At 42.3% G+C, this 72,089-nt stretch overlaps 2 protein-coding genes across 2 annotated transcripts; both read right to left on the reverse strand.

The window, feature by feature from the left end:
• Positions 1–26,319: 26,319 nt before the first annotated feature.
• Positions 26,320–55,045, reverse strand: BBOX1 (gamma-butyrobetaine hydroxylase 1; the record flags this gene model as incomplete). The annotated part of the gene is made up of 7 exons (XM_082317358.1): positions 26,320–26,790; positions 28,442–28,608; positions 29,290–29,486; positions 31,169–31,274; positions 39,156–39,354; positions 52,864–52,978; positions 54,662–55,045. 7 exons carry the CDS (start codon positions 55,043–55,045, stop codon positions 26,630–26,632), a joined length of 1,329 nt encoding a protein of 442 aa, XP_082173484.1. The 3' UTR covers positions 26,320–26,629.
• A 15,010-nt stretch (positions 55,046–70,055) lies between these two features.
• Positions 70,056–72,028, reverse strand: FIBIN (fin bud initiation factor homolog). Its single transcript, XM_082316866.1, has one exon. The coding sequence runs from the start codon at positions 71,890–71,892 to the stop codon at positions 71,263–71,265; it is 630 nt and encodes a 209-aa protein (XP_082172992.1). The 5' UTR covers positions 71,893–72,028; the 3' UTR covers positions 70,056–71,262.
• Positions 72,029–72,089: the final 61 nt, after the last annotated feature.

Consider the following 72,089-nt stretch of genomic DNA (forward strand, 5'->3'; position numbering starts at 1 on the left):
GTACGTTAAATTGTTGTTTTTCTGGATGAATCATGCTGAGAACATTCAACATATCAAGCTGGGTATAAAAATGTGCTCAGAATGTGAACTAATGAAGAGCAGATTTTATATTTCTTCTTTAAATGCGAGAAGGACTATTTCCAGATCTCTCCACTGGCTCTGGGTAACCCAAATATCTGAGTGAACAATAAACTGACCCAACCAGCAGACAGCCCCAGGGGAAGCAGAGGTTTGACAAAGACTGACTGATCCAGCATGAAAACGGAACAGAACATATTTTAAATGAATAAAGTAAACAACATTGTGAAATTCTGTTGATTCTTTCTTATGAGCTGTGCATAGCATCTGTCCTTTTTGCTTCATCCATGCTTTCTATCATCTACACCTTTGGACCTCCCTGTTGGCTACTGCAACTGTTTTTCTGGTGCCCTTTTATGTTCCATCAGTACTTGTCTCGTGCCCCGTTGCTCCACCGATTTCTCCAAAGAGTCTTTTCCATCTTTCTTCTTGTTTTACATTGAGAACAAGAAGCAAGTTATACTGGGGTTAGGAACTCAAGCAACTACACTTGAGTGCTAGCCAAAACACTCCACAACTGAAATGTGCCTGTCCTCTGCATAACAGCTGAGGTAGGAGGGCGCTTCTTAGCCTAAGGGGCTTAAATTCACATTACCCAGAGATGTACTTTCTACACAAGAAAAGAAAGAGGGAGTAGAGTTGTTCCTCAACCCTTCTTCTCAAGCTGGATCCCACTTTGGAGAGGGCAAGCCTAGAGCAGGAGAAGAAACACGTACAAGCATGAGTCTGTTGCCCTGCGAGGAAAGGATGTCAAGGGAGGAGAGTGCATGCTTGCAACTCGGCCATTGAAGTACTTGCCAGGGAGCAGGGTTGAACCGCAGAGGGCCTGTAACTTTGGTTTTCCACAACCCGAAGGAATATGAGAATCATCAGACCATCATATGAACCACATTTTAAAAGAAAAAAAAATTAACTGGTCACCTACAGATCATAGGCACTTAGGTGCAGAAAGCCCTTCTGAGCTCGCGATGACCTGGGTCTCACACCTAGCTGACTTATGGCTCTCAGTCTGGGAAAGATGATTTCGGAGACATTTCCCTCTTCTGCACTTCCTGCTTGCTAGTTTAGTGCCCTCCCCACGCCCCCCTTGCCCTGGTTCATGGGCATTTAATTGCCGGTATCTCTCTGGATTGACTGGATAAAGGAAATTTGGGGAATGCCTTAAGACGGTGTAGCCCTGGATGTCAGTGTGCTTTGCTAAGATCCACCTTGCAGAAGTGCCTCTGTGAGTTTGTGCCCAGACTGTCACTTTAAGGGCTCTCTGCAATTCTGTAAGGCTGGTTTGCTTGCTTTTATCCTGTGCTTTGCAGGCCTCCCTGTGCTGTGAATGCTTCCCTTTTCTCTTTTATCGTGCTATACTCCTTGCTTGCAACAGCTTCCCACTTCCTTATCAGTTATTCCAGTTTGTTAAACCCCCTTTTTCCTGTTAGTGGTTGCCTATATATTCCCCTGTGGGGTGTTCTGGCAGCACACACTCTGAAGCTGAGAGATGCACTTATCAGCGCCCATGTAGCGTTCAGGCACCCTGCATCTACCTCAGTCTTTGCATCCAGGGAGCAGTGCTTCTCTTGCTTGCCTCTCTCGGGGCTTGTGATGAGGCATTCCTCCATCTCTTGCCCACCGCTTCCTTCAGACCAGCCAGCCTCGCATGTGCATGTTTGCTCTTTGCCCGCTTTTTTTTTTTTCTTTAAGCCTCTGTGCTCTCAGAGCAGTGTGTCGGCGTTGTTGGTATCTGTGACTTGGTGTCAGGCCCTGTTTGATTGCAGCGAGGCAAGCAGTTATAACTAGCTGCCTGACCACAGCTGTCTGCCTAAACACAAGGGCTGGGCTGTGAGCCTGGCCGGCTGCCCGTCGATGACTGACCAGAACCTCACCAGCTGCTTGGGGCTATGGGGTGGTGCTTTGAACCCTGACCGTGGAGGACTGCCCGGGTCCTGCTTCCTGATGGTTCTTGCTCCAGCTTGTCCTATGCCTATGGCACAGGATCCCTGGCTTCAGACAACACTCTTGTCCTCCATCAGCCTCCTGTCCTTCCTCCGGCCCTAACCTGGTGTGGTGGGTTGATCTTGGCTGGACGCCAGGTGCTCACCAAGCTGGTCTATCACTCCCCTCCTCAGCAGGATGGGAGGGGAGAAAATAAGATAGAAAAAACCTCATGGGTCAAGATAAAGGTATTTTAATAAAGCAAAAGCAAAGGTCGTGCATGGAAGCAAAGGAAAACGAAAGTTTTTTTTCTCTACTTCCCATCAGCAGGCGATGTCCAGCCACTTCCCAGGAAGCAGCGCTTCAGTACATGTAGCAGTTGCTCTGGAAGACAAACATTGTAATAACGAATGCCTCCTCCCCTCCTCCTTTCTCTTAGCTTTTATTGCTGAGCAGAAGTCCTATGGTATGGAATATCCCTTCGGTCAGTTTGGGGCAGCTGTCCTGGCTATGTCCCCTCCCAAAATCTTGCCCACCCCCAGCCTACTGGTGAGGGGGGGATGTTGGAGAGACAGCCTTGACATTGTGTGAGCACTGCTCAGCAATAGCCAAAGCACTGGTGTGTTATCAACACCTTTCTAGCTACCAATACAAAGCACTATGAGGGCTGCTGTGGGGAAAACTCTGTCTCAGCCAGACCCAATACACCTGCTCTCATCTTAACATAGTCAGGTTCTGTACGCAGATGGCACCCAACTACCTACAGTGTGGTTAAGCTCTCCTGATATTCAGCATGGAGACATTAGTTTAAAGAGTGAACTTCCCTGGCACTGCGACATGACAGAAAACACTCTGGTGCGTGCTCCTCTTCTGCCAGCAATGCAGAGACAAAGCCCCTCGGGAGCTGTGACTGTCTTCATCCTTGTAGCACTCAGTATCGACATCAGCAGCATGACCTACGCTAAAGTCGGCATGAAAAATATTTGTCTGTCTTTTCACATTAAATGGCTTTGGCCTGTTTTTTGTTACAGCAGCAGTGCGTGGCATTGGCACAGCCAGTCCTGCCGCTCCACTGTGGGAGTGGAGCCTTGGCTGGCACCCGAAAAGCAGCCACCATGCTGCCAGTGCTCCCACCTGCGTGGCCTCCAGAGCCCAACTGAGGGACCGCCAGGCTCTGTGCAAGGTCGTCAGCGCTCCCCAGGACAGTCTCTTGTAGCTGGTGACAAGACGAGGACACCCTTGAAAAGTGACTGTGGTGTCTCTGCAAGATGATGTCTCCAAGCCTTGAAGCCAAGGTGGCTGTTTGGTCCTGGGGCAGTACTGGACTGCTACACTTAAAGACAGGTCATGGAGATCCCACTGTCATCCCTTAGCCTCAGTTCTCATGAATGAAATGTCTGTTTAACCTGCTACTAGATATTCCATTATCTTGCCAGTATTATTTTACTTCTTTAAATAAGTCTTTCTCCATTTTTTAGCTTAAATTCATTCAAAACAGCATTTTCAGAATGAAATGTCCTAACTTTTCAGGACAAAATGTTGTGACTTCTGTCGTGAAATTATTTCTCAAAAATGGTGTATTCGTGAAAGATTTTCCTCACTCAAAACTTGCTGTTAAATATCCTTCTGTCTGAACAATTCTCCCTCTATACTGCTGGGCACACAAACTAGGCAAGGTCAAGCTTTAAGTCTGAGTGGATTGTGGTGTCTTGACTTCTGCGGATGTTTGCCTAAATCAAGCTGTAAGCAATTCAAGAAAAGCATCTGTCTTTGTGAAGCACAGTGTGTCTTCATCTGCGTCTTGACCCACAGTCTTTCAGAATATAGCTCCTTTCTCATTTTTATTTGGGTGTCTTCCAGTCTTACTGTATTTTCCATTTCATCTCCTTCAGCAGTGTGACTAAGCACCTCTTGAGGGTTAGTCTATGACATGGTCAGTTCATTTGAGTTGATAATTTCTGGGAGTTATACAGCTGGACTCGTGTTTTTAAGTTTCCCTTTACCCCATAATTTTTTTCCTTGGAATGGCTCAAGGAAATGCACACAAACTAAAATCTGCATGTGGTTTTACTTGGAAGGCTTAACGAGAGACATTGATCTATGTGTTTCTAGTCTGTTTCTACAACAAGAAAGTTATTCTGAATTCTGTACAGAACTTCCCTTACACATGCAAAAGTGAAGATATTGGGCAATTACTATTTCAGCTAGAAGGCAATATGTTCTGAGCAGTTCTGAACATCACATTTATGAACTTTCCTCTTTCTGCCATCCAAATCCTCTTTTAATGACCTTGGTGGTCATCCTTTGTGTTCCTAAGGTGCATTTGCTCCCAGAAGCTACCCCCATATTCTGTTCCAGGCTTTCAAGGCACATTAAAAAACATCCATGGCTGCACAGACTGATGTAGCCTTTATGGTTTTTTGCCATGATTAAAATTAATGAGATTGACATATTGGATTTAAGGGAAAGTGTCTGGGTTAAAGTGCAGGCCAGACCACTAGGAAAAAGAAAAAAAAGGCAGAGTGAACTCAGGTTGACTGCTGGAGGTGTAGTCCTCTGCTGCCTCAGCTTGGGCTGGGGAGTTCAGGCAAGTCTAACTCTGATCTTGGACTCTCATGGTTGCTAAACTTCACTCATACGCTGATGTCAATAGGATTATGTGTGAGGTTAAATTAGATTAGTAAGTGTTTGCTAAATTGTAGCTTTGGACTGTACACGCTACTGGAGAGCACATGAGCAATATCATTGTGGGTAGCTGAGTCACACTGCTCAATGAAGTAGAAGGAGCATCTGTTAATAGAAGGTGCTCTAACAGGGAATAAAATAAAGTTAAGCACATAAGTCTAGTTTCTCATCTCTTCAGTGTATCCAGGCCCATTTGCTTCTAATTAAACCTATTTTTCTTCACACAGCTGCAATTTCCCATCACAGTTCCCCGGGGCACCTGGGTGCTAACACTCCTCATGTGTGCTGGCCTCCCCCTGACGGAGCTCAGGGCGGCCGCCTGGCCGTGTGCTAGCTCGCAGCTCTGCAGCCTCCCTTTCATCAGGAAGTAAGTGGACTTTCCTTATCCGTATCCATGAATCTGAGAATTTTAAGTAGTCGCTCCATGTGTTTCTTAATTGATCAGGTTTGTGCTGTACTGTGAATCTGAATTAAAATTTACTGACTGCTTTTGGGTTTTGGTCTGCAAACAAAGACACTCAGAGAGCTTGGCTATTCCTGTCATAGTTAATGGAGAAAGATCCTGCCTATTTAAAGTTAGCATTAAATGCTTGTTGGCTTTGATGAATCAAGCAAGTTTGCGTATTAAAGAATTTTCCAGGTTGTTCAGAGCCTCCAGGAGTGTTTTTAGTTAGTATGTAACAGAGTTGGCTTTTAATGTAGGCTGCTGTGAGATGAAGGAGGAGATTGAGCAATGTGTGAAACATGGTTTATTTGTTCTCCCAGAAAGGACTCAAAATAGTGATTTGTGCCTTGGATGTGAAGTGTGAAGAGGTTATCTGGCTGACCTGGGGTCACACAGGGTATCTGCAGTAGGACTAGAAAACAGCTGCCTATCTTCCAGTGCCATGCTGCATCTAGGGATGTATGAAGCAGCAATGAACCCCTAAGTGACCTTTATTACAAAACCAAATTCTTATGTACCTTTCTCCTTTGATTTTTTTAGGCTACTGTCTCCATACTCGGGGGTTATTCACTGTCTCTTAAATCGTGATTTATTAAGGTGGTATTAACTAATCTGAGAGCTACAGGGAACTTCTGCTCAAACTAGCAAATGCTTTTCTTTCTTTTTGAGTGCAAGTTAATGGAAGTCGTGAGAGACTATGGTGACAATCTGAGGGTCTATGGCTTAACTATGTAAGTGTTATACCTGTACTATCTCCTCCTAGGTTTGGTCATTCCTTATTGCTTGAAGGACTGGTAGGAAGCTGAGTTTCCAAAATTAATTGAAATGGCAGGATTGGGTAGTTATTAGGCACAGATCTGAATGTGGCCCATAGGCAATGTCACTTTGTAATTGCTGAGAAGCAAGGCTGGTGGAAAGGAAACTGTAGAACAGGTGAGAGAACGTGGATAATCTTCAGCTGACCTAAAGAACTGCGTGTCTGTGATACAAAGTCAAATTTCTTCTCTCTTTCTAGTGAACTTTTAGTGTAATGTGGTCTGAGAAACTTGGCTAAAGGCTCTGTAATGCACTGTACTGGTTGTCTTGCCTTTGTACTGCATTTTTTTTTTCAGCTGGGAGGTATAGCACCCTGAGATATGATCTCCACATGGTAGGACAGAACTTAGTGGTAAAAAGTGATTTGCACCAAATTTTTTTCGTAAGAGTTCATACGCTCAAAAAATGATGCATTTAATTTTGAATGCTTATTAATACAAAAAGCAGACTTCTGAATCTCAGGTATAAAAGGTATCAAAGTGAGTATATTCTACAAGAACTTTACCACCTTTTTCCTCAGTAAGGTTTCAAAATAGCCTAAAACCAAAAAAGAGGCCCCTGTAACTTTCCTACAGCAGTCTCCCAAAGGTGCAACCACAGCAGGGACCGACTGAGCTGCGAGCCCTGAGATCGTTTGTAATAAAGTTATCAGATTCTGCTTTCCTTCATTAACCATTGACCTCCAAATACCTGGGTTGCAAGTCCCGCTGAGACATGGCAACGTTGTCTGATAACAGAAGAAAGCACAAGGGAAGTTAAAACTGCACTCTCAGTTGTCACCACCTTGTTTGCCAAAGGCGTGTGATGATGGTCAAGGGGCAGGTGTTGAAAACACTGTAAGGATTTTTTCCGAGGAAAAGTTAAGCGTGGGAATAAGGGGGATGTGTCTGAAGATCAGTTTTGCTTTGCATGTGTTAGCAGTGTGGTAGAGAGGATGGAAGTTGGAAATGAGACACTGGCTGTCTAGATACCTGAGGAAATATAAGATGTACTATTTTCTGACCTATGCTTTTGGTAAGATGTGTTTTTGTGGGCAAATTCAGAGGTTTTTTTGTTGTTGTTAGAGAATGCAATGTTAAAATACACACAAAATTGCTGTTACGGTAAGCCAGCAAAGTAGTAGTATCTCCATCACAAATCTCAGTTCTCCAGTAGTGGCATCTTTGTAGCTTTCTCTCTTCCCCCTCCACCTCCCCCCCTTCCCCTTCACGTTTGGGGATGTGGTTACTCTTCACCTCTGCATTACCAGTTTTGGCCTACTGCACTGGGGCAGTTGGATGGGACGATTCAACTTAGTTTACTGCCTACCAGAACAACTGTCTCAGGTCGGAATCCCCAGGCAGGATGGAGCAAACATGGTAGCTCCATGCTATACGATTCTTGGTCGCGTATTTTGGATAATGGGGACGTGTCCAGTAGTCCACTTATTTTGGATAATTGTAGAGTCCCCTTGGGCCCTATGACACGTGATGTAGAGTAGCTTGATCTGCGGACTGCCCTTTTTCATACTGGCTCCTGGATCGGTGCCTGAAAACAACCAAGGCTGGGAATCACATTTGAAATCCAAAATTTGAGTCTTTGGGAGATGCTCTCTTCTGATTTTTATAAGCTTTGTTTCATAATTCACATCCCTCCAACGTGAGTGAGGTGAGAACATGGATCTGGGTAATCTATTTTCCAGGATTTTTCTTAAGTAGTCAGAACTGAAGTAATACTCTCCAGAAAGTTACTACTCTATAGTGGCTGTTTTGGAGAGGATGTGTCCAGCAGAAATCTTGAGAACTTCTTTCATGTTACTATGCTTTCATCAAAGCTTGTCATTATCCTACCATTCAGATTAACACACCATCAACCTAATTTCTCTTCCATCTTCTTTAAGTGCTGTTGCATTTCATCCTGGAATTAATGCACAGTGCCATTAAAACTCTCTTAATTTATGTTCTGTTCGACAGAGCAACTCTGATTTTTGGATGAAGATGTTCTTGGAGTTATGTCAAGCTCTGTAAAGAGTTTATAGCAATCACAAAAGCAGTGAGTTTTGGGAGACCAGATTAAACCCCACAAGCTGCAGTTAAAACTCACTGAAGTTAAGAGGAGGGTTTCTGGTGTCCCATTAATCTCTGCATCTGCCCCAGTGCACATGGGAGTTTGGAGTTTGCAGTATGGTGCGTGCCCTATGTCAGGAATGAATAGCACGCAGTCTTTACATTGTATTTAACCTCCTCCACAGGCGGGAATGAGAGCCCAAGTCCCTTGTCCCTTATCTTATGTGTTTGTCCCTTACTTGTCACTGTGTCAAATGTCAGCACTGCTAGTCTGGCTCATGTTTTAGATGGCCTCTTGACCTTTGACTGTTTAGTTGACATATCTGCAAATATGATGCTTTTGGTAGAGAATTTCACATGCTTGGGATCTGAAACAGAAGAAAAACTTAGGGACTGAATGCAAGGTATTGAAATGACTTTCAATTTTTTTCTTATTCAAAAGTTCTTCTATTGTATGAAAATGAATAAAAATCTATATTTAAGCTTTACCTCTTGGACAAACCTGCCCAAGAAACCTGGAATAAAGATTTCATGTGAGTAAGTTGCTGAACTATTGTTCTCTTGATCTTTCTTTAGCACTGAACTTATTTCTGGATTTTTGTCTGGGTGGGGATTGATAATTCCCTCGATTTAGAGGCGAGTGTGTAACATTGCCTTTCAAGCATAACCAAACCTGCACCTCTGAGGTACCATGTTTGCCTCCAAGTCAGAAGGAATGAATTGTTTAGCAACCACTGGTTCTTTGTTTACTGACTGGTACATCTTAGATGATGATTTTCAATATTTTGTTCTGGATTGCTTAGCCAAATTCTTGTATCTGGTCAAGTCCCTGTATTTAAGTGACCTGTTCCATGCAGCATACCAGTTTCTAGGACAGTGTTTGAAAAGAAATACTTTAAGGATATTTCTAACTGTTTTGAGGCATGCACCGTTAGGGTATTGGAGCATTGACAGTTGCCATTCCAGGGCTGTAAAACATTTAAAATATTTTTATGTGGTACTATGGACAGTAACTAATGTGCATTTAGAAGGCAGGAGGAGGGAATAAGCTTGCTATGCCCTTATCGGGGACAGACAAGATGCAAGCTTTTGCTCTTCCTTGAAGCATTTAGGGTTAAAATGTTCTAGGCAACTGCTAGAGAAACTTCTCACCACGTGCCACCACTGTATGTATATATGAGCCCAAATAAGAAGCACAGCATTCTCAATAGGCAGTCTCTTAAATATTCCCCTTTTAAATGAGATCAGAAAGTTCAATTGGCTGAAAATACATTTCACTTTTTTTTTTAAATAATTGCATTCTAAAATGAAGTGAAAGAAAGTAGTGAAAGCCATTTCAGACAGAAACCTGCATGCTAACTGCAGTTGAAAACTTCTGAGGCCCTCCTTTGACACTGTTTTTCATCTCTCCAAATACTAAGACATAGTAGTTCACTCCATCATTGTGCCAATCATGCGAAAAGTAACATCTCTGCCAGCAAAGAACCTCGATATATGTGATCTCCTTTTGAAAGTGATGCCTCAATTAAAGGATTGTTTGGTTTGGTTTGGTGGGGTTTTTTTGGTGTGGTTTTTTTTTTTTTTTGATTCCATGGTTCTCACTTGTTAGAATTAGCCATTTAGATAAAGGAAAAGATCTCAGAAAATAGATCAACTTAAACCATATCTTTAAATGAACCAGCTTCAGTGTTGAGAAAGGGACTCTTGAAATACTTCATCTTCTTGAAAACCAAGAAGAAAAAAACCCCACATCCTTGAATCTACAGACTGACATTGATTTTTTTTTTTTTTTTTTTTTTTTAAAGCTAAAGGACTCCTTTCCCCCAAACACCCACCCCAAAAACACTTCATGGGAGAGCCAGTTAGTTGTTACTGCTTAAGAGAGCTTTCAATAACAACACTGAGGCTGTTTTCATAATCTTATTGCTGAAAATATATGGTTCTGTTGTCTATGTTTTGCATACTAAGTCCCAAGAAAGTTTGATGGATTGTGAAGAACAAGTTATTACAACTAACTTCATTGGAATTCTGCTTTATTACAACAGCTGTTTGAAACTATGTTTAGCCAACCAGGAACCATCATAAATTTTAATAAAGTTTAATTAAACTCAATTATGTTTGTTGCTTCTTGGTATATTTCATTTTCCAACAGATAAGATATATAGATAAATATAAAAATATGTGTATGTATGCTGTATCTATATATAGGTATGCAGATATATCTGCACACACAATTTAAATTTATGGAAGAGTTCTAGCAAGTAATTAACACATGAAAGTTACAGTATATAATTATTACTGCCCAGGTAAAAACTGTTACTGAAAGGTACTGGACAAGTCATTCTACACTGTGGTAACCTCCCAGGTACAGTTTTGTACTGTGATGACAACTAGGTATCATATATGTCATACGTATCCGTGTCCATACTGCTGACTGCTATCTCTTTTTCTGATGATAAAGTTACCTAAAGATAGAAGTGGTTGCAGACATCCAAAGGGCACCTCAAGTTTAGGCTCTGAGTCATGTCTCTGGATGGATAATTTAGCTGAAAGTCTGTGATGGGAACCAACCAAATGGTGTAACTGTATCTTCCTTCTCCTACTTTCTGCCTCCAAACAAGATAATAAGAGCTGAAGAAGATCTTTCTAATAAATAAGTAATGTGATTAACTCGCATACAATTCAGAGTCAATTTGCGAAGTGCTGGAGGATGGGGAATGGGACACACAAGTAGGACAAAGCATAAGCCATGGTCTCTTTCTGCCGGCTGTTGTGCTTCTTGCCTTCCAGCTTAGCCCAGTGTTTTGCAAGCTGCAGCCCTGAGCTTTTTTGGAGGCTAGAACCGAACTAATGTAACATTTGGAGTTCTACATTCCCGAGCCTCCTCATCTACACCCAAAATCTGAGGATAACACAGGGCGTTTGTTCTCTCTCAGCCTGACTATTGATTAAAGGCTGTCTTCCACACTTTCGTGTGTTACTCTGCAATGAAGGGAAAAAGAGTTTGTGCTTGAGTCCAAGTACAGGGTTTTTTTTTAATTTATTCATCAGTTGAAAGAATGATTATAGTTTGTGAACCTATTTAAGCTTTGACTAGTTTAAAAAAAAACAAACAAACCACATTATGCAATATGTCAAGCAGAAAAGTCCATTTAAAGAAAACACAATAATAAAAACCCTCCCAGGGGGATGAAGACTGTTATAGAGGGCTGTCATTTGATGCCAACATGATTTTCCAGTGATCTTGAATACAAAGAGTGAGGGAACATTGAGCAGTAGAGTGTCTCAACAAGTGCTCATGAAATATGTTTTTTCCTCCCCTGCCCAGTCAAAAGCTCATACTATTCACACACCCTTAGGGCAATGACTTGAAAAAATATTTAGTTCCCTGCTTAATCCTCATCAGTGCATGTTTCTGTAGCTGAGGTGCTTGTAGGCAGGACTCAGCAAGGCTGAGAGTAAGCAAGTTGCTTTAAGTTTCCCAGCCGCTTAGGGTGGGCAGAGCGATGGCAGAACGATGTAGAGCAGTCGTATGTGGCGGTCAATGGAACGAGAGGGACGGGCTGCTAATAAATGCATGAAACCCAGTGCAGTGATGTGAAGCTGGACCAGTCATTTCACACGTCCTCGCTCTCACGCCTTGCTGCAGAAACTCCAGGCCCGCCTGAGGTGCCAACACACCAGTTTTATACCTTCAACTGATATGCAAGTGTCTTCCTTCTATATATACACTGGGTGAAACCAGCTAGGTTTATTTATAGTTGGTTTCCTTCCTCCCCCCTATTTTTTTATCCTTACTAAACTTTCACCCTTTCAAGCCTTTCGTGAATCTTGGGTGCAACTAAAAAACGGCTTAAGAAAGCAAAGGCTTTGCCCTGAGACTCATGGTGTTACTGGTAAGCATACTTCAGTTCTGGTGAGATCCTTGGAGCAGGGACAGTCTTGATTTTTGGCAATACCACTAGTGCTTCTATCATGCTAAATGTAATCCTGGTATAATAAAGGACCACCTTCTCTGCTTTGAGCCTGAGGAACTTTTCTTATAATAAATAACTCCTCAGAGAGGTGATGCTGGCGTAAGTAACTCGGAGAGAAATCCAGTTTCTGCTGCTCCCTGAAATGTGGGAGTGCTGGCACTCGGCCACCTCGGTGATGTGAGCTGTACAGAGGCTTATCTGAACTTTCCCCAGTGGAAAAAATGCGCTGCTTTGCTCCTGCTTAATAAAATGTATGATGTGAGATGTTCAACAGCACTATCGACTTGGGTTGATCTGAGGGAATAATGACACATTGGAGTGGTGGGATTGTGCAGCTGCTGGGCCAGAGCTTCAGAAACGCAAGAGCCAAAGGACTGAGCCCATCTCCTCCCAGGACAGGGACCAAATGCTGCTCCCCAACCACACTCGGCACCGTGCCTCTTGAGCTGATGTCTAGTTTTAAGCTGCTGAATAAGCCTTCTGACTTCAGCGAGGTGGTTCTGAGCACGCAGATGAAATGCGTGCTCAAATACCTTGATGCAGAAGAATCCTGATTTCCATGGGAGCTCCCATGGGGAAAATGCCGGAAAGCACATGCGTGTGTGTGTTAGCGTTGTGTGGGGTAAGGTAGGACAACGCAGACCCACCGCATGCCTTCCTGCAGCAGCTCTGCTGCTTGCAAACTGCAGTAGGGAACTTTTGTAAGGGCAATGAATGCCCTCCAGTGGCAGAAAATAGGGAAATAGCTCGGTTCAGTTTATTTTCCATAATTGTTACGGAATTGGTACGTATAGTTCAATTTCAATCCCTGGATATGTCCGCTCACAGCGTAGCGGTGCAGTATTAGTGGGCATCCTTGTCTCTGGTCTCGCAGTTCACAACAGCATGCAGCAAAGAGCTGAACCTCGGTCGAAATCTTTAGCAAGAGTTACTTTTATAAAAGGCAGCAGACCTCAGGCTACTCTTACTAACAGATTTGTGTCAGTGAAGGTCGCGTAATCAGACTGTCCCACCTCATGAGCTGCCTGTTGATACAGTTGTGTTTGCTGGAGCATGTAGCAGAAGGGGGGGCATCCAGCACGCTGCAACAGCCAGGTGGAGATGGGGAGAATGGGAAATGTGGGGTCTGACTATGTGAATCTCTTGTGCAGCAAGGTTTTATGCAAGTGGTAGGGTTTTTTTCTGTGTTGTTTTTGTCTGTGTTTTTGCTTTTTAAATGGTGCTGTCGTAATGTGTCCAGGCGTATTTGTGGGTCAGAGAGATTAAGGTATTTCTTGCTGGTTTATAATGTGGAAATATCCTTTAGGGGCATAAAATACGCTGCAGCCTGTTTCCATGTTTGTCATGGAATAATCCTCTCATAATAATGAGGTGATGTGGGATGGAAATGTGGTTGATCACTCTACTTTCCAAATTCAGAACAGGTTTATAAACAAACAAGAAGCTTTTAAAACCATAAGCCAAAACCCAAAGAAGGGTTTGAATACCACTGCAGTGCTGACCCCGATGCATCTGTTTGCTGAAGTGGCTTCCCCAGCCTGCACGTACCTCCTGGTGTCCCAGCACCGGGGAGCTGCAGGGCATGTGCAGCAGGGCCAAACAGTCATGTTTATGTCAAAAAGTCCGTAACGCTTTAGTGTTGTCTCAGGACAAACAATTATCTATGGGTTCATTAGAGAAAGCGAGCCTGTAAGCTGTTAGCTCCGTTGTTCCTGTGTCCCGGGTTCATGTATGGGAATGCATCAATCTGATCACACTGTTTGTTGGTGGGGGCTTTTTCTTGCTCCATGTTTTAGCTTGTTTTGATAGCCAGGCATCTGGTGTGCGGCCTCCTCCCAGTATAGGCCAATAGACTGGAAGCGGAAAATTGGCCTCGAGGACCAAGCCCTGCCCAGCATATTTTCACTCTGAGTTGCCCCAGAGTTTAAACATCTGGAAATCACATTACCATGAGCATCTTTAAAACCAAAATTAAACAGTACATTTTATTTTTTTGCTATGTGAAGCACAACCCTTACAAATATTCTGGAAATATTCACCTCAGAAAGGGCTGATGCTAATGTGTCTTTTCTCTCTGGTTGCCCTCTGCCATGCCCGGTCTGGCCCCAGGCTTGATTGCTCTGTGATGGAAAGACTATGGCCTTGGTCAAGGCCTTTTCAGTTGTCTTCGATAACTTTACCTTGTTATTTGCAACACTGACAGTAAGTCTTCACTCAAAACAAAATGGTGATACCCTGAGCTGTAAAGTAATATTTTTGGGTGATACAGAGGCTGCCCTTTTGGAAAAGAGATTAAGCTGTGTTGCGTGTATTATGTGAATATCGGCACAGGTAAAAGAAGTAATTTGTACTCTACATGACCCTGGATGTTGTCTCTGGAAATATTGCTTTTCCAGAAAGAATTTTCTGGGTTCATCATCATTTGGTGACGGCCCAGGAAAGAGTGAGATCAGAAACTGATGCAAGCGTTAGTCCAAGACGCGTGACTGTTGTAAACTGTGGCTGGTTTGCTATATAAGCTTAGTACATGTTTTTTAGCATGTCCCACACCTCCTTGGGCGCCTCTGTACAACCAGCTACATAAGGGTTTACTATTTAACCATGTGTCACTCACGAGGATTACACTTAAAATATCTATAGGAAAAAGACTAATGCCGTTCATATTATTTACGTTTGTTCTCAAGTGCGCTAAGAGGTCTGCTTTCTGTCCTGATTTTGGCAGATCGTGTGATTTTACACTTCTTCAAATATTTCGCTTAGTTCAGCAAGAAAATATAAACAGACATTTTATTTTATTCTAGGAAATGCAATAATCTGTTGGATTAAATAAAAGAATTACCAGAAATAGTAATTTAAGAGGACTGATTAACCTTCTTTTGATTTAAATGACTTAGCAAAGTTGATAAAGATACTAGGAGTTGTATAGACCTAATCAGAGCAAAAAAAATAATGTTTTTTTAAGAATAATTTATTATTACTTTTTTTTCTTTAAGACTAGTATTATGAACACTTATAACACGTACATAAATGTACACGAACACACATAATATTACTAGCAATTCAAAAGTAGAAGAGATCCTTGGTTAAAGAAAAACATATTTTTCTGTTTTCTTCAGATTGGTTTCCAAAGATATTTGTCTGCTGTTGAAGGCTTTCATGTTAGAAGTCAAAAAATGTCCTTCACAGGGTGCTCTGAGGGAGCTGATTTCATGCTTATGGGTTACAGCTGAACATTAAGTTTTCAGTTTTCAAACACAAGTTGTCACAGCCTGTTCATTCGGCACAACTCAAATAACACAAGTGTCCAAGAAGTAATTCATGTTGACTTTCCTGTTGAAAACTTGTGTTCTCAAACTTCATCGGTCAATATTGCCTTGTGTGCGTTTGTGTGTATTGACAGGGTGTCGGGCTAAGAGGAAAACGTGAGCTCATGTTGACACAGTGTTACTTGGAGGAAAGTTACATATCTGCTGTGAGAGTCATCTTTAACAAGAGAAGTGATGTTCAACACTATTACTCACTTGAAATCAAGCACTGCAGTTAATTTGCTCAAACAGCAGATCTGCAGCCTCGTGTGAAGTCTTGCTGCGCCATCAGCCTGATCTGGCCAGCCGGGGTGAAGTAGTAAAGGTAGTAAAACCAGGAATCTTTGCTTTGTTTGGTCCCAATAACCCTGCTTAGTGCCTGGCTCCGGTGCAGACATGGTGCAAAGCTTCCAGGCGGTGGCATCCCTGGAGGTGGCTTTGTTTTTCCTAGGGAGGGTTAGCGCCGCTGCCTCTGCTCCCTGCAGCCCGAGAGGGAGTATGCGGGCTCTGAGCATCAGCTGGACCGAGAGCTGAGCACCCTTTGGCTTTAACCCTACTGAGCCCCAGCTCCCGGAGCTAAGGGCTCCTTCTCTAGCATCGACCTCCTGGTGACAGGGTTGTCCTCTCACAGATACACCTATTGCTCAGACAGCAACACAAAGTTGCTGCAGCTGCCCCCAGTCTTGAAATATACTGTATGCTTGTGCTCCCTGCAATGGTGATCACTGGGATTAGTCAAGTCTAAGCAAGTTTTAGTGAGCACTTATATGTGTATCTAGCCAGCTTCAGGGTCATGCTGGTACCCCGATGCCAAAGGTTGTGTTGACCCAGAAAGGAAGTGGAGTACATCCAAACTCCTTCGCACTCAGCTCACTGATGTATTCAAATTAATAGGGCAGCTGCAGCGACCCTGAGTTTTGAATACAGGGTTTTTCATTCCTGGTTTAATGTCTGTGCTTGGCACTGTGATAGCCATCTCTCGCACCGTTTTGTGGTTTATGATGTTTCCCTTGCCCTTTACATAGCAGTGCTGCGGCCCTTGCATGAGTCCTTGGGTCGGTGTCTGTGGGCAAGAGCATGCAGGGGATCTTGAGTGGCGAGACGAGGCCCTGCTGTTCCACATCTTTCTTGTCCTTCATGTCTTTTTTTTTTTTTTTTTTTTGTTTAATATTCTGAAACATGCCCTGTGTAGGAGAGGAATCCATGAGCTCGTGCCACTTCTATGTTCAACAACCCTTTTTGAGAGAGGCTGTTTCCCCCTCCAGAAGGAGCAGTGAGGGATGTGTTTATGAGTGAGGATGGTCGTGCACGGCAGCAGAAAATCTGAGCTCATCCCGTCTCTCCTTTCCTAAACAAGAGCCTAAAAATACTGCCAAAATCACTTGCTGCAAAACATAGAATATGGCTCCTTGGCCACGTAAAAGCTGACTGGAGCTATATCTCTGTTCAAAATGCTTTCAGATTTATAGGCTGTGTGGACTAAATGAAAATACTTGGAAGGAAAAAGGAGGCTTTCAAGGATTATTGATTCTTTGCCTTATTCTGGACAAATAAACCTATGGGTAGAAAGAGAACAGAAATGTGTTTGCTCAGATGAGACATTTCATCTGATAGGGAGAGGCAGTTGCAGAACCAAACTCGCCCTACGTGCTGTCTAATCTCTAGGAGATCTGGGCTGCAGATCAGACCCATTAGTCAGTCCATAATCCCAGCAAAGCCTCCTGTATAAGGTAAAAAAGGTCAGAGAAGACTGTGGCAACACTTACTCATCTTTAGCCTGCGCTATGGTGGTTTTTTTCAAGTTGGGTCCGTGACTTGGAAACGCCATTTCTAACCTACGTAAGCCAATGCTAGTACACACCAGCTCACCGGCACCTTCAGCGGCTCTGGGCTTCTGTGTGCCCTGCAGCAGGGACCGGAGCTCTGCACGGCTGAAAGGCACCGAGAGCAGAGCAACACCGAGACGGATGCAAGAGCTCCCCCCACTTTTAATGAAAGACAGTTAGTGCCTAACATGGGTCTCTTCTCCCTGCTGGGGAGGCAGCAGCCGGTGTCGGTGGCAGTTTGAACATCTGCATGGGTGTCTGGTGTAGCACCTGAGCCTGTCGGTGTGCGCAGAGCTGCTGAGAAGGTGTCTGCTGGTTTTGGCCCCTGGGATGATGCTGGTACCACTCTTCTCAGCTCTGGGATGCTGGTGGGTCAGGTGGGGCATGGTGCCAGGGGTGCAGGCAAAAGTGGTCCTGGGCATGCAGGGGAGCTGAACTTGGGAGAAGGTGCCTTGGGACCTTTGAAGTCAAACAGTGGGATGGGTGTGTCGTGAATCTGGGTGCCCTCCTGTATAGGCAGAGGTGGGGAGGTTGTTAACCAAAGTGAGATGCTGGAGTGAGGTGCTGAAGGTCTTTGGTGGATCCAGCTCTGGATCACACCTCGCAGTCTGTCCCCGGTCTGTGTTTCCCACGAATCCGTATGCACGGCGATGGGCCGCTCCGGGTGCTGGGCTGCAGCCTTCTGGGCACCGCATAGATAAAGTCATGTTTCTAGCCACTGAACCAGGGTTGCTGTGTTAGGTCCTGGGCTGTTTGACTTTATACCTCACTTTCCAGGATGAGTAATGTTAAAAGTGGATAGTTCGATGAGGGGAATGTGCATCCATAACGCAGAAGATTATTCCTGAGGTACCTAGCATTGGGTTTCAAAGGGAATATTTCAGTGCAGAGAAAGATACGTTGTTGTGCTTGCTCATGGGAATGAATTGCACGTGTAGAAAGGAAAGATTGATTTCTTTGCTGCTCTTATGACCATTCAGTTTGGAGCTTGAGTGCGGATTAGGGCTTCCTCAGACAGCTGATGCTCAGGGAGGTTTGATCATACACCAGAGCATCGTGTGCAGATGTTGTGTGTTTGGCCGCTAATGCCAGCTCAGCACAGTGCTCTCCCACAAGCAGGTGGGTGAGCCCAGAGCTGTGCAAGTAAACGTGCAGGCACTGAAACCACCCTCACTGAAAAGGAGATAAGTCTAGCTGAAGTATCTCTTCTTCATCTCGCTCACAAAAATCCAGAAATCCAGTTGCAAATGAACCGCTTGCTGTACGGACAGCAGGACAACACGGGAGAAGCGGAATACGCTTAGTTCGTTGCTGCTTTTTTTTTTATTTTTTTTTTTGTCTAATGCGCTGGTCCCAGGAGGTCTTTAAATGCCTGCTCTGGTGAAACAAAATACTTCCAGTGCTGTGGGTAGTCCTTCATAGGAGCCAAAATAGGCCACTCCACTGGATTTTTCAGGAAAAAAAAGAGTCAAAGCTACTGAAAGCATGTCTCTTTCTAAGCGGCTATAGGCCCATTCTTCTTTAGCTATTTTTAAGCATTTTCCCGTGAGGTCATCAATAGCATTTCTTATTCATGATTCCTGCAGTAGGTACTAGAGGCTTGCCCTGGGCTGGGCAGCCCCGGTCGCCCCGGGGGGTAGGGGAGCGCTCCTGCTGCAGGGAGAAGCTGCTGGGAGCCGCAGCCTCTTGCCAGTCATCCCTGTCAGCAAGTGACCCCGCGAAGAGCTGTTAGTGCTAATTTGATTAAAAATCACAGTGTTACGATTAAACCAATCTGTATCGCTTCCTAACTTGGGCTTCTGCTGTTTCCGGGCTCCCTCCGCTGTCCCAGTATGCAGCAATGATAACTGGAGGGAGAGCAACCATCAGGAGGATCCTAGACCAGAAACCCGACTGAGTGCAAAGAGAGATGTGCAGGACAACCTGCGCCTAAACGGCAGCTCCCTGGGAACGCTCTGGTCATCATTAGTTACCCCAAAGTAATTTTGCAGTTTCTCTGGCTTAAACCTGTCCTTGCGATGGCAGACGATGCTGGGAGACTCGCTTGCCTGCAGAAGGCAGGATCCTGCAAGCACCTCGGGAGCGGCGGTGCTGCCCGCACAGCCCCTCACCCCGCGTGGTGTTCGGCTCTAAGGCTCTGCGGAGGATACGTACATCGGCAGCCAGGATAACCCATCCCTTCCCCAGTGATAGGGCCATAAATGGAAAAACCTGAAGGGAATGCAGCAAATCTGTCCTAAATCTTGTGTGGTGTTCTGGCTCCCTGAGATGTCCTGCCTGGGTCTGTCTGCGAGGGTACCGCTGGCAAGCCAGCGGACGGTGAAGGTTCCCCCCGCCCCGTGAACTGCTTTGAACAGTAACGTAGAAAATGTCAGGCAGGATCACCCAGCTGGGAATGTTACTATTAAGTGGAAAAGTTTCAGGGGGCTTTTCAGCTCCTTGGCACAGTAATGTGATAAATCATCCGTAAAGTGCTTTTCCAGCAGACGTGGCTGTACAATGTGCGATGCATCTGACAGCAAACATCTGTCCGGGCTGCAGCAACAACACGGTCTGTTTTTCCCATCATATTGGTTTACCTTACTCATCTGATGGAGATGAAATTCCCTTGAACCTTGGCTTCCCCTTGGCTGCTGTGCTTCCCAGCTGAGCACCCTCCATCCCGTACAGCGCAGCAGGGATGGTGAGCAGACCGAGGGCCGCTGCGGCCGGGTCGCTGGTCCGCTGCGCAAAGAGCCGCGGGCTGGGGCTGTCACATGGCTTCCAGCCTCAGGGAGGATTTGAAGATTAAACCTTAGTTATGAGAATTTAACTTGGCTCGACTTGAATTGAGTTGCGGGTTGCATCCAAAAGAGAAACGGGGCTTGCTGTCTCCCTCCAGCTGGGCTAAAGCTGTAATCTCACCAGCCATACTTATTCTGGCTGGACCTTAACCTCTCACAAGACGTTGATCTCATTAAATTTCCACAAGTTTCATCTGAATTCCCATAAAAGCAACAGAACACCTGATACCCAAGGCCCCAGTTCAACCACAGGCGTAGCCCCGCACATTAGCTTTTGGCCTTCGCTTGGTTCCCATACAAAGAAGATGGCTTTGTGCTTCAGCTTATGTTGGTATGGCTGCCGCTATGAGGTTGCAAACGCTGAGTCCAGGGAAAGAAATTCAAACAGCCAAGTGGAAATTTGCTAGGCTGGTTAAATCCCACAGTGTGGGAAAGGAGCTCTTCCCACAGCAGGTGTAGCCAGAAGCAGACTCTGAAATATGTGGGGTTACCCCTCTGCTGCATCTTCTTACTCAAAAAGAATTAATCTGACTGAAAAAAAAAAAGTCAGAAGTAAATCCTTAGCTCTGGAGATGAGTGAAGTGCACTAGAGGAGACAATGTTTTGCCCTCTAATACCAACGGTTCCTTTAGCTTTGATAGCTACTCATTAAGAAAAAAATAAAAATGAAATTATGCTTTTTTAAATTAATAACAATAGAAATAATGGCAATAGATAAAAAGCAAATAGTACATAAAGCATATAACTTGGCATACAACAATATCCAGAGTTAAAGAACCTAGCGGATTGCATGCCGGGCAAAGGGATGATATTGTGAAGGCAGGGGAGTGACGAAGACAAGGAGAAGCTGCAAATACAACGCACAAAACTGCCTCCGTTTCCTTGCAGGGCATGCCTGCAGGAGAACCACCGCCACGTGGCGTTGGGGAAATGCGATAGGATGAGGAAAGGCTCTTTCTAAATCTTTGCAGCTGCCAAAAAAAAAAAAAAATCATGTGATCTGGCTGTGTAGCATTTGTTTTTCTTGGCAATCTTGTAGAGGAACCAAGAAAATGAATGGGTAGGGTTTTCCTCCTACCTACCCTGGCCTAGTGTGTTTACCTGTCAAAGGGAAAACAAAGCTGCCAGGGAGCAGTGTGGGAAATCTTAATCGTGAACAGGGTATTGAAGACAGCAAAGGACTGGAGACAGCTATGGACTTGGGTGGTTCGAATCGAGAGGGTTGCGTCCTGCTGATTTCCAGACGCGCTGTAGGGAGTTAACCAGCTCCTCTGTCACGAGCAGCGTTTCAAAGGTATGCCACCACAGCGCTCGTGCAGCAGCCTGCTCCTCGCCCGCTTCCTTTCAAGGGCATTATACGGCCCTTAGCACATTTTTGTAACAACATTCCTGTTTGATTAAAGAAAAAAAGCAGGCCAAGATTCCAGCAATTGAGTATGGCATACTCTGAAAACTGCTGTGTTTTCTCCATGTCCATTGCTCTGTGATCTTTGCTGCTTTGAATGCTTCCAAAAATAACTTGAAAGAGTTGCATGGCTCAATTATTGCCAACACGAGGAGTTATTGATCTAAATGGCTGCTTGGAAAGAAAGGATGATAGAGAAACCATGCTCTGCTACCCACATGTTTAGACCTCCTGTCTCATTTCGCTTGAGCTAATGGGGAAAGACGTGTATCATGGCAGGGCAAAAAAGAAAATCCTCTGCCTGCTTTGAAGTTATTGGGCACTTTTACATATTAAAGTCATTAAAAATACATAAAACATTTGACTTTAAATATATTTTGCTAATTAAACCAGCTCATATCCTACAAAACACCCCAAAAGCAGCTCATAATCCTTTGCTTGACCAGATGCCCTTGACACAATGTGGAGCAGCCTTGGGGCCGCTCTGAATTGCCGTGGCTCTGCTGAAGATCCTTTTAAGTAGGTGGGAAAAACAGCAGCTCGTTGGTTGCTCCAGCCACTCTTGCTGTTCCCCAGCCCTGTCCTGCAGGAGATGCTGCGGGAGCCTGGGAGATGCACCTCTCCTCTCCCTCGTGCCCTGGGAGGAGCAGTACCACCCTCCTGCCCACACCTTGGTCCAGCACCAGGGGGGAAAGGGTGGCTGCAAAATGCCCCCTCTCCCTTCTCTTAGATCTCATCCCATGTCCAATATTGAGATTGATTTTAGCCAGAAACATCCTATATAGCTGCCATGTCTACGCTTTAGTTCAAGTTTGGTACTGCTTTGGCTGTTTTCTAGAGGTCCTGTAGCTAGTTCCCTGGCTGTGACAATTGCCTTTTCTAGACTTTAATCAGACATTATGTGGAAAAAAGGGTTTCTTATGAGCAGTTGTGATTTACTTTCCTTTTTGTTTTGGTGTGAGGTGGATTTTTTGTTTGTTTGGTTGGTTTTATTGTTTTGTTTAAAGGTGAGGTGTGTTTTTTATGCTTCTCCATCTCGGTCTTTACCACCTTTTTAGTGCTACTGGACTGGCATAGCAGGGTGAGGGGATCTTTTGCTGTAAGTTTAAAATGTGTGTATAAAATATATTTAGTATGTGAGCTTTTACCAAAAGTGATTTGAAATTTCCAGCATAAAACTTTCAAATATGGACTTGCCCTGAACTGACAGTTAGCTTTATGAATGTGTAGATTAGAATAAAAACTCATTTACCTTAGGGAGAATTTGAGACAAGATCACTAAGTATTCTCTCTGATTTGTGTCAGAGAAAAATACAGTACAGAATAAATACATATTTTTCAGGAGTAATATATTGCACGTGTGATGAAAGGCTGCGTTTAATTTGCTGTGAATTCACAGAAGTGTGAATTTTAAGCAGCAGTGTGTGTTCCATACTCTGTCAACTTGTACAAATAACTTAGAAGCTGAAGGTATTTTAGAGTAGGGAAGAATCAGTCACAAAGTGATCATTATTTTAATGAGTAGAACTGCTTCTCCAGCTTACAGCACAAGGGACTACAGCAAATAAACCTGAAAGTACCAGTGGAGTTCGAGCCTCATCGCTAACTGAGGCCCGTACCGACCAAGTGTGAAACAGGACTGCATCTGCCTTCACGCCTCTGGGCAACATGACTCTGTGTGTGTCTGTAGGCATATACATACGTAATATTTTAGATGTATCTGGACATATATGTAGCAATATATTTCAACTTGCAAAGCTGGGCAGCTAATCCAGCTTTCTTCCCACGACAGGCGTTTGGAAATCTCTCTGGACTTGGGCTTACTGTCCACCCAGCCAAAAGAAGGTGGGACGTGCTGGAGGTAGCTCAGCATTGGCTAAAGAGGAGCTGTGCTGAAGTGATCCAAAAGAGATGTGAGTGTGCTGATATGCCCAAGAAGCTGCTTGCTTTCAGCAAGCTTTAAAAACTAGCTGGAAATCTGATGTACATAAAAAATATTTTTAAAATTGTGCATGAAGAGAATTCTATGGGATTGGATCCAACGTCCATTGTTACAAAATGCAATGGGAGAAGAAAGCTAGGACAAAAGAGAAAAGACATTTACAAATAATAAAATGGATACATATTTTTCCCGTTTCTCCACCTGTGCTGTGAGCCCGCTAGATGCAGCCAGTTGCTGACCACAGGCTGGATAGCTGATGTATCACGAACAGCACAACGGTAACATGGCGTTACAGCTTCTGGACTACAACCAGCTAAGTGAAATCACGTCCGTTAGCACCCTCTGGATACAGCCCAAAGCTTCTTCAGAGTTGTCGTGCAAACACCAATTTCCAGCTGCTTTTTCGTGCTGCTATGAGACGGTAGAGCCAGCTGGGCCTGGCGGTCTGAGAAGGCTGGGGTACCCGTGCTGGGTGACCCGCACGCGTCGGTGTTGCAGGCAGATCAGAAGCCAGACCCGAGAGCTTTGCAACCTCATTCTTTGGTGTGGCTTTGGAGATGAAGGAGAAAGAAACCCATCTGGGGCTTCCTCCATTATTTAGCCTGACCAGGTACCAGTGTAGACACCAGGAGGTCTGCTTTGCAGATAGTTATAGAAATACTCTCTTTTCCCAGTACGACTATAGTAATATGGAAACGTGTTTAAAATTAAAATTTGTGCATCAGGTTTGGGTGGGTAGTCTGACCCTCTCCCAGTTAAATTGGGTATCATGCCATAGCTCAGGGAGGTGTTGCAGGGATTAGATTAGGACTTCACATTTCCACTGATGAGCAGTTTTTATCAGTATTTGTACTCTATTCTGCATGAAATACTTTGTTGAATATACGGTAGCTTGAATTATGTTTATATATAATACTAAAGGATTTATACGCTGCAAATTGCAGGCAGGCAGAGTGATTGTGCTGTTGGGAACCTGGAGCCACAGCACCTCTATACCCACCCATCTTGTCTGCGTATGTGGCATACGCCTGCGATCTGCAAAGCTGCCTTTTTTTCTTTATTATTATTATGTTATTTATTTAACATTGATACCACATATTTTGGGGAAATGTGGACAGTTCAAGGAGGTATGCGTATATGAAGTACAATGTATCTATCTCAGGCATAAAGTATGAAATCCAGGGATCTATTGTGTGAGTTTTTAATACTTCACTGACAAAAAATCCCAGCAGTGCAAAATGAGATCCACTGAGAGCCTTGATTGATTAATTTTAATTTTTCATTTTGTTTTTTTGTGTTTTTTTTTTTTGTTTTGTTTTTTTTTTTCCTTGCAGCTGTTCAAAGCTGTGGATTTAGCCGTATTTTACCTATATGTTAAGTATACGGGACAAACCTGAATGGATCCAGGTCTAACCATATTTACAAACATTTGTAAATACCAATAATGACGTCGTATCTGTGTGAAGATGTTATGTGTGAGATTAGATATGAGCCCAAACTAGTAATCAGATCCATAATAGCTTTTAATGAACAGAAATTTGAATAAAACAGTTTTTAGAAAAGTAGAGAATAAAGCAGAAAATGTCTCTTCCCTATTAACCATTGCTATAAATCCCAAGATGTCTTGTTTTAAAGTTAGAAATTGCAATCTTCACTAAATGGTTATATGGAAAATATCACAGTTAAAGCACAGTACTGCTGGTGTCTTACAGAATATAGGTATTAACCTTTCCTCATCTTTTCTCCCTTTTATAGCAAAGGCAAAAAATACTTTCCTCGTGTTTCCAAAATCAATTATTAAAGGAGGCACTGAGAAATCAAATTACCACTAAAAGCCAGTTTTGTTATGCTATGTCTTAATGTCAAAACTTTGATAAAAATATTTCACTACGTCCTACAGAGGAATGGATTTGAACCACGCTATGCTAGGTCAGGACCAAATCCTAATTTAGTTTTATTTGATTATTCAGCCGAGATATCTGTTGACTGTAAATGATGAGCAGAAGCTATGGATGTGTTTGCAAGCTTATGTTAGGGTCTCACTTTTTTTGTGGGTTTTTTTTTTTTTTTTGTGCCAACAAATTTAATTCTACAGTTATTTAGTTCTGTAGTTGTAGTCCTACTGTTTTAGCCTACTCGGAAGAGACTAGGATTTATCTGACTTTCAAGGAATAGTTTGAAAATAAACAGCTGAAGAGAGCATGTCTGCGGGTGGAGGCGGGGTTATTTTGTCAGGCTGGCAGCACGGACGAGGGCGTCCTGCTCACTCTGCAGCTGTAAGGACAGTAAAGAATAAACTCGGTGGACATATTGTTGGGTATAAAACCAAATATTTTAAAATTCTTTCTCTTTCAATTTGGCATCTGAATATAGGGGAAAAAACCACTACTTTGGCTGCAGTAATTTTTACATAGCGCGATCTCTATTCAGAATGCAACCTAGAAAATATCCTGCAGACCAAGTCTATCTGAGGCGTGCTCTTGTATTTGGTGTAACAAAAATGGATCTGAGTTCGGTCACCACTTCTCTGTCAGCTGTGGAGTCAATAAAAAGTCTTGTGCTCTGTGATTTCTAGCTGCAAAGCGGCATCAGCATTCCTCTTCCTGACTTCACTCAAAAGTCTGGCTGCCCTGCAGATCTTAATTACATCTGTGCACGGCATCTGATGGGATTTCTGACCCTATCTGCCACCTCTACACTGAGATTTATTCCTGCTCCTAATGCAGAGGAAAATGAAGACGATGTATTCTCTGGTAGCACTACGGTTTCTGAGCTTATGGACTTAGAAATGTAGTAAAAGAAGTTATTTGTGGCTGTGATAGTAATCACGTGTACAGTGGGATATACAGAATACAGCATCTGTTGAATGAGATTTTGTATTAAAGTGGAGCGCTACCTAGAAAGGTGTGTATATAAAAATAATTCCACGGCAGTGGTTGCTTATTTTGATAATGAATTTTAGTTATGATTTATGCAATAGAGATGCCTCTCTGAAAATAGAGGAAGGTGCTGTTCGTAACAAAACTTTATTAAGTAATACTTATAAGCTCTTTTTGGATGCTCCCTTCCAAGCTTTCTAGGGAGGGCAGGTATATTTGTAGAGGAAAATTAAGGCATTGTGATACCCAGTCAGCCCAGTAAAGCGATAATCTTGCAAGCCATTTTGTGCACTGATTTTAAAAAGCAAATAAACTGACAGAGGTAGCAATGCATTTTATAGATTAAAAGTCCAGCGCACAGATAAATCCTAAATTGTTAAGAACAACAGGTTTCTTAGCTTATGGAACTCAAAAATATATTTGTGATGTTAGTTTCTGAAAAGAAAACACAAATTTTTTTTTTTTATTTTTTTTTGAGGTTAGACAATCTAGGTTTTGCTCATTCTAGTTAGAAGAAAGCTCAGTCCCTATTCAGGACCCTCTTCCTGAGGAGCCGGAGCCTTGACATGACCACATCCCAGTCCGCATAGGCACCTTCCAGGTGACGAGTCACTTCTGATCCCGACTGGTAGCTTTGGCGACCGTGAAGCACGCGCCAATTATCAAACGTCACTATGTCTCCTAGAAAGAGATTGCACAAAGTTCAGCATTTAGTATGTTATAGTTGATTCCTTCAAACTGGTAACATGGAGGTAGTTTATATCAACAGTTAGGGGGCAATAATTTCAAGTAGCTTGGCTGGAGATACACAGCAACGACAGTAATTTTAATTCAGCTGGTCATTCTCAACCAGAGAGGGCAGGTCCCTTTTGATCTCTGCTTCTTTTCTTGTATAACCAGGAGTTAAAAAGTAGAGTGGTAGGGGAGTCTATGCTGAGAAAAGCAGGCCTTGAGGGGAAAGGCAACTACAGCAAATCCACAGGAAGGATAAAAAGGGTGAAAGCCACTACGATGATTTTTATTTTATCAGTCTGGTACTATTTGTACTATACGCATCCTGCATTACTATCCCTGTTAAGGGAATTTTATCAGAACAAAGTCAAGCCATTGAAAGTTAGGAAATCTCATAATTAAGGCTAGCATGCCATTTTAATTTTTCTCCCTTGTGTGCCACCGTTATGATAAATCTCTAATTAAATAACCTTATAGTCTCTCTTTCCTTCTCCCCCTCCCCTCTACCACCATTTTGGTGAGTTAATTGATGGGATGGATGGTACTAATGCAATGTGAGGTACTTTGTTTTACCATTTATTATGTGATCTTATAAATTATTTTATTGCATGTTCGCAATAGAGAGAGATTAATTTCCTCACAGACATTTTAAAGCCTCGAGCATCGTAGTACATGAGGCAGTCAGATACACTAATGAATTTACTTTTGTAACATCTCTTGAGAGATGAGGGACTATTCATATCCTTATTTTATAGCTGGGGAATGAAAGAACAGAGATTAAGGCCAAAGTAGTTAAATATATGCATGGACTGACTTTTAAAGAGTAAAGGGCATTTTTGCAGCATGTTTTATGTTCAAAACACAGCCCTGTACAACTCTAGCTGAAGTTTAGAGCACTTAGCACTCCTGCAAATCTGCCTCCAGATGTCTTGCACAGGCCACCCAGAAAAAGCAGCACAGCAGCAGTGGCCTTCGGTAATTCACCCAGCATTACGCTGGCATTCGGTGCCTAAGCACAGACGATAACTGAATTCCCCACCGCGCTGTTCAGCTTCCTTCAGTCTTATGCACATTATGCATCTGTATCATCTTCTAGATGTTCTGCAACTCCTGCAGCCATTAGGAAGGTGCCCCACTAACAAATTAAAGTGGCATAAAGAAAGACGTATTGTTTGGCTTAATGTCCGTACTCTGCATCAAATGAAGCAGAGGAGAAAGTACGTGATTGTGTATCATTTAATGAACAGACACTGAATTGGGATGGCACAGCAGTCTTACACATGATAATTCCCATCTGTGGTGCTATCGATATGAGAAGTTACAATTTCCTATATGGTATGGGTTCTTGATGTTGTGTAAGGATACATTGGACTAATCAACAGATAGACTCTATTCCCTCCCTGCCTTTTTTTTTTTTTTCCTTATAGTGTAACAATGGCAAAAGAAATCTGTGAAATGAATGTAAGGATGCAGTATGAAATAAAATGGGTGACAGAAGGACTGACATTTCCTCTCAGTACCAGTGCTAACAATGCTCAAGTGTTTTGACTGTTAGGAAAAACGTGGGAAAAATCATGGCAAAGACAAGCAACTTACTGACCTGGTTTCAGCTTGTAAGTAAACTTGTGTTCTGCGCTGTTTAATAAATCATCAAATTCCTTTAGAGCTGCATAAAATGGCCTCACTTTTTCAGCTGGTATGTCAAACACCGTGTCTCTTGTTGCATTATTATAATTGATGCGAACCGCTTGGCCTCTGGAATCCACGCTATGAAACAGAGAAGGAAAGGAAAAGGAATGTATTATGATGTTGTTACTGAAACATTTTAAGATGGTTAAACAGCAATTGAACTCTCCTGCTGGAATTTCAGTATTTTTCTATAGTGAAATACAGATTGTTATTGGGTTGGATTTTGATAATTAAGCCTAACTAGGTAAAGGGATAATAAGGAGAAAGTGTAGACATTTGATTTACTCAAACATCTATATTCTATACATTTTAATTGTAGACTTGTAAACTTTTTAAATTCAGAAGAGATTATGATCATTTGCATTTGAGCTTTTTATAATATACGGTTCTTAATCTAAATGCTTCAAATTATGACGTCTCTTTGGCACAATACAGATGTACATCGGCTGGAATATAGTAACAGACCCAGCTGCTGTTACCCTGTGTCTGTACCTAGGAGCTGCTCTAATTACCACCACTTCTTGCTGGTGTGTGGCAAAACAAAATAAGGAAAACTGTGCTGTGGTGGTAGAAAGCAAAGAACAAGTAACTGGCAAAAAAAACCAACCGACCAAAAAAAAAAAACCCAACCCAAAATAACTACAGCCGAAGTTAAACCAGGGTTTCCCCACAAGGTGGCAGGAGCAGACCTTCTCCTACCAACATGTAATCCACCATACAACAGGGATTTTATTTTTCGATGTTGTTGAAACTACTCACTCTATAATCCTTTGTTTACATTGCACAGCAAAATCACAGTAGTCCACCCCAACATCTGTATAGTCTACAGCAGTAGAGGTCAGGATTTGATACGCTTGAGGATTTTGTTTCTTCAGCTTGTTGGATACGTGAAATCCATCTACAACTTCACTTTCACCTCCTGTACCTGTTTGCTTTATACAGTGGAGAAACTGAACCTGGAATGAATTGACATCTCATTATGAGAAGAATTAGCTTGCATATTTAACAGTTAATTAGTATCAGTTCCCTCATAGCTGTGGTTCTGGGTTTTTGTTTTGTTTTGTTTTTAGCAAAACACTGAGTTCCCATTACTGCAGCTTCACAGCACTCTGCCACCACTATCACACATGCAGAAAATTAAAGTAGCATGTTCATAAATTCATCCCATTTGGGATATCTTCTAACGCTTGCAACCTGCAACTCAACTGCTAAGCTCTGGTCTCGCTTCTTTGAGTCCCTCTTTGTGACAGTCATATAATTTTAAATGCATTGGAGTCTTATCTCAACAAGGAGGATTAGTTTTCTCTTGCAGCAACAAAACCTACTGTGAATTACCTGCTTACAAAGGGGAAAAGGTGGCTCTCGTAAAAGGCAACAGGCCCAGCGTCTCTATCATAAGGTAGGATTAAGACAGTTTCATTTCACTTCACAGTGAAATTGCCAAGGCATAAGACAGAGCAGAAAGCCTAACCTGGGCTCTTGGTTGCACCAGTGTAAATCTGAGCTGCTGACATAGGCAGTAAAACTCCCTGTGGCATTAGAGAGCCCAGCATCACACAGAGTAACCGTTCATCTCAGCCAAACTACACAAAATATATCTGTCATACCGATGGTAACAGCGTTCACCTTTCCCTTCCATGATGGTGAATTATTTCTGAGACCACTAGGAGAAAAAAAACCAAAACAAACAAAAAAAAAACCCAGGAAGAGAAAGAGAAGCAGAGAACGGGGTTTGCCCTAGCATCTCCTCACGAGGTGGGCCCTCAGACCTTGATGATGGTGATGAAGGGGGGAAACTGAAATCTATTAAGCCCTATTCCATCCTTACTCCACATTAATGAACAGCATCTAAATAATTTTAATAGGCGATATTAGTGTGAAGTATTTGGCACTTACTTGTAGGTAAATCACATTGTTTTTTGTTTAATTATAGAAACAACTGATACAAAGTACTCCACAACATGAGAAGGGGAAGTTGTAGGTATGAAGCTTATAGATGCAAACTTTCCCAGGGTTATCTTTGTTTCTTTGCACCTGTTCCTACTACTTTTCAGTTCTCTGGTGAATTATGTGGATCAGGCTCTGATATGACAGGGACTAGATGAAAATGTATTTTCTGTGGTTGTTGTCCAGCTTTACAAAATGTCCCTTTTCTGTCTAATTATGAAAGGGCAGATAAGGGTCTAATTTCATTCAATTTATAGAAAACAGAATATAACATCTTAATTATATTTCTTCTAATATATTCTCCTCCTGAGGTGAACATACGTGTCCTAAGATGTCACAACTTGACTACAGCATATGGACACCCAACTTCTTCAATATAATGAAAGCAGCATCAAAAGCACGTACAAGACCCTAATGCTTTCTGATATGGTAGTATTCCTAATACTTTGTGAGTTTCCCTTTAAAAATGATGGCATACACAATGGGCTTGTTATGCAGAACTTACATCACAATGTATATATTGCACACCTATGTGTATATAGATTGTTATACGTAGATTAATATATTGTTATTTTCACATTGCTCTTTTAATACAAAATTCAGAGTCGCCGAACGCTAACCATATTTCACGCTATAGGAACGTTTCCCTTTCCCCTTTTGTGTTGTGAAATAGTCAGCAGATTCACCTTACCCCAGGTGGGTGCTGCAGAACAGGGTAATCGGTGTGAAAACACAGTTTCCCCGTTGTATAAGCCACGTTGTTAGCATCCGCTTTGTCTTGCACTTGCCAAGTTGGTCTTTATAACGAATGGGAAAAGAGAAAACATGTTAAAACAGCCAGCCAGCATGCCAGACAGTACACACTGAAACTATGAAATCACAGTACAAAAGAGTCGTTCCATCTTTGAACACGAAAATATTGTAAAATTATAAGGAAATACTGATTTAGCAGTGTTCCCCCACCCCAGCAAAGGCGGCTTATTTCAGCAGTCCTAGATGCAAGCTAGAAACATAAGCGTGCCAAGGGACATCTGGGCCCAGCCTAGTATCTAGAAGAATGATGGCTTTCCAGTGGTGGTACTTTGCTGAAGGCAAAGATCAGTCGAAGACACTAACCAGGAGGTACCTGCTAGGATAAATCATCATCTTATTACTGAGGCTTCAGAAATGAGAGAGTGGAAGTTGGTCCATTTCTTTTGCCAACCTTCCATTTTTTTTCTTGTCAGGTGCAGGACATTATCAATGAAATATGAAATTGTTAAAGGCTGTGTAACTTTCCCTAAAAGTTATTTTTAAAGCTTTATGATCTTAGAAAACACTGAGTATCCTTTGCAGGGGGATCTTTCCTGTAACTTGAAGACTTGTCGCTAAAGGAAAATGTCTTGATTTGTATGTTGACTTTGTAGCTTCTTCCCTCTCTCTGACTCTCTTTCTGAGAACTACCCCCATTTATTTTGTTACATAGTTTCTGTCTTGAAATCTGACAAAATTCAGTAAGAAAGTACTGACAACTGCAGGGGGAAAAAAAAACCTCCTAGTTATGACAATGACACGAATACATCACGTTGCAGCACAATCAAAATCTGTTCCGAGTGACACATCCTGCAGGAGAATTTAAGACCAAGAACCACACGTTTTGTTTGTACAGAGTTCACAAGACTGAAGACGGTCCTCAGCAGATGCACGTTATAGATCCAGACATTTGTCTGGAAAAGTGTAAGTCACCATATGCAGTCCATGTAATCACAGGAGCGTAAGTGATTTAAAAGAAAATACGAACCTCATTTTCCCTTGTGAAATACTATAGACCAAATATATTATGTTTCAGACGGTGTGTGTCTAGCATTACTTCTTAATAATAGTTTAAAAAGAAAATCGGCTAAAGAACATGCAGACTAAAATGATTTATATATAGTATACAAACATTTTTGTTCTAGGAGTTGTATTTAGTATAGAAACTACATAAAATGCTAAAACTAAATGTCCGAAATTGCCAGGGGGCAACCCCCCTTGAATATTTGCAAGTGTGTTTAACTGCCTGGGAGAAATAATTTTTATTATTTGGTACAGCACATATTCATCAGTACATGACTTCAGTACTCAAGTATGATAATTTCAACCACACTTCCGTAGTTCCCAATTTTACAGCCAAAAAATAGCCCATTACATCATCCTTGTTGTTAGTGTTGAAGGTAGCTAGGTTCATTGTATCTTTAATTTAAAAGGCTCCAGTGTCACTTGATGGTTCTGAAACAATTTAACACATTTTAATTGTCTCATTTATATGCAATATATACAATTGCTGGAATGGTCGTACTTTATAAAATCGTTGTAAGGTTTTGCAAAAGCGGTCAGTGCTTTCGCGCTGTTACGTTTTGCGAGGGGAGCTGGTCCCCGGCAACTTCATTCCCACGCAAGAAGCTTTGGTCAAAGCTTGAGTTACTGACTTGAAGTCAGCAATGCTAATACGGAGCTGAGCTCTGAACGGGAAAAAATCAACCTTACTTTGTCAGAGTCTCAACTGAGCTGAAGTATCAACTCAACCACGGGGAGAGTGCAGGAGAAACAAAGGAAGAAAATGTGGCTAATGTTAGAGGACTCTTGGCCCTTAGGGAGAGCAAAGCAGGGTGGAATGGTTTATGGTTTAGTAATTAGGGTCAGATTCCAACATCAATTGCTCAGGCTGTTTGACAGAGGAGGAAATTTGGCACCAGGCAGGTGTAGCAATTTTTTGCATTAAGTGGCAATGTGGGCTCAGTCTCCCTGAGCAGAAAACTAGCCTGTCTGTTACATCCTTAATCTTGCAAAACCGCTGCGCTAGGAACTGAAGCCACGCTTGAATCATCTGGTCTTGCACTTCATTAAAAATCTAAGTCTCAATAATAAGAGATTTGGGACCCGTGTCCTTCTCTTGCAGCTGAAGCCCTCTGGGAGGTGCAGACGGTTTGGCTATTTCAGTGGGAGGGCAGGGGCCCCGAAGGAAGCCTTCACGCCACCCCAAGCCCCGGACAAGGCTTCAGAACAGGGGAGGAGCACAAGGTCTAGGGCATAAGAAGTTGGAGAAATTAATCGTTGGTGTGACCGGAGACCTTGTTAACGGAGTTTTGCTTCCGGAACGTAAAGAAAAAGGTTAATTTAAAAGTGTGGAACCCCTTGATGTTGTTATATGGCTGACACAGAGAATGTTTCCACTTTTTACAGTAATGCTATTTTAGGTAGCATGTACCAAACAGACATCTAGATGAGAAAAAAGGCTTTTGTTTTTCCACGTGTCAGGGTTATATTCATTGCTGTTACATTTCAGTTTAAAATTCACGGCCCTGTTGAGGTGAAGTTATATTTGGCAAGCTTGCCAATTCCAAATTTATCCTTTTATTTATAACATTTGGTAGGCCTTGTATTTGGGTGCTAGTGAAATAGCAAGGGAATTACCCAAAGTTATTATTTTATTACAGTTGTAAAAGCCACCTCAGAATTGGATGCCAGTAAGAAATGAACTTCTGTTTTAGATGTGACGAAATGGACTGTAAAATGCTGCTCTGAGTCTGTTGTTAAGACTGAAAACTGAATGGAGTTTCTGCCACTGCGAGAAATATGTAATAGCAACGAGACCAGGCACTACAGTAACTATAGCTGAAAATGAAACAGGTTAAATTAGGAGAAAAGATACTATAAGCAAGTCTTTTCTTCTCCATAATATTTTTAGGCTGCGTTCCAGCTATACATGGTAAAAAAAAAATAAGAAATTTGTTCCTTATAAAACGCTTACCCCTCCCAAGTATCCAAAAATAAGCCAAAACCATTGAAGTCCTTTTCAAGAGTTCATGTGATGAATTACACATTTAACAAACACTGGGTTATTAAGCTGTTTGAATAGAGTTCTCTAACCATCTTCTGATATGTTTAGCCTGTTACCACAGGCTAGTGGTAGTAAAACATTCGAAACTAGTTTTGTGACTTAACTTTTAAAAAATACTTTATGGATAGTTTCTTAAACCACTACATGTAATAACAGAAAGTGTATGCATGATTCTGCTTGTATTTTCCAGTACTTGAGAAATTCCTCCTTCCTTCCTTCTTTTTTTTTAAAAAAAAAGGGGGGCGGGGGGCTCTTAAGGAAAAAAAAACCCCTAATCTGAAAAGCAATTTTAAAAAAAATTTCAAAGCATTAATCATAACATCACCAGTATGGCGATGAGAGCAGCAACATTAAGATGTCAGGCTGCAACATGTGTGCCTCTACATGTGTGCTTGTGCACAGAGAGGAAGGAGACTTGGTTTATAGTTGTGCAGTAAAATGGACAGCAACTCTTTTGAGCAGGTTTAGCATTTTGCAACCCAACTTTCTATTTACAGCCTTCGCAATTAAAGAAACTCATCTTAAACAGAGGAAAAAGATAAACCAACTCCTTCTTACAACGCATTGAGAAGACAATGCTCAGAAGCAGTGTCTCAAACCATACAGTGGTCTGTAAACCATACACACGCAAACAGATGATGCTTTTATAGAACATTTTCTATAGACTTCATCCAATGCCAGAAGAACTCAACGGCAGGCAGTATCCTTCGTCTCGTACACCTCCTCGGCAGGATAACGGGGCTGTACGATTGTGGCAGCTTACCTTTGTACTACTGTGAGTGTTCTCTTTGAATAGGTATGCTTTTACTGCATAGCCTTAACAAAGGCATCCTTACAGTGCATCTGGGAGACAGCTAAACAGCATCTGATCTCCGAACTGGAGAAATGAAAGCCAAGACGTAAGGAATAGCACACTCGCCCCAAATCAGCTCATTGAGTCTGGCTCTGAACTCCAGAGCAGGCTGTCTTTGTGGGTACAGTTACTTTCTCTCCTTGCAAGTTGGCAACATATTCTGAAAAAGAAAGTGTGTTCAACAATTTTGGTTCTCTCCCTGAAAGTCTTGGCTCTGCTAATATGCACGTTGTATCATACACATCCTACCCCTTTTATAACTGCCTTTCCTTTAGCACTGGAGCAGATGCTTTTTTTTTCCGAGCTGGACATTGGTCTGTACGTAGCTTGTTGACTTCACCCTGTGCAGACCTGGTTTTTGTTGTTTGAAATCCAGACTAGTCTGCAAAACTGATATTCAGATGTCAGGCTCTCTTTTACCTTATGCTTTACAGATTTTAATTTAATATTGCAAATTCAACATAATCATACACAGAAACATAATTAGCAACTGTCAAATGATCTAGAGTAAATCTAACCATGGTGGCTCAATTGGGATGATGTAAACCAGACTTCAAGACTTTCAAATACTATTGCTGTGTTTAAAAACAAAAAAAAAAAAAGAAAAAAAACAAAAACCAAAAAAACACCCCTCAACTAAACTCAATATTCTTACTAAGTATGTTTTCTTTGAAATGCAGAATTCTTAGGCAATTGGAAAATTTCCATAACATTGAAACCCTCTTTCTGCAGCCTAATAAATACATGAATTAGCAAACAGGTTTTGGAAAAGCAAGGAGACTGACAGCCTTTTATTGTTCCTTTATTGTGAACCCTAGTACTTAAGGAAACATAAAAATAAGGTTTAATCAACATCAACAGTAAATCTGATTTAAACAGTGAAAGGAGCTCTAACCATTACTTGCTCAAACGGTGTGGACCAAGGCCACGGTTCAACCTTGACCTTGTATGGAACATTAAGGAGCGGGAGGTTCTTTGTAGGATGTACTAAAATGACAAGTCTCCCCAGGGCAGCCTGAATCTGTTGCTAGCTGAACTTAGACAAGGAAAGTATATCCTACAAGTTATTGCACATTTATACAATATGGGACTTTTCAGTCTCTCTTAAACATAGCAGAGTTATCATAAGCTGGATGTTGCAGACAGTTTCAAACAGACTGTTAGCAGTAATTTCAAATCGCAAGGATGATTAAGAGCTGAGCCAGAGTACCAGGCAGAATGGTAGATTTTTTTATTTTACAATGCTGCTGAGTTAAATATCAAAAACTTTTGAATGCCTTAGTGGAAAAACATGTTACAGGGCTCAGCAGATGGACAACAGCTGAAACACAGTGGGCTGCCATGTCAAGAACATTAGTCTGGAAGATTTAAAGATCATTTCCAGTTTTAGGATCTATGAACTTCTTCTAGATCCAGTTTCTCATCCCTGAGACTTAGGAAAGCAACTAAAGGTTCTGTTGTAACCCAAGCACAAATCCATGGCATATGTTGAAGGGGTTGTATGGGTTTTTTTGTTGTTGTTTAGTTTTTTTGGTTTGGGGTTGTTTTTTTTCCTTCTCCCCTGAGGTATATTTTCTTTTATTATTAATTTTATTATTATTATTAATTATATATTTTCTTTTAGTGGTATGCTTTAACAAAGAACCAACATTTTTTATCGTTATCTGGGGCTTGTTATATTCGTTCCTAACTCAAAATGCTTGTGCAGCTGTCTGGATACAAACAGAACCAATGTTTCATCCTTCAGATACCCCAGAGAGCTGGGAAACACCCTCAGATATGATCAGGGTTGGATACTTCTAAGAATCTCATAGTATGTGTTATTTGCATCACATCAAAACAGAAATAGAAAGCAGTACTATTTTTATAATGATGCACATTTTAAATTGAGACTGCAGTAGGCTGCCAAACATAGAAGTGCTTGACATTAGGAATGCTTTTAACAGTAGAAAATGTTTCGTAGCACTGGGTGAGGTTTCTGCGTCCAGCAGGGGGTTCTGCTCCCATTTATTTCAGTAGGATTAACCTGACTGAATCCCAGTTAACTTTGCAAAGCACTTTTCCTTCTGGCACAGTAAGCAGAACGAGGACACCACACCTTAATGAAAGCACATTGTCTTAACTACCCTAGTACATTTATACATTACTCCCTTTAAAGCTTTACAAATATTTATCATGGCTGTTGTAACTGACAAAAAGCTTCATAATATTAATGGCATTTTAAAGCAGTTATTCTCTCCATCCCTTCTTTTTGGAAGACAATAAGAAAAAAAACATTACATTCTCACAGGCTGTTGTACATGGTATGAGTTCGCTTCAGTTTCTGTTGATTTCTAGATTTCTTGAGCCAGCTTTCCTGATTTGAAGTGTGGGGAAATATTCTGCACAAACAGGTTGACTTTCAACATAAATGAAACAAAAATGAAGGATGGAGATTGGGTCAGAAGCAACTTACGCACTGCTAGATGTTGCTAGGATATCACAATAGCTATTTCTCTGCCTCTTAGTTCACTAAATCTAAAAGCCAGCAGCATCAATGACATCTTTTTCCACAGCTGATGAGGGAAGGATACTTGCAAAATGAAGATGTAACAGTAAGTCTTAATAAGCGACATAATTTGAAGAAGGGACCTTTTGTTCACCTTCCTCCCCTCCACCTCACAATTAACATTCTCAATTAATGTATTTTTCCTGATATCACAGTGTCACTTTTACCAACCTCACCTGCATTGCATGTTCCAGCAGGGCTCATAGGTGCCTTCACACGGGAGTGTTAAGGGGCAGAAAATCTTTCCTTCTGACTTGCAGTCCTGAGGGAATGTGCTCTTCCTGGCCAAGGTTGAAATTTTTTCCCCACTTTATTTATTTTAGCTTTTTTTTTTTTTTTTTTTTAGACAAAGGAGGAGACACTGGTTATTGCCCACATGGGTTGTTTGCTTATTCTCTGAACTAGAGGTAAATCCAAGGGAAGGAGAACTCTTGCCATAATTTTTATTATCTTTTATTCTATTATGGGGGAGAACGGACCTTTACAGATGGGGAAACCCTGAGTGTTCTGGTTTTGGTGGCTATTCAGGCACACCAAGAAATCACAACTATGATTAAATATTGCTATCTATTTTTGTCATTTTTTTTTTTTTTAAGAATAAGCACACATCCAAATAACAGGTTTTTTATGCACATTGTAAAAAATTATACCAACAGCTGGGGATGAGGGACAGGGCAATATGTTCGCTAATAACACTGCTCCTTTACTTGGCTAGATGGAGGTCACTGACTCAGCTCAGCAAGATGTGAGCTACCATCATCATTTGTTTCCTCGCCTAGTAGGTGCTCGAGGAGGTAGAGGTTCAGTTTACCACCTCTTGGCATCAAACAGATGATTTACAGGTTCCTGCTTGCACTCCTGCAGGCTGAGCTCATATTTTTGCAAAAAAGCAGTTTTAAAAAAATGCTTGCTGGGACCAGTTGTGGCTTTCCAGAGCAGACTCCGTTGAAAGCAGGGAAAATGGGTAGTCTGCCCATCTTGGTGATGTGAGACACAATAACATCTAAGTCTTACCTATTTCCATGACTCAAAATCAGGCTAAGAAAAAGCTTCAGTACAGATACATTCCTCTGTTCAGGAGGGGACTGTATTAGGGATTTCTGATTTTGTCCATGGTATAGATAAGTACGGCTGTCTTGTGGTTATCTTTTATTTGACATTGTCTGTTTTCAGGAATTTTTCCTTCTCTCAGCAGTTAATGTTATAGCTTCTGCTCTTTACATACCCTGCCTGTGATAGCAAAGCAATCCTCTCATACAGAACATTAATTGACACCATGTTTTCTAACATGCAGAGAAGAAAAAATTTCACCTTGTTTTCATAAGGTAATCTACAAAAGAGGCTCAGCAAGCTGAAGTGAAATACGTTAGAGGTGATTACATAGACGGCAAAGCAAGGATATTAAAAGCCAAACTCACCCATAAAAAGTGAGACGCAGGAACCCAATCCTGTGGCCAAGCTTAACCAACTCTCCCTGCCTAGTAGCAGCTCCCGTTAGAAGCACGATTCCTACTTTCTTTAGGATGCACAGCCACTTGTACGCGCTTTCATCATTGTACATGATTTCTTCAAAAGGCATTTTGGGAAGTTGCAGGTCTGAGCCCCAGTACTGGCGTTCTGAAAGGGCAGAAATAGAGAAACATGTGCTTAGGCTGCTTTAGCATCAAAGCTCAGGGCACAGTCGAAATACGAAGTGAATAGGATTTTTATGCATTTGTGAATACACCCTCAATCCTGCAGTCAACCACCTGAAACTGGGTCCCTGAGTTTGCATGGAAAACAAGGAATATTTATGACGAAATTCAACAAAACATTGCTATTAAAAAAAATTAAATCAGAAGTTGAATGAAAAACCATTTGAAAGAGTTGTTTTTTTTTTTTTTTTTTTTTTGTTAACAGTACATCAAAAATGTGCATATTCCTTTTTCTGTCTGTACTGGTGAACGAAAAGAGTGAAAATTTGAAACTGTGACTGCTATCCTCGTCTAGGATAAAATAGCATGGAGCACCCTGAGATCTCCCACAGGGTATTATTGTATGGATATATAATAATGAACAGATTATATTCCCGACGAAGGAACAGAAGGCACACATCAATGCACCACCTTAGAAGCAGAGTAACTACATCAATTGCATAAGTGCACAATTAATTTTATTTTGTAAATTTGTCTTCATCAAATCACATCCAGATATGTTAAATTCTGCAGGATGGTGTAATTCCTTGTCTTTTCCTCTGCAGATTTTTTGTGAGCATTTATCTTCTTTCAGGAAGATGCAAATGAGAGCCCCAGATGTTAATAAATCCAAGCACTGCCAGAAGGTAAAGAAAATGATGGAAAGATTGAGTGATCAACAAGAAGTTATGTCATGCCCATTCTCAAACAAAATTGATTAAAGAGCATATGACAATAGAAGAGTGTTAGAACTGCTATACCGTAATCAGACATTGGCTTGCTGAATAGACTTTGTGATACAAAAGGTGGAAACTGCAGCCATTTGTTAGAGGCAGGTATAGACTTACAGGCAGAATGGGAAGGGCTTTTGAGCCTGGCTTTCTTTCAGACCTTTTTTGCTCCCCTCTTTTCATCCCCTCAAATCATCAGCAGCTGCGTGGTACATCATCCAAAGCTTTAAAAGTAGTGAAAATATGTGCAGCTTTAAAATTAAATGCTGCTTAGCCTCATCCTTTTATGTATTTACAGATGCCCAAATACTGCTAAATCTGTACCTTTCTCTAACAGTATACCTATACCTGTATCTATAGTGGGGATTTTTAATGTGTGACCAATTCTTATTCCTATTTTCTAGTATCACAGCTCTATAATGGTTATTCATTTTGATTTAATAATGCTTTTTAAAAATCTCATAACCTATCCTAAAGCAATGACATTCTGGTTGAGTTGAAGAATTATCAAATAGATGTCACCTGATACAGAGAGAGGGGAAAAAAGTAAAAACACTGCGTCATAACTAGAAAACAAAAACAATTATTTTTCTCTTAACTGTATTATTTTCTGAGGAAGAATGTGCTCTGGTGTCAGACAACACGGCCTTATATCCATTTGTAAAGATACTCTACAGAAGAGACAAGCTTCAACATACAGTGACAAAATAAAGGAAAAATTAGATATGATCATGAAATCTAGGCGGATTTTTCATGTTATGAAGGGCTACGCAATACAGATCTCATCTTCCAACATGATTAAGTTCTGAAAATCATGCCTATGGTATTCTGCATTCAACAAAACTGTACACACTTAAAATTTTGATCTGGATCACCGTGCTGGAGGCTGCACCTGGAAAAGGAAAGGCTTGTTACACGCCTAGCCAGGCAGACGGACACGAAGGCCCCAGGCACGCCGCGGGAAGGCACAGTGACTGCTCGCAGTGTAAGTCCCACTCTGCCTACTTTAAGTGCCAGGATACATCCCCCACCTGATTAGGCTTTCCCAGAGGAGAATACACAACTCCTCTAGCATTGATCTTGGCATCTGGCCACCACTGAAGGCAAGGTGATGATTTAGCCACAACTTCAACGATGGTAGCCAAGGTCTTAGGGCAAAGCCCTTGGCTGTTCTCTCTGATCTCCAGGAGCACGTGCTGACTGTAACTCCTGGTGTGTTGCTGCAGGTCACTTGGGCGCACGCTGGCAACCAAAACCAGCATCCTCTGGGCTGCTGCACTAGATGGGAAGAGGACAGCTCCCACCAGGCAGGGGGAGAGGAACTCCGGAACTCAGCTGAGGACTAGCCCTGTCTTCCCAGCAAGTATTTTTGCTCTGCTTTCTGTCTGGGCATTAAGGTGTGAGTGCACCTGGATTCTGGCTGCCCCAATCAGATTCTGGGCTGTGGTGTTATTTATTATTTATTATTTATTATTTATTATTTATTTCTTGCTTTTATTTTTCTTCTTCTTCGTTTATTTTCCATCCTCTTTCCTGTGCACTTCCTTCCTTTCAAGGAAGGAACATTCAAGGCCAGGCTGGATAGGGCTCTGAGCAACCTGATCTAGTCGTAGATGTCCTTGCAGGGCGGATGGACTAGATGATCTTTAACGGTTCTTTCCATCCCAAAGCATTCTGTGATTCTTTCTCCATGAGGCAACCTTAGATTTTGAGACCTTGACTCGAGTAGAGATGTCAAGACTGGGATTTTCGCTCTCATAAGACCTTGAATACAAAGGTAAGAAGAAATTCCTACCAGTGGGTCTAATGAAGATTGGGTTGTCTTAGCCTGTGTTGGGGGCACTCTCAATTCCAGTGCGAGCCATAGGAATGGCTCAAACATTTACAGAGCTAGGCAGCCCCTTCACATGCACCTAAAAATAGCTTTTCCCTTCCTGTCCTGTCCCAGGACAGAAGTCCCACACCTTTCACTTCATTCCTCCCAATTTCAGGCAACATTCACTTTTCTCCAGGTGAGATACAGACACAGAGATGAAGAATTTAGAACTTATCTCTCACTGCTCTTTGTTTTCAGGACTTTGGATGGCTCATGGCAAATGGTAAGGGAAGGTACCCACACTCGCCCAAGGGTGAGCCCAGTCCCAAGACTCCCTGTCAGAGTTCAGAAGTGCAGCCAGGAGAGAAGTGCAGGCAAGCTGTTCCCCCAGCCCAGGCCTCACCAGCTCCTGCGACGCTTGCAGAGGTGTTTGGGCTCTGGCCCAGAGAGGAGAAGTGTTACGCAGGAGAGCAGCCCTTCAGGTCGATGGTGTGGCTGGAGCCCTCCTTTCAGAGAGGGTTCAGGAAAAGACGACAGCTGCTTTCCACTTCTTGTGGTCCACAGCAGCAGATGGCAGCTAATGGGGGAAGCCGGCCCAGTTATCCGTGTCTGAGGCCACACGTAACTGAAGGAAGTCTTGGGAACCTGCTGGGGGAAAACCTCTCCAGTTACTCATGTCTGAGGGTATATATGTCTAGAGTAAGTCTTGGCAGCCTCCCCAGGATGTGCCCTCAAGGAAACACATAGTCCTTCAAGAGGACTCCAACAGGGATGTTCACCACTGTGGCTGCAAGGCCTCCCACCACAGAGCAAGGTAGCCAGAGTGGTGGCCTGTTGCACACAAAAAGTAGAAGCAAGTTAAGCAAGATACAAGACTTGTCTTAAACACAGACGTAAGCCCACTAAGATAATGTAACCAGTGACTGCGTGTAAGCATTTTATAGCATGGTATACATTCTAATAGCAAAATCAGCAATTGGCATTTTATGAAATAGCTAAGAAAAACCACACACAGAATAAGTAAGTGCAAAGAGGAAGATAACTGCACGTGTGAAATATAGGAAACAAGTACAAGAAGTGTGAAAGAGAGAACAAAGCCACATGTACAGCAGGTAGAGAAGATAATTGGTGAAGCTGAAGGAACCCCACAGGACAACAGGAAACATGCTGGAAAAAACCACACGAAAAAAGTCCTGGTGGGAAAAATGAAACAACTCAGTCACAAGGAGGTGTGCTGTCCCCTGTCCTTCCAAAGGAAGGATAAAATACCAACAAGCAATGGGGAAAAAACAAGGAAAAAAAGATGGTATCCTACTCCAGGGCTGGCTTCCTTCACCAAAAAGTACTCTTTCCCCTTCACCTTAAAAGCTGTAGAAACCACAGCACCAACGCCAAGGCAGAGCCGCTAACCCCGGCATCCCGCCTCTCTGCTGTTTTATACTCGCAGCTCCTGGAGGACAAGCGTGCTAGGGATTCATTGTTCACCTGGGTGTTGATGGCGAGTAAGGACTAATCCTTGGTGATACACACTGTTAATAAAAGTCACTCCAGTAAAGCAGTGTTTTGAAATTTTGAACTGTGCTGATGTCTTTTAAACATATCACCAAATCTGTAACTGCTATAGGCAGAGGAACGTCTGGACAGACATACACAGAGATTCAGTTGCACCGGACAGAAAAGACCGAGCTGGAGCTCTTTTATCCTTCTGCTCCAGAAGCAGGAGCAGCCGCGTGTTCCCCAAATAAAGCTGAGGCCGGGAGGTGCCACGGAGCGGGCCGTGGGCATAAGCGAGGCTGAGGGGTGGGCATGGCCATGGGGGTAATTACTTTCTCTCCTGTATGAAAGACCTATCTCAGATTTATACTCCCCAGATACAACACTGCCTACCTCGTTGCTCTCTTCTCACTAATTTCCCCTTGTAACATCGCATAAGTTTGCCAGTTTACTGGTTTGTATGCACAAATAAACACACAAACATGTTCAAACCAAAGATGTCGCACAGTAATGGGTAAACAGGACAAAGATGCTATTTCTTACTTTTTTTTGCACAAATTTTGCATTGACTCTAGTTTTTTGCAAAACTCAAAACATTAGTGGTTTAAGTAAGTCAAGCAGTCTCTTAAATGTTGAATCAGAGCTCTTATTCTTACAGTAAAGGCATAATTGGTTTCCCTTGCTTTTATGTATTTAGTCTGAAGCTGTTTGTTTGTTCTTAAAAGAGTGCACAATAAAGCGTGACAAGATTTCATCTATTTCATAGAATAATTGTTTTGTTTAAGTCACATCTAGCTTACTTGGTATTTTAGCTAATATTCAGTTAATTAATTTGTCCAATCATCAATCACATGAGATTACATATTAGAAAGGACACCATAAACATTTGAAAAACGCAGGTGGCATCATTTTTAAAACACCTATACCTCTCTATTCTAACATCCCTTCGACGGACAGGACCAATAAAAACTATTACATATTCCAAGCAGCTTTCAGAATGGGAACTCCGGGGGATTTCACCTGGTGACGGAGGGACATGCTGCACTGCAACGAGATGTAATGGGCCAGGTTTGGCAGCTTTTCTTCCTCTCTCTAGATATAGGTAGCAAGTACAAAATGCAACGTGCTCATAAAAAAGCGAACCCAGACACTACACAGTTACAACATTTTTCAACAGCTGCAAAGTCTGCAAATTTCCAACCACTAGTATTCCGCTTCCCTTTGGCTAAGGCTAGTTAGAGACTGTCCAAGAAACACAACGCACATACCCAAATATAAGCTATCCACATAGACCACCTTTTTATACTCTACCCTGTGTTTCAAAGAAGCTGGAGTATGATTGACAAGCTGTTGAATTTCACAACATGTTCACAAAATGAAAAAAGCGCAATCCTTGAGGAGAGATATAATCTCACCTCATTAAATTCCTTTTTGAGACCACTCCATGGCCTGCTACTCACTGCTCCAGTGTGTTTAACTCAATATACAGCCTTTCACACATTTGAAAGATGGGGAAAAAATAAAATATGAATGTTTTCCTTTTTCTCTATTAAAAGTTAAGAAATTAAAATAGCTTTAGGTACGCTGTGTGAACTGCCAAGAATATCCTTTGAAAGACAAATTTAAGCTTCAGTGTTGGTGCAGGTAAATAACCATGTGAAAACTAATGGAATATTTTAGTTTCAACTTTTCCTTCCTAGTGTTTCTTGCTGTCTTGCTAATAAATATTTTCCTAATCTTCCTTATATAAAATAAGGAGTAGAGGAATATTAGTATTCCAAGGAATATACCAACAGATTTTTTTCCCCACTTCGGGAAATAAATATATGCACCTGGAATTTAACTGCAGCTTCAGGAGCCCCAGGCTTCCCCGAGTACATGGATTGTAGAGTCCTCTTCTTCAACTTCCCGATTCCTACTGTGCTTGCGAGAAGTTCCACTTAATACAGGATGCCCCCTCTGCAGCCAATGGCCATGAACTGTGGTATTGGGTTTTGGGGTGGTTTTGGCTTTTGTTGTAAACACCAGGGGAGGTTTAGGTTGGACATTAGGAAAAGGTTCTTCACCCAGAGGGTGTTGCAGCACTGGAACAAGCTCCCCTGGGAGGTCGTCACGGTGCAAAGCCTGACAATATTCAAGAAGCATTTGGACAACGCCCTCAGACATATGGTTTGAATTTTGGGGTTGTCCTATGCAGGGACAGGAGTTGGACTCGATGATCCTTGTGGGTCCCTTCCAACAACTCAGGACATTCTATGACCTGCTATGCCACAGCACTGCAAAACAGCCCACGCTCAGCATACCTGTCTGGGACCATCCTTGATTTCGGTGTGACAAATCTGCCAACCCTTGTGGCTGACCTGTAGAGAATATTCAAGGAACAACAACCCATTTGGTCTTCCTCCCAACCAGACCCCCTGCAGTGGAGGCCATCATCTGGCTTCACATCTCCAACTCTATGGAGCTGAGGGAGACAAAAGCTAAATTCAAAACGTTTCTGTAAGTAATCTGCAAGAGCAATCTTAGTTCTCTGTGTGAAAACTATTGATGATGTAAATCCTGCTAAGGTACTGGGAATTTATCCTTTCCCAGACTCTGCAGTGTATTCAGGAGTCAACACTGCCTACTGACTGAAGAGATGTTTAACAATTACAGCACCGCTATGATGTGGAAATTGCAAAATTTCAAGGAAACTGAATTGTTCACTGATACTCTCCAGGGAGCTACTAAAACTGAGAAATGGTTCAAGTAAAGCAGCTTCTTAGGCTTTTTTTGGATGTTTAGCTACTTTGTATTAAAAAAAAAAAAAAAACCAAAACCAAACAAAGACAAAAAAGTGGTAAATATAGTTAAATCCTGCCTGGCAAGGCTATAAACTCTGTCCTCAAAGTTCCAGTTCTCTCACATTAATTCACTTCCAGGGACAAGTGCAGCCAGCATCCTTAGTGGCTTGGGTTTGTTTTTCTTTTTAAAGGTGCGGGCTGGTACATGAATGCTTATAAATCCTACCTCTTGTTTCAGAGAAGAAAGGCTCCAAGTTCCCAGCCCTTCAGTGGCATCTTGATGCAGCCAAGAGCTTAGTCTTTGAGCTACTGGGGGAGTGACCTTTCCTCCCTGACATTTGCCAATGTACTCTGTAACGACACTGTGGTAGACACGCCAAAAGCTGAAAACGTGTGGTGTGCAGCTCCAAGTATTACTAATCTTGGGAAATGTATGGAACGCAGCAGCAGTTGGTATCTGGGAGGAAAAAAATTCCAGTGCGGCTTGTAAAGTTATTGCTATTAAAAACATGTCCTCGCTTTACGTCTTAAAATCTTCCTTTTAATTTGAAACTTTTTATAGTTTGTCTGAGCTCAAGTTTTTACCTATTCTGAACAGCATTAAGAGAATCTGTTCACATACGTACACATGCATTTGTACAGTGATGTACCTACCATGAACATGGAAAACAAACAGTTCATTCTCTCTCTCCACCCTCTTCCCCCAGCACGTGATTTCTTAGATGCTTCTAGATCACTAATCACGTACAATGCTTTCCAGTGAGCACTTTGTAGTCTTTCTTGATGTGTGGTGCTCAGAAATGATACAAACTACGGAAGCCTTACTCCATCAAATGGAACAGAAGGACTACTTCATCTCTTCTGCAGGTTAGACTTCTCTTTGGACTCAGTTGAAAGCAATGATGTTTGCCTTGATCCCGAACCAGTCTGCCAGCACAGGCTCACATTCAGCTTGTGACCAGTACCAACCTCACGCAACCGGGTGGTTATTTCCCTGCTTTGCACTCGAACAGCTGCCGAGCTGCTGCATCCTACAGGAAACCCTGACGCAGTGACCACGGATGCTGAAGAAGTACAAAGGAAATGGACTGCAGAGAGTGGCTTGGCTCACGTGCCTTTACTACGCTGCTGCTGGAGACTGTTAGGCTAGATGAACTAGTCACTCGACCCATTAAGCATTTTTATTGTTTTTACCATTTCTCCTAGTTGTCAAGGTCATTTAGAGTTATAACCCTGGTCCTTCAACACACTTCCAGTCAACCCCTAGTTGGTGTCATCTGCAAATTTAATGTGGCTACTCCTTTCCATCGTAGTCATTGATGAAAATAAGGAACAGTATTGCATAAAGCACAGACCTTTGCAAAGCCTATCTTGATATATCGTTCTGTCTTGATGGTAAAACCATCACAGCTACTCTTCAACTATTTTTAAAGCTGATGCATTTCCTTAGCACATCCATGAAAATTTCACGTGCAACAAGGTCAAATACTTTATGCTAAGAATATGAATATGACCACTTCATTTAATACTAAATATGAAAAGTAAATGATGAAAAACAATCAAAGAACAAACTTGCATATTTAGAGCGCAAGCCAAACCACTGTCTTTACTGCACTGCATAAACCTTTCAAAATATTAGAAAGGCACAATCTCCATGAACAGAAAGAAGTGGGAAAAAATTTTAGAGCCATGACCAAAATAAAGCGATTCATGGAAATAAAGCCATACAAAATGGGGAGAAATTTGCTCAAGGCTGTATGCATAATAAATGTTTTTTCTATTAGCAAAGAGGAAATTGGCTGTCAATGATACTGGCTTTCTGCAGTTGACTATCGGCTGTTTACTTATACCAGGTGCATACAGTACGTTGCAGAGAACAGATTACATGGCAGCTTCCTCATCATTTTAGCACACAATTTCCTGCAGCCTTTTTGATCTTCATGCTTTACATATTAGCCATTGTGGGCTTTTTTTCAGAGAGATCTTAGAGCTTAATTCAAACATACTGGTGCCAGTTTTAATCCTTCTAGTAGCTGCAATAGATCTGAGGTCTAATTTCTAACATTTATGTCTAATATATGCATGAACTACTTTTAAACAACTCATATTTGCATGAAAAGCAGTGAAGGACTTCCTCTCCTGACCGATCCCAGAGACCATCGCAGCCAGGTAAGCACAGCAGTAGTAGGGGAGAGACAAGCAATAGGTCTACACTAAAATAAACAGTATTTATAAAGATTTCCTTCTCCTCAGTCCCAGATGAAAATGTTATATCTTCTTCGATATTTACAATTTGACAAATTAGCAGGTCCCTAATTCTTTGGAAAAGGGACAGGAAAGCATACATCATAAACCCAAAAAAGATCCTGTGATGTGAAGATATTTAAGTTCTTCCACTTAACAATATTTTTAAAAAGTCTAGATGAAAGTCCTAGAAAATTGTGTACCCCCCAGGGCATGTTATTCTCCCACACACCGAACAAAAGGAACTTTATTCCCATTTTTATCCAGAAAACCCCGTCAGCTTGAAAATCTATCAAGAAGCTGCATCGAACAGGGACTGTACTCTTTCCCAGTATTTCCTGGTAATTGATCCTGCTCATGTTCTTCATTGTTTTATCATGTCAGCATAGCACGTTTTTTCCCACTGCGTAACCACAGTTAATATAGTTTCCATTGTACTACAGCAGAATTCTAAGAACATAAGCTCTAAAAGCTGAAGGGGTAAGAAAGATAGGAATGAGCCGTTAGTGCCTGGGCAGCCTTAGGTCTCACTTGCACAGCACAGCTGCAGTTGCCAAATTAAAAATCTTTATATTTACAAATGCAGCTGAACAATACATAAGGGATAGAAACAAAGGTCTTGTAGAATTATTTCGTGTCTTTATGGACCATTTACATTATGACCAATAAAACCCCAGATCTAGGCACTTTTCAAAATGGGAACAATGAACTGCTTTTGAGAGAACAAATGAGTCACCGCCTCTTTTGATTTCAGAACGATAACTTGGGGAAAAAAAAAAAGGAGAAAAAAAGAATCCCATTTCTTGATCATACCAGCTTAGTCATAAAACGCCATTTACATAAGAGTTTGTACAAAATGAGAAGATGGTCTTTGCGCAGTTCCTGCAGCCAGTGTGCATGCATCAACGAACACTTGGAATTATTCAGCATTTACCATGCAGATTGGGACAGTGCTGGTCAAAACCTTCTATACTGGAGTCATGTGGGGAAAAAAAGTCTAGACATCATAGATTAACTTACTTCATCTAAAATTATTTTGTCTACAATGTGTATTTTAATGTTTATTGAACACCAAATGTATTTTTGCTGTATTGTGAATTACGTATATGGCAGCCTAACTCATGAGGGCAGCTCTTATTAATTATCACTACAGGATAAATTCAAATGACCAAAATCTTTTAGTAAAAAAACAACTTTTAACTTCTTCCTCTTAAAATTACCATCTCTCAGAACCTAGTAGAGAAACTGAAAGCACCCCTGATGCTGTTAACATCCTGATTCAAACTTTGGTGGAGCTGGATATATATCCAATATCATATTATCAGATTTTAAAGGACCATCATCATCCAAAACCTTTAACCTTATGTTAAAACCTTAAACTAACCTAAGGTTAAAAATATTAATTATGCAAGTAGCACCAGGTACTACCTCTGCTGAATCTTGTTCTCCTCCACCCAATCGGAAAACATCATTGTGATATTATTTAAATATTTCCCCCCCCCACATCCTGTTGTTGGGATGCCAGCGCCTTGGAAAATGAGCCTCAGCAAATGTAATGCAATACAGTGAGAGGCCTGATACTGGGGAGCACCTGGTCAGTGTCTCCCACAAGCTTCCTCTGCCACACACAAAACCTAAGTTACAGAGAGACTTCACAAGGTGGTAAATCACTCCTGTGACGTTTGTTGGGGAGGACACAAGTAAACAGGAAGGAAAAAAAGAGTATCTTTGAGACATCGGAGCTGGAGAAGTAGAAGATGGCTCTTGCTCTTTTGGAAGTATTTTGTAAGCTGGGCTAAAACGAGCCTCGATATACAAAAATAGAGGACTCTGCATACTACACAGATAGGACCTGGCAGTATTTTTAAAAAGGGAATCTTGACATATTGCCATAGAGCTATTTATAGTCCCTTCCATCATGCAGTGAAAATCTGACCTACTCTTCTTTTTGGGCTTGACACATGCCTGACATCTAGTTTTTTGAATCAGAAATTATGATGAAAAAACATCATAAAAGCAACATGAAAAGCAAATGATGACTTGCAAAAAAAAGAAAGAAAAAAAAAAAAAGAAAGAAAAGAAAGAAAAAAAAAAGAAAAAAAGAAAGAAAAAAAAAGAAAGAAAAAAAAGGAAAGAAAAAAAAAAGGCAAGAAAAAAAAAGCCACAGCTGTGATCATGTCAGCAATGAAGATTAACCTCTAACTACAGCAGTCTGGTGAGCTTGCTCTTATATTTGTTGAACCAGCATGCAGGGCTGGCACTCCATGTCATCATCTGTCATATTATACTGCTGGGATATGATTAGCTACTTAAGGGCATGTAATTTGCAGTGTGTAACTCCACTGACCAGAAGGAAGCAAATTCTAAACTTACCCCAATACACAATGAGAAACAGGTCTTAAACAGCCAGCAAGCAAACTCACATGCTTTATAACTGCAGCCTTTTTTGCAACTGAAACCTGAGAAAAGCTGAGAGAAGCTGTCCATCATAACGAGCCAGGTCTTCTCTGAGAATATGAGGAAGAGCAGAATGACACTACTAAACAAAGCCAAAGTTATCACAGGCCCTTGTTTAGTGTAACTTTTATAAACATATTTCTTCAGATCTACCATGCAAAATTTGCAAAAGCATTGCCCAAAGAATAAGAGATATCTTTGGTGTCTATTTTACCTGGCTGGCTCCACTGGGGAAGAGCAGTAGCAGAGGGGAGAACTGGCCTCCAAAACAAGCATTGTGTTTAGATGCTGAGAGTGAGCACTGTGTAAATGTGCGCGTACAAAGGCAAATCACAGCCAGTTAGACTCCGTAATGGGGGAAAAAAGGAACATTACATCTGAAACACTGAAATCTCAGTTATTGATACTTTTGCTAATAAACATAACCAGAGGTCTAGACTAATTTGCCTGGGCATTAATTAAAGCAACGTTTGATTTACGTTGATCCCCTCAAAGGCTACAAAACATCTTGCTAGCTTCCACAGCATCTTCATTTTTCCAAATAAGATTCTTACTACCTGAGAAATCAAGTCTAGTTTCCCTGAATGAAGTTTGCATCTTCACCATGTTCATTCTGGGAACATGCCCAACCCTCCAAAACAGTGCACTTTATTCTTGCCAAAGCTAAAGCAGACACTATATCACTAGGGGAAAAAAGTTCCATTCTGAAGTACGAAGAGTCTGTTATACGATCCACTGAAATGAATGGAAATATTACTCATCACTTAAGTTTCAAGCCAGACATAAAAGACTGAATCTTAAGAACTGACTTTTGTTTAGGAGAAGGGGTGCTAGGAGATAAGGAATATTTGACCTGCAGAAATTGGGAAAGATAACTGGCCCCTTCAGTTGTCCTTAAAGTGCCAAACAAAGCTCAGATGTAGGAGATACCTAGGGCCACATATTTTCCCATTTCTCATCTTTCAGGAAAACAAACAAACAAACAAACAAACTTCCTTTTCTTTGTTAGAATTAAAAACACCCCAAAAAAGGAGCATAAACCAATCACAGACTTGCCTTTTGCTGAGCTCTGAGGAAACTGATACCTGGATCCGAGTTTCACACCATCAGCCTGCCTCTAGTTTCTTTTTTCTAAAGCAATATCCTGTTTTAACGGATACCGTCTTAGCTCTGAATACAGATCCAGAACTTTCTGCAACAGCAGATCTCACAGGAACACTGTCAAGAGCAACAGCAGAAATCTTGCAAGTTTTCACACATTTCATGCTCACAATCTGAAAGGCTGCCAAAGAAATGATGATGTGCATCGTGACCAATCTAGTGGGTTTGTAATTATTCACTCCAAAGGGTGAGTGATTTGTACTGGGTAAATGTTACACTGCCAGTTGCACAAAACGCTTCATGACCAAAAGACAGTCAACTACTGCAATGAGTATGGGACGCAGGGCAAACACAACCTGAACTTCAGCACTAGACACTGGTACGCCACACAGTTACTTTTTAACAGAAGGCCAGGGAAAGGGAATTTTTAGAAATTCAGTTATAACTCCCTTGCAATTCTAAATAATCTTTCTAAAACAAAAATTTAAATAATTTAAACAGCACACACACACTTGCATCGTCACACAGACCAATGCTGGTCCACAAGGCTCATTTTTGAGACCTACTAACCCTTTCTGGAAAGAAAAGGCTTTTAGGAAAGTAAACACAGCCCAACCAGCTGAACCTCAGGTCCGGAGGTTAGAAGACAGAAAGGGTAACCACGGGTTCCTGTTGTGCATGCACAGCCTGGCACTGAGCACCAAGAGCGGTTGCCACTGCTCCAGCTGAGCAGACCTGGTCCTCACACAGGGACCTCTAGCTGGGACTGTCAGTGCCAGACCCTTTGCATTTGAAACAAGCATGACAGATGTGGTTTTAATTCCTACCTGGTAAAAATAAATCTTCTTGCATTTCTGCTCTGGCTTCTTCAGAGAAGCATCGTTTTTTCAACCACTCAGCTTCATATTCGCTTGCATGTTCATCGGGCCATGTAATAGAGATCTTCCAATGTAAAAAAAAAAAAAAAAAGAAGATAATTTTAGAACAACAAGATTAAAAAACCACCACCTAGAACAAACAAAAAAACCCTTAGAAAGTGAAGAAATTGTAATATTTAGATCAATAATATCACAGTTAAGCTTTCCCTGGAGCATAATGGCAAACAAGTAATGAAAACCCAACCTGAACATCATCTGAATTCTAACACCTTTTATAAACGGTCATTTTCACATGAACCCATGACCTAATTTGCTGTTTTGTGTGGGCTGCTTTCGCTGTGGGAGCTGTGCTTAGCAGAAAGAGGAGAATCACAGAAGCTGGCACATATCACCGGGGAGAGCGCTTCACCACAACTCAGAAGAGAGCAGAAATATCTTCCAAAACACTGACAGCTCGTTAAAAAAGAAAAAGGACAAGAAAGACAGGCAAAAAAAGAAATGCTAGGAGAGAAATCCCTCTCCTAGTTTTGAAAATTCTTCCCTCTTTCAAATAAATTTTTAAAAGGTGGAGTTTTTTTAATTCCTGAAGAAAACATGGAAAGAAAGCATATGGCTTTGCTTGTCATGAACTGCAAGAGCCCAGTGCAGCACACACCTTGAGCTGAATTCTCAAGGCTGTTGAGTAGGTCTCGATTCCCATTTCACATAAATCCACTTGTTCCCATGATGGTAAAACACCAGTAACAGTTTAGGATTAGTGCTGTGCTTTCATCAGTTCCTAAGTGGAAGCAGACAATCCCTCTATTATCATAATCCATTTGCCTATTCAAAGCATGAATTTACACGGCATTAATTTTGGTAACAAACAATCAACTTGGGAGCCCAGAATTCCACAATACAGACCATGCTCCCGCATGGGTCAGCCTCTGCAAGCTCACCCTGCAGCGAGGCTGTCCCAGCTGCTACAGGGTTGACTGCTGCATCTTTAACATGCATCTTTAAGTGTAAAATGAAGGAAATGAGTTTGCATATCAAAGGAGCCATGTACTGCTTTTAATAAAACCTATAAAATCTAAATGACATATTAAGTTTTTATATGGCAGGAAAGATTAAAATTCATAGGGAGCACAGTTCCTGTCCTCTCTTGCCCAATAGCCTCCTCTTTTTCATGAACAAATGTTAATGTAGATAGGTAGATACAGATATAGATACAGACTCTAGGCCAACTCTGAATATGGGGTTCAGCCTTGGTTGGAGTGCTTGCTCTAAGATGAAGTCTTTTGCACGTTGGAAAATAGCTAATAACTGTTATTTTTGTTATGGATTAAGGTCATCACTGCTTTGCCATTTCTCTTTCTGATTTTCAAGCCATTTACTTACAGAATAAAGAGGAAAAAAAGTGTAAGTGTAATTAAATGTGTGGGGAACGCCTGTATTTTCTTCTCAACATCTGGTGATGAAGAAACATACAGCAGAATTTTAAAAAGCACAATTATATTCTAAAAACCGAAGCTGAAGTTTCTGCGTCCTCTACATAACATCTATAAAGTGAAGTTTCATATAAAGGTGGGAAGATCTGAGTTCTCCTAATTGCGGTTATTCCTAAAAGCTTTGCAAATACACAGTAGGGTTTGCAGATAAACAAATTGCGATTAAAGTATAACCTGGGACTGCCTCTAATTTACAGACTCGCAAGCACTGTTAGACAAGTTTCACAAGAGGGCGAATGAAGGTTTGCTTCAAATACCTTCTTTCTATCTGCCAGAGCAACTTCCTTCACCACGATGTTCACGTCCAGGTCCTCGAAGACCAGCCTGCGCGCCCTGGCCGACTGCAGGAAGCAGTGGGGACACTGGCAGTTGTCCCTCAGCCAGACGCAGGGGTAGCAGCTCTCGCTCCCGTCCTCCCACTCCACGCGGACGAAGTGACCCGCGTCCAAAGCTTCCACCTTCTGTATCCCTGGGTTCATGCTGAGCAGCCGGGAGGTGCGGACCCCCGGCACGGCGCCCCGCCAGCAATGCCGAGTGGTCCTGGCGAGCAGGCTCCTGCCCTTCCACGCCGGTGGCAGGCAGCACGCCCTGCCTCCGGGAACTTTGGCCCTCGGCAGGACTTTAGCCACCGCCCTCCACATTTTGGCTCCTTTAATGAAATCGTCGGAGGGAGAACGCCTTCATGGAGTTCCTAAAACACTATGAAGAGCAGTTTGTTACTGAAGGAGTCAGTATAACAGCAAGACCATTTTAAGATGATTCTCCCTTCCCTTCCTCCTGCCTAAACCTTTAGGAACATTGTTTATCTGTTGCTTGCATTTTTTGAGGTGCCGAGGGTGTATTCAGACCCATCTATTAAAAAATCCCTTAGTTTAGCAGGGCTTCAATTTGATTCATCATCTTGGCCATCTTTTGTTTCTGCAGTCAGTTCAATACATATCACATAGTCTCTCTTAAAAAGACACCTTGAGATGAGTTCCACAAATCAAAAGCAGGAGCTACTATCAACCATGTTCAACAGCTAAAGCTTTAAAGTACACATGCCTTAATTCCTGCTGTGGCTACTATGGAAAAGAGAACACAATATCCATCTTTGGTAAACACGACTTTAGCTACAGCAACAGAGTTCTGCAAGAGCTCCTTTCTTCTTTCACAGCCGTACTGCTTTCTATAGATATACTCTTTTATTTCAAGTTAGCTACATACTGTACTGCAGAAAGATAATGCATCCAAATCTTAAATTAGAAAAGAAGTTCTAGTCTAATGTTTTTCTTATTCAGAAAAATGCTTGGCCTCCCCTTGAAACAATAAATCATTACATATATTTTTAATAGAGTGTTTAACCATTTCAAATATTGCATATTTATTCAGTATTTTTTTCTGTTGTTTTTGTTCTTAAGCTCACAGGGCAAAATACTGATGCCCTGCCAGGACCAAAGTCTCCCCAGTTGTCTTTGCGCAGGAAAAACCTCATTGGTTTCAGTATTTTGACTCACTAAGACCTACTGGAGTTGTCAGCAGTTTTTTTTAATTTTTTCCTTTTCTACAAGTTAGAACTAGGTTGTACAAGACCCTTGGGTCTCCTTTTGTTTTTATTTCATTTGATTGTGTATAGCAAATCAGAATACTGATTTCTACTTGTTCTTGTGTGCACACAGTAGTCCCACTGGAACCCAGTAATTACCAGCCTTCACTTGCAATGCAGTCCAAGCTACAGTTAGTTTTGTGCGTACAGACTAAAACCTGGTTTATATCCAAATTGAATATCTTTCCTTTTATATATATATATATATGTACACAAACATACATATGTAAACATATATAAGTGTATCTCCACCTTAATTCCAAAGCATTATTCAAGTAACTCAATTTTCCTCCAAACTGTAAAAATATTTACACCGCAAGACTGGTTGCAGTCTCCTTCTGAGATTTCTTGGACAAAGTTTTATTATGTATGACTGCAAAAATGTGGTATGTTTTAGGGATTTTAACACATAATAATTGGATACTTATTCTAATCTCCTTGAAACAAAAGACAAGTACTGGAACACAATGAAAGTTTCCAATATACTGAAACTTTAGAATATCTGGCTTCCAAGAAAAAAAAAAAAAATAAGAGGACGACCATTTTAACATACTGTAAACTTTTGCTACATCTGTATTGGTTTCAGGATCGTTCTCTGTTCCAGGCAGTGGATTACCTTACGGTAATGGGTCAGATCCACAAATACACTTAAGCAACCAGAATATAGTTTAGATGGAATTAGGACAATTAAGATGAAGGAGCGCAAGTCACAAAACCACTTCCTAATTGCTTAGGCGACTCAGAGGCTGTTGATACCTGCCCTTCTGCATACAAAATTACCTGAACCCCTAAAATGCTAACACTACCCATATCCAGCAGGATGCAGACAAAACTGCGCATCCTCACACGTACCCCTTATCCACTTTACCTACGACTGGTGAACAGATAGCTGCACACCAGAAAACCTTGCAAGGCACGATAGGGTAAGCAACATCAGAAAATGCCTGACATCTGGACAGTGCTGAATTGTCCAGCACAAAGCACGGCACTCACATCCACTTGAACTTGAGAACACCGCTAGAAAGCATATGAGCAACGTAAATGGTTGGATCAATTTATTCCACCTGTTTTTCAGTGTATAAGGGATTCAAGCACAGACAACTCTTCCCAGAACCAACTACCTGGCTCCTTTGGGGATATGGATGCTCTTCTCTGTGTACTAAACAGAAGCAGATACTCCTGTAGGTATCTGCTTAAGGCAAGACCGTAAGAACCAGAATTTGCTTCTGAAGTTTAAGGCCACCAGAAAGCTCCTCTGGCTCACCACAGGGGGGCATGGGAAACTGTGACAACTGGATATAAATAATACACCCACCTAAATAGTTCATTACATAGTTTGTCCATAATGTATTTCATACATTTATTACGTCCATTCATCCATCCAGTAGTTCATGTACTGGTGTTGCATGCAATCTTCTCATCTTACTTAAGTACCTTACCAAATAATTTAACTATTATTCACATATGCAGTGTTTAACCTAAGCAAAGGCTCTTTTAACTTTAGCATAGAGGTTATAACTACCTGGACACTGTATATGAACTTATGATAAATATTCTTCAAAATGGCAAAACAAGGGACAGGAAAAAATATTTAAGCCTTTACTTTCCGACTGTCTTTCAGAGAAGATTAATCACTAAGTTTAAAGTCCTACATGAAGCTTACCAGATTCAAAGGGCTTCTAGGCATCCATTTTATCATCCAATTAAGAAATCTGAACTTGCTTCTAAGAGACTCCTCATAACACTAGTGGTTATAGAAAACCATGTCAGAATTTTCTTTTATGGCAAGAAACTGAGGTGAGTTTATTGTCTTCCTATCGCAGATGTCGCTTAACTGGTATTTGTTCACCTGGTAACGGATAACTCAGTCACACAAAACGCATGTCAAACAGAATCTCTTCTAAATCCATGACAATAAGTTTTGTAAATGTTTTGAAATGAAAGGTCAACCTAAAAAAACCAGATGCAACCAATCCTGGCAGACACGGTTTCTAGACAAAAAAAGAAGAATAAAACTTCTGAAAGCTACTGAGGTGAGTTACATGTAATTTATGTTACAATGGCGAAGGCTGTAAACCAAATGGGAATTTGGCGAGGACCTCCTTCACAGGCTGCAGTAGGAGACTTCGATATGTTTCGGGTAGGAAACGATTCCACTGAACACTTTGCAATATTAATAAAAATCATTATATGTGGCTTTTTTAATATGCAGATCTACTTTGCCTACTGTTACTCTGCCCCAAGACTCCAGACATATTCAGCTCTTTCATTTATGTCTATTTATTGGAGTCAATGAACCTGTACCTGCATAACACCACTGTTAATTAGGAGAGAATCGGGCCCTCCAGCTCTAGTATTATTCAGTTTGCTGGTTATGCAAAAGGAAGCTGTAAAAATTATTATAGCAAAAAGATTCCCCTTGTGGTGAAGTTAAGCATCTACTCTTTAAATGCACCGCAGTGTTTGCATTAAACTTGTTTCTGTCTTCTCTGTAAAGCAATTTTTCGGGTTAGCCACCTACCAAGAGAAATCTTGTAACAATAAAAAGGCTGTTTATTGTTTTCCCTGAGTTAGTCGTATCATGGTGTCATTACTAAAATGAAAACCCAGATGACAATGATTAAAAATATCTGCTACAGCATGCCCTCTAGATGTTTTTCTTCTTAGATACAAAAACTACATAGATCTGCAAGATCTGCAAGTCTAGTTTTTGTCCCATACACACAGCCTCACAGCAGAAATTTCTCCCTTCGGCAGGATTTTTTTCAATTTGCATCAGTGGGGTGCTAGAGTATTCTGGGTCAAGTTCTCCACAGAGGCCACCCGGCAGGTCTTCACTGGACTACTCCAATAAGGCATTTCACACCAACCGGGGATTTGTCGTGACTTCTACTACGGTGCTCAACCTTCCCAGCTGGGACCTGTGTGCCAGGTGAGCGTCAGGAACATCGAGCCCCCTCTTTCTCACCTGCACCGTGCAAGACCTGGATGGTCAGGCTACGCAGCTGCAGGCCGTAGATGCAGGACCCAGCCACTCTGACCCTCCCAGGGACCTCCAGCCTCCAGCACTCCAAACCAGCAAGGAGGAAGAGGGTAACGACCAGCTCCTGCTGGAATGACAAAGGCAGCTCGGTGCTGGCATTCCTCCTTCCTGGAGCAAACAATGACAGAAGGCACAGAGCTGGGATGAAATAGTCCTCAAGTCGCACCAGCAAGCCCTAGCTGCCACATGAACAAGAAACCCCAGTCTGATGGCTCTGCCCATTTCCAGCATGCTGTAAGGAAAGGAAAGGTGTCCATGGACTGGGTGGATTTGTCTGGAAACTGTGTTATTCCTGATTTCTAATTAAAGTGTTTTTTCTTGACATTGAGCACATATAGGACATTAAGGTGAGTGTGCCATTGTCAGTACAGAACTCGCAACTGTTCATACTGGTATCTTGAAAATCCTGCAATTGCACAATTAAAAGTACCACACAGAAGCCTATTGCTATTACTTTCCCACTCAATGACAAAGAAAGCATTCTTCCCCCCTTACTAGTAACTGTACCTCTACATGGTGTAACTGGGCAAAATAACCATTTCCATTCCTGATCAGTGATTTGCACAACTATAACTACGGCATTATACTGCTGTTTTCCCAAAACCTTCATGTTAAGACACGATACTAAATGCTAGAAAAATACAACTTTATGTCTCAAAAAACCTGCAGTCCAAGAGAGCTGAGCTGCTGGAAAGAAAAACAAATCCAAATGCCTGGTGCTGATGGTGCCAGGCCGCTACAGAAAACACATCTCTTATTCTAGGAGGCTATTGCAGATGCTTCACGGAATCTATCAGGCAACATGGATTCTCTTATCGTGTTCAGTGTAAGTTTTCAATTCTTGACAGTTGTTTAGAGGTTTGCCTTATTATTTCTTTTTTTTTTTTTTTTCCATTTTTACAATAAAAGCAGGATGCTAATCTCAAATTAATGGAGGCTAAATTACCAGCAAGACTTCCAGGAGTTTTTATCCCCTTGCCCCCTCAAAATTTTCCAGCAGACACATATCCCTGTGCTGCTATTTTACACTTGAAATTGCATTCTGTACTAAACTAGAAGCAGAACTCACTGGTTCACCTAAAGTTAGCATGCTCATATCAAAGAGCAACTGATAATGCAGAACAAATTCACTGCATCACAGCTCCCTGCATTTCTTGTCTCTGAACTACTGTTGTCTACATGAACCTGGAAGACACCATACGTAACTCCACTTTCAGTTATCAGACCTCAGATTTGCGTAGGTTAAAACAAATACTACCAATAGCTTCTATGAGTCGCACTGTCCCATGTGAACATCATCCCAGGCTTAAGGATTTTCTGTCCACATTGTCATCATAACCCTCAGCAGCATGAGGGTCAGCCTGGATGCTGACAGGCAATTATGATTTAAGGCGATCCCCATCACCTGGAGGCTGTGCTTTCAGTCTTCCCCAGCTTTCCAGTTACAAGGTAATGCTCATTATGCTCTTCCTCAAAAATCTGTCTCCTTCAGTCTCCTCAAACCTCACCCCACTAGACATCATCCAGACTCCCCTGTTTGCCACCAGCAGTATGTTTGTTAGCTTTACCTGCACAGCTGCTTAAAATTCTGGTTAATAGCACTTTAAGACAGCTAAGCTACTTTGGATAACATATGCTCTCTTCACACGAGGTTAAGAAGTTGCAGAGAAATGAAGGGTATATCATAACCAACTTTTAGTCATGCCTTAAAACCAGTTTGCTGCACCAGAAGCTGGTCAATGTAACCAGCTCCACGTAGGATGTAGCAGAATTTAACACGGATCCATAAAAACTTAGACAACTGCAGGAAGAGCCCGACCTGGCCTCAGTTTGAACTGAGCACTTCCATCACCTGAGCATTGCCCGAGTCAAAAAATAACGCAAGCTTCAGAAAAAGAACAGCCCGTCCGTACAGCGCGCGTACCACCTTCGAGTGCACGGGCTGAATCGCGCGTACAAGTGTACCAAGAAGCCTCTGCAGGAAAACGTTTGCCTGATGCTCTTGCCTCGTATTACAAGAGAAGCAAAGAAGCAAATACTTGCCATAAAGGGAAAAAACCTCGGCGCGTTTACGTTACTTCACGTCCACATATAGCTGTGTATGAAGGCCTGGGAAGAGAGACTGTCTGAAGGATTCTTGTTTGGGAGTCAGGCTTCAGTCCCACTCCAGCTTTCAATCTTTGAAATTAGCCTAATTAGAGTAAATGACAAAGCAGCCCACCTACGCAGGCAGCCTCTGCAGAGGAGACGGGGTGCACACGCCATGTACGACCGCAGAACCACACCACACGCTTCCCCCGGAGACGCGGGAAGGACGCGAGGCCCGCGCCCCTCAGCCGGGCCCGCGCACACGAGCGGGGCCGGGAGCTGTGCCGCGGCCCACGGCTCTGCCGGCGCCAGCCGCTCCGCCACGGGCCGCCGGGCCCGCCCTGCACCCCCGCTGCTCCCCAGCACCGGGCCGGGGCCCGCCCCCGGCCCCGCTGCCCTTCCCCGCCCGCCCGGCTCCCCCCGCGGCGGGGCTCGGCTCGGCGGCCCCGGGGAGGCCCGGCCCCGGGGAGGGCCCCGCCGCCGCCGCAGCGCCCTCCCGGCGGGCAGCGGCGGGAGAGGCTGGCTCGCAGCAGCCCGCCCGCGCCTGGCGCTCCCCAGGGAATTCGGTTCGGGGATCTCTTTCGATCTTCCATGAATTATCTAGTCCCCTGCGAAACACAACGGAGAGAACTGGGCTCGGGTAGTTCCTTCTTACCACCGCGCTGACCCTGCGCCTGACTGAGGGATGGATGTTAAAAAGGCGTTTGGCCTTGATTTGAAGATGAAGGGGTGGGAAAAGCCACCGTCTCCCGTGGCTTCTCCCCTGTGTGTAACAAACACTTCCCAGCCACTTCAGGCTCCCCGTTTTTGGTGAGGAGAAAGACCAGACTAAGAACCCTCTTCGGACCATGGGACCAAAGCAAGGACGAAGGAAGAAATATACCACAGAGTGTCCTGGCTATCCTCACTAGCTGTGATGAGGCACAACAACAGAAGCAGAGAGAGAAAGGGAAAAAAAAAAAAGAAAGAAAACAAAGAAGAAAAAAAAAGGGGGGGGGGAGAAGAAAGGGAAAAAAAAGAAGAAAGGGAAAAAAGAAAAAAACGAGAGGGGGGAAAAAAGAAAAAACAAGAAAGGGAAAAAAACAAGAAAGAAAAAAAAACCAAGAACCAACCAAACTGGGGTATTTATACACCAGATGTAGCCTACAGTAAACATCACCAAACACGAAAGATGGCCATTACAGGCAAGATTTAGTAAGACTATGGCCAGGGCCTACGTTGTGGCATAAGACATCCTTGTGGTTTCCGATGGAGCAGCCCTTGTCTGTATCCTGCGAGCTAATGGTGCAGATTTGTATCAGGAATAGTGTGGCCAGCAGGACCAGGGAGGTGATAGTGCCCCTGTACTGGGCACTGGTGAGGCCGCACCTCGAGTCCTGTGTTCAGTTTTGGGCCCCTCACTACAAGAAGGACATCGAGGTGCTGGAGCGTGGCCAGAGGAGGGCAACGAAGCTGGTGAAGGGTCTGGAGCACAAGTCTGATGGGGAGCGGCTGAGGGAGCTGGGGTTGTTTAGTCTGGAGAAGAGGAGGCTGAGGGGAGACCTTATCACTCTCTACAACTCCCTGAAAGGAGGGTGTAGCGAGGTGGGGGTCGGTCTCTTCTCCCAAGTAACAAGCGATAGGACGAGAGGGAACAGCCTCAAGCTGCGCTAGGGGGAGTTTAGGTTGGATATTAGGAAAAATTTCTTCACCAAAAGGGCAGTCAGGCATTGGCACAGGCTGCCCAGGGCAGTGGTTGAGTCCCCATCCCTGGAGGTATTTAAAAGATGCGTAGATGTAGTGCTTAGGGACATGGTTTAGTGGTGGACTTGGCAGTGCTAGGTTAACGGTTGGACTCGATGATCTTAAGGGTCTTTTCCAACCTTAACGATTCTATGAGAGGATTTCATTGTCAGACAAATCTTGTGAGCAGTGAGCTTCAGGCAGATGAGCTCCCTGGGAATAAATGTAAAACCAGCATTAACATACCCTCGTTACTTAGTGCCCGATACATTCTGACTGGCAAATATGTTAATGCTGCATTTATTTGAGCAGTGTTGTTCTCGTGGTTGAAGGGAGGGAGGGTCTAACAGACAGAAACACAGCTTGTGTAGCTGAAGGCAATGGTGGGATGTAGCACCTACCAGTTTTCAGCTGGAGCGGCCCATGTTGGTCTTCAAGTTTACAGCTTGTACTGGACTGGAATCCCCACCTTCTTCAGTATGCATAAGCTGGGGGCACGACTGACATGCAAAAGAAGAGCTGAACTAAAAAGGAAAAGGAAAACCTTTATTTTCCTCCTGATGGGAAGCGTTTTACCTGCTCCACTGGACACTCAGTGGCCATACTGTTGTCTGCAAAGCACCCAGAAAAGTCCTGGTGCCTCAGTATAACCAATAAAGGGAAAACCTTCAACATAAATGTTGCCTAAGTAGCACTTTTCACAGACAGTAAAGCATTCACAAAGATGAAAAGTTGGCTAGTTGGATGGAAACAAGTACATACAGAAGTGAAAATATTCAATGACTGTTTAGAGACTGTCTAAGCATTTTGGCAGTTAAAAAAGGCTAAGACTGAGTCTGTGACTTATAGGAAATTAAATATTTTTGTTGGTAGTTATCATTCAACATCTTCAATAAAAAACAACCTTCACGTGCCAAAGCAGTGCTATAACACATGGAGCTGGATGCATGACTTTCTTTTAAGGAAAGAGTGGTAGGAATTAGTTGCTTTCAAATTAGGTCCCAAATCCATTTTCCACCTTTCTTTTACATTCTTGCCTTAGTTTTTTCCCATTTTCTCTATGGAACACACATATTCTTGGTTGTCATGGCTTTTTCCTGTTTCTTTTTTTTTATTTTTTAATAAGTAACTAGTGTATACCCCCCTCCCCCATTTAAATGCGTTATTTGAAACCAGGACCTTGAAAATTCTACATTATTTTCAAGCTTTGATAGATTGGATGTCTGACAGATAACTGGGTTCATTTCATATATACTGTTTACAAATTGCTTTATTTATTTATTCCAGAGTTTTAATTACTCTTCTTTAGGGGAGGGGGGGGGAAGAACAAAGAGAATTCTGTACCTGCAGATATTTTATAAAGAGTACGTACCTTATTCCTTGCGTCAATCGCTAATCTACAAGTAGTAGCTGTTAGGAACGGGCAGTGTGGACATTCTGCCCATGCTGAATGTAGATTGTTGCTTGAGAAGCCACAGTTTTTAATTTCCTGACTCTTACGCTGTTGGCTTTGCAACCTATCACATTAACACTAGGTTTCTCAAGTATTTTTGCTTTTTTGTTTTCTTTTAGAACCAGGGCACACCCTATTAAATGCATATACTATATATGCAAATATATATATTGTATACATTTATAATTCGTTTCTTATTTTTACTAATTAAAGGGAGAATCAACTGAATCAATTTGTTTCAAGCGTGGAGAAACAAATCCAGCTGTGTCTAAATAATATATTTAGAGGTTTTTAATGAGTGAAATCTGTTATTAACATAAACTAAGCATATAAGCATATATACAAATCCCCATGAGGCTGAAAAAAAAGAACCAGAAGAAATTTTGTTTAGACCTTAGGAAGAAAAGCTGTATATAGCCCAAGAATGGAGATTTTTTTCAAGCCAAAAGGGGAACATTTTGAAGTATTATAAGCATAATAAGGATGGTGTGAGAATTGAAACAGTCATAAGCCTCATTTGGTAACAGGAGCGCTCCAAGGTGTTTGCAAGACCGGGTCTCTATTTTTATAAGGAGCGTTACATAATACGCAAGTGGAAAAGTATCCTATCCGAGTGGAAATAAAAACGAACTGCCTTCAAGATGACATAACTCAGCAAAATATGAATCATTGGTGTTGTGCTTGTATTTGCTGAGTATCTATAAAAGAAAGAATTTTAGGAGAGTTATGCCAGAAGTGCTATATAATGAAAATCTGGACCTTATTTATTTTACAGTACATTTACATGCCTTTTTACTGTCACAACATCGTTTTGCTGAATCCTGTAGCACAAGATCATGTCGCTGATTCCCTTTGGGCTTCACTCTGTCGCTGTCATTCATATGGGGAAGCACGATACCGTGGGGGTTACGCCGTAGGTTTCCATGCAACTACTCGTCTATGCAGTGAGTTACTGCCAAATAAATTTAAGGTTGGCAGCAATTAGTAGGTAAAGGGCATTGCAAAATTTAAAGTCACAGGCTAACGTGAAAAGAGCATAAGAAGCAGAACATCCTTAGGAAGCCAACTCTGATGTTCCTCCAATAAATTTGTTACCCTGACATGACAGTAGGCGGCTATGAACTAGACCAGTATTCCCAGTGGAGTCAGCCATACCAACAATAACGACGTTTTCCTGGTCCTGTGAGCTTCAGCTCTGCACACGTGCTGAGGAGATATAAGCAGCAACTTAGAGCAGGCCTGAGACGTCTGTGCAGCAGGGCAGACTGAAATGTAGCTTAGAAATGTAGAGGAATTAATATTAAATTCAGTAAGACTGTGCAAGTAAATAAATACCATTCAGCCTGCATATGGCTGCGGAACCAGACACAATGGAAAGGTGATTAGGATAGGAGCTGTAAATCAATATATATGTAGCACAGGGGGATGCCTGGCTTTTTGAAAACCCTAATTGCCACAGAAATATAAATGTTAGAAACACAAACTGGGCCTGGTTACAAATTAGCTTCTAGGGTCAGCGAGCATAGGGTGAACTTCATCATGAAGCATCCTGACTTGCGTGCTGACCGAGTTATGAACTAGCTTGTATTTTGTTGTGCCTCTGTTAGAATCCAGAATTAATAAGTATATTACTTTGTAAGAAAGCATCAAAACATAAAAATAATTTGCAAGGTATTTAACATATGCACTCGTATTATGCTGAATTTTACTACAAATCACAGTTAAATCACATTAAATTAGAAATGAATGCATATTCATAAAAAAGGATAAAGCCTGCTATTAAGAAAAGTTGATTGCTCTTGATTAACCAAAGAGCTGTCAACACAGAAAGCTATGGGAAAGAATTCTTTCCCATTACCCAGGTAAAGGCATAACAAGCTCTTAGATAAATTTAAGTAAAAAAGCTGAGAACCTAAGACCAAAGCCTCACTGAATTAATTGTCTTGGACCTAGCACTAAACTGAAAATCTTGGTCACGTTATTTTTGAGAAGAGATGATAAGCAGACAGAAAAAAAACATCTTGCAGTTTGGGCAGTGTCTATAGTAAAGTCTGTATTATTTACGCTAAAACTAATTTATGTTGGTAACTCCTGTCACAGTGAAATGTTTGCAGTGTGGAAACAGCATGGAAAATATGATGCAAGTACATAGCTTTTTTGGTCATCCTGCACTTGCCAATATCTAGCACTGGATAATGAATCTCTCCCTAAGCCAACCCTCTCCAAGGACTTCTCCCCCCCCCAAGAAAGTTCAGACAAGAACAATTACTACTACATAGGCAGTTTCTAAGCATTTAAGAGAGGTATACATACAGCCTAAGGAAGGTTGTCATCTGAGAAAATATGATACTCTTGGCATTCTCTTTTCTTATGAAAGAACGTTAATGGCATGTGGGAGACCGTCAGCGATACCTCCCCAAGGTAAGGCAGTTTTCAAGGCCGAATGACTCTAAAAGCCATGAATGACTCTGTCCAAGCCAAATCATTAAAAATGTAATGATTATGGAGACCATATGTTTTTCTTGTTACACAATTAGTCATTAAATTCTGCCTTTTCCAGTTGTAAACTGATCTTGTAGGCAGGATGACAACTTTATGAAGAAAATAAAATAAGCACAGAGTTATAGTCTTTTTATACATATATATTCTAATAAAAGCTTTTTAAAAAAACATGTAGTGGGGGGTCAGTATTTTTGCCAGTTTCACATACTTCAGGAATGAAATACAGACCTACAAATTGTTCAATTTTTGCTAATGGCTCGCCAAATATCAAATTAATAGAAAATGAATTCCCCAATGGGGAATACAGCCCGATGGGCTGTAAGTAAAAATACATTTTTAAAGATTGAAAAATGCTAGATTTTGAACGTACTGGATTACTTTAGGAGTACTGGCTGTCAAATACATTTCACTCAACAACACTTCACTGTTAGCTGAAAACTTCTTTACCAATCACGACAGCGAAATCCAAGAAGTACGAGCAAGAAGCTGATAAAGTAACATGAAGCCAATCTAAATAAACAGCTACACCAACAGCAACAGAACAGATGCACCCAGTAGAATTTCTCCACAAAATACATGTTTTTTAGGTAAGATTATAACCAGAGCTGATGCTTTCTCTGTAGCTCACCAGGTTGTTTCTATTGACTAAGGCAAGTGCATTTTTTTTGCTTCTGAGGTAGAGACCTTGGCAACCTGCATCTGAGCACATGACAACCTGTAGGAGCAACAACTTTGCTTCAGATAATTCGTACATCCAGCTTGGCACCCACAGGATTTTTGAGAGGCTTACCATGTTTTTGAAAGCTTCCCTTGACTTCTCTGTTTCTCAGGATGGTCCTGGGTAGGTCAACCTGTCAAACTTTGGAAGTTGCAATTTAGAAAGCCACAATTTGCCCCACCTCCCCCCTAAATTCCTTGCCATTAACTTGTCACAAGGCAAGCACAGCCTTTTCTTTCCCAAGCTTTTGTTAGTGCTGATGTGAGACAGCACAGTTTGCTCCATATTCACACTCTGAGCTTCTTCCTCTCCATATGTCTATCAGGAGACGTGAGAACGTCCACTGCCTTCAAAAGTAAGCTACCTGGAGAGGGGTGGACAAGCTGAGTAGCAAAGAAAACTGAAGTACTAAGTAAGCGCTCTCTGGCTGTTCCAGCTGAATTACTTGATTCCCCCCCCCCCCGGAAACATTGTCATCTGCTCTTCAGTACCATCAACTCTTTAACAAATTCAGAAAGTAATATATACTTTGAAAATCTCCAGAACACCACAAAAAAGACCAGGTCAGACCAGGTTAATCTGAGTTTGAACTTCTGCACTAAAAAAAAAAAAAGAAAAAAAGAGCCCAGTACTGACACAGTATTTAAACACAACAGGAGGAGCTATTGGGTCAAAATAGCTGCTACAATCATCCTTTTAAAGCTCTCTGCTTAAAAATCCTTACCGAGTTTTCAATGATTAAAAGGCCTTTACTCTTCGAAATAGACTGGATAAACCCAGAGGATCTTAATCTATTCTAATTAAATAAGTTTTATCAGATAAAAAAGCAAAAGCAGAAAAAATTGTAAGATTGCAAAGATAATTGCAATATAGTTTTCATAGTTTTTAAAGAACTACTTTGAATTGAAAACTTTAAACTGCTGGGTATCACTAAACACACAGTTCTTGCAGGTACTGCAGATTTATAAAGGCCGTGTAATTGACTCAAAATTGATACATTTAATGGATACATTTAATACATACATTTGCTTAGACCAGCCAAAATAATGTAAATCAAATTCTAGTAGATTTAAATGTCCTGAGTTTTGTACTGGCTTCATCAAATCTACATAAGACTGACCCTTTTTACTAAACATGTGAACTCACGCATAATGTAGGCATTTTCTTTTTGAAAGAGAACATTTAAAGCCTTTTATAATCAGTTACAGAGCAGAATTCTGATTTTGTTTCAATTTCAAATATAGAAATGTTTATATTTTGCTGAAACATAAATCAATGGAGATTTTTGTCAAAATACTCATATTTGTCATGTGAAACATTAGTGTGGGTTTTAAAGAACCATGGTTTTGTTTCATTAGATGACAGCTTATAGACAGGGGTATTGAGTAGAATGAGTTATACTGTAAATCTCCACAGGTCACGTAATCTCCTGCTCTGAAAAGTAAGCACTCTGCAAACATTTACTCTCTTGGTATGCTGTGTACGTTGGGATAGTTTGAGCTTGACTAAAAGTTTGCTACTGCAAATAGAATAGCCAAGCTGCTTAAAGCATATTCAAGAAGCTACGCTTTACATTACTACTACTATTTTTCTATTAGGATTTGAATACTGCTCCCCTATGGCTAAAAAACTAGCATGGCCTGCCATCTTAGTTTCTTTACTGATGTTGACAATTCTTGTTATAACCAATGACTCAGAAAGCGGGTAAGCGGAGACTAAAACTCCTTTTAAGAAGCATCTTGGCACAAATGGAACTGCACAACATCTTTGGCACCGACTTCTAAACTGGCCAGAGTCGGAAAGAAAAGAGAGACTGGACATGAATGAAACCCTGGGGCACTTTTAGAGCTTGGTCCTTCCCAGGAACGCTCTATGGCTTGCTGCGACAGTGGACAGACAAGACTCGGTGACTCAGATGGCCCTTTTTGCTCCTATGTTGTTGTATCAAACCCTAATGGCAAGGAAAGTATCATAAATAAATTACTTTTTAAGAGCTAGAACCCGTCATACCTTCTCACTTGAAAACATACTTGAAAATAACACTGCATAGTTCCACTGAAGTTAATCAATAAAACGTTTCAGTTTTTTCAGCGGCCTGAAAGGCAGATCTTCGAAGACACTGGGGATCTAAAGGTAAAAATTGACATTTTAAAGTATCCTGCTAGGAGCTACACCTCACTGTCTTTAGCGAAGGCGAGCTGCCTGGATGGTCCAGAGGTTCTGTAAGCACGTACCTTCATCAGGTGTTTCGCGGTGCCCTCAGCGCTCTGCTCCCGGGTGACTTACGTTGACCCACTGCGCTTCGGAGTCACTTCCCACACGAGTGCTTTGCAGACCGAAGTGTAACTGAACGCAAGTAGGGTTAACAAGATCAGACCTCAAATGTGCAAACAGCTTCTCTTCCAGTGCCATGAGGTTGCTAGTTTCTTAAAAAGGCTTACAAACTCCAAAAAATCCGCCCTACGCGCCCTTCTGTATCATTGCTTTTATTGAAACTTGCTTACCTCTTGAGTCTGTAAATTTTTATTTGTTTTTACTAAAAAGCAAGTTATTTCATTTGGCAGGAGCTACATACTCGCACTTTTTTGCTGAAAAGACATATTACAACAGCATGTTTTAAATCAAGAGTGTCTCAAGCAGAACAATAAAAGGAAAAATGTGCTTTAACATTGTTTTCAAATATTTATTAAAACAACATACGAACTTTTTTCATCCAAACAGTGATTCTGCCTGCAGTATCTGTAACCTGGTAGCCATATTACCCCAAATTGACAATTAAATAGCAACGAGTCTAAAAACCCAAACAATCCTCCCCCTCCTTCCCACTAGGCACTTTTGCTATTGTCTAGGAGCACAAATAATTTTATTAATAGCTTAGCTAGCAAAAGTACAAAGGCACCAACGAGAAACGTCACTGTGCTGGCACAGACGAAACCTTTTTGTCTGCTTTAGAAACATGCTCCAAGAAACGCAGCTCTGAAATTTGGGATCTGAAACTACAATCGCTGCTAGGGCTCCTTCTCTGTACTATAAAAACCTGCATCAGCATTCTCAGGATCTGACATAAGCCTTTTTGGCTGGCTCTTGGGGTTACGATAGCTTAGAGTCACAGATAAGCAAGCCTGGAAGAGTACAAATCCTGCCAGAATAGTTCCCATCTTTCAAAACGCAAATGGAAATCACAGCTTTAAGTTATGTAGTAGAACAATGTTTTACGTGCGTAGAATACATACCGTTACAAAAATTTAAGAAAGTTAATAGAGGGCCAGAGGTTTCACCCTGAAGGAGAGTAACAACAAAAGCAACTGAAGCATCTGCTACACGCGAGTCCGGATGTGGCTGGCGAGCACCACGCTTTACCCACGCTTGCGGCAGGTGAGCCACAGTAGAAAGGGCCACATACAAACCCACGACAGGGAATCGGAGACGAGAAGGAAGCTTACTTCGCTTTGTAACCAAAGATGAACAATATAACACGGGGTAATTTTTTTAAATATGGGCTATTAACTTAAACATACCTCTAACCTCCCGGTTTATAAAAACGCGCTATTTGTTTAGGGAGTCAAACACAATAAATAAGTTTTTGCAGGAGGAAGGATGGATTTGGGCGAGGAGGAGGAGGAGGTGCTCCCTCCCGACGGACCCCGGCGCTGCGCCCCCCGCTCGCCCGCCGGCGCCTCCCGGGGGCCGTGGCGGCCGGGCCGCCCCCCGAAGCCCCTCGCCCCCGGGCAGGGCGGGGGTCCCGGCTCAGGCGCGGAGATAGTCGTTCTTCAGGCGGCTGAGGCGGGCGCCGTGGCTGCGGACGGTGAGGGCGAGCAGGTCGTGCTTGTCCCGCAGCCCGCTGGAGATGTGGCGGGTCTCCCGGAGCAGGGCGCGGGCGTGCAGCAGCAGCCCCAGGAAGCTGTCGCCCAGGCGGGCCTCCTCCCGGCCCCCCTGCTCCTGCCCCTGGCGGAACTTGCCCTCCAGCTCGCTCAGCGACCGGTCCGAGCTGGAGTAGGCGTCGCTGATCTGGGCGGACTCGCGGCGCAGGTAGGTGCTGTAGCTCTCCTCCCCGTCCAGGTCGTAGGAGATGCTCTTGCCGATGCCCTCCAGCACCCGGCCCGCGTCCTCCACCTGCCGGCCCAGCACCGTCAGCTCCTCCCGCAGGCTGAGCCCGCCGCCGCCCGCCGCCGCCGCCGCGCCGCACCGCCGCTGCTCGCTCACCCTGAAGAGCAGCTGGCACCGCTCGGGGTCGTCGTTCTCCTCGTAGTCCCCGTCGGGGACGAAGTAGTGGTGCAGGGTCCCGTTGGACATCTCGGGGTACAGCGGGCCCTCGAAGTACCCGCGGCAGAGGCTGCAGAGGCAGCCCAGCCACAGCAGGCGCAGCGCGGCCGGCATGCTGCGGCCGGCGGCGGGCAGCCTAGGGGCGGCCGGCGCCGCGCTGCCCCCGGCCGCGCCGCCCAGGCCCCATGGGGCTCCCCGGCTGCCGCCCCGCGGGCACGGCCGGCTCCGCTGCGGGCCGGGCCGGGCCGGGTCGATGGGGCGGGCGGCGGCCTGGCGGCACTCTGGGGCCGGCTGCCGGCGCACCGCCCTTA

Source organism: Platalea leucorodia (genome assembly GCF_965183815.1).
Source record: "Platalea leucorodia genome assembly, chromosome: 7".
NCBI lineage: Eukaryota > Metazoa > Chordata > Aves > Pelecaniformes > Threskiornithidae > Platalea > Platalea leucorodia.

Excerpts from the sequence above, each read along its gene's own strand:
- FIBIN (XM_082316866.1), bottom strand. The coding sequence starts at position 71,892 with ATGCCGGCCGCGCTGCGCCTGCTGTGGCTGGGCTGCCTCTGCAGCCTC.